Raw genomic sequence first — 57,975 nt, forward strand, 5'->3', positions numbered from 1 at the left:
GAATCATAGAATCCCAGACTGGGCTGGGTTGGGAGGGACCCCAAGGATCACAGAGCTCCAACCCCCTGCCACAGGCAGGGACACCAACCTCCAGGCCTGGAGCTACACAAGGTTGCCCAGGGCCCCTGCCAACCTGGCCTTGAACACCCCCAGGGATGGGGCACCCACCCCCTCTCTGGGCAGCCTGTTCCAGCCCCTCTCCACTCTCTCTGCAAAGAACTTCCCCCTAATATCCAATTTAACCCTTCCCTCCTTCAGCTTTAACCCATCCCCCTTGTCCTGCCAGTCTCTACCCTTTTAAAAAGCTCATTCCCCTTCTGTCTTCTCTCTTCTCCCCCTCCAAACCCTTCCTTGGGAAGAGCTCAGAGTTTATCCTAGGGAGCCAACCAGCAGAATGACAATCCTGGTGTAAGCCCAACACTTGCCTGTATCATGTCTGTATCCCCACATAAACAGATGCTTTAAGTAAACCTTCACAATTCTTTCCCAACCTTTAGAGAGAAAAAAGTGTTTTTTCTTAACTTTTAAAAACTCTGTTTTCCCAGTCCTCAGTTTTCAGAACAAACCAGTGTAGCAATGCTGAAGCCAGAGTCACCAGTGCTGGTGCTGCAGCCTTGGTCAAGTGAGGTAAGTGGTGCAGAGGAGCATCCCTCCAGAAGGAGAAAGCGCTCGCAGCCGGTGCTGACTCACGTTTGCTCCTGGACACCAGTGTATCTGCTGACTCACACTCCTTTTTGGGCTTGGGACCCTTCCAGCTCTTCTCTCTCAGAAGGTAGGCATTGCTTCAATCAACAGCACTTAAATAAGTTAAAATAACCTTGTTTGACACACTATTGATGCATGTATTCTTTGCTGCAGGAAAGATGTATTTACAGGGAATAATAACAGCACAGTGTTCCACATGTCCATGGCTTCTAAACCTTTATTCCCCATTAGAAACACCTTATCCCACACCCTCAGTTTACAACCTTTACAAAGTCATTTCTTTTGCAGCTTAATCTTGCCTGACTGATACCAAGTTAAAGAGTTCACACAGCCAGAAACACCAACAAAATCAGCTGTTACATTTTGTGCTGAGCTCTGTGAAGATCCAGAGGAATAACTCACAATGTTCTCTAGCCCATTCGTTACAATTAATGACAATTTGCAGTCCAGGAGAGTTCAGCTGAAGGAGTTTAAAGGCAACCAAACCAGCAGCACACCCAGGGTCCCCTAACTGAACACCTGGGAGACACAGAATGTACCAAAAGTTTAAGAGAACAGATTACATAACATACTTAAGTCCAAGGTCTGTTCATTATAAGTTATTTTTCTTTAAATATCAGAGCACTTCTACATACAAACAGGTTGTGCAGCTTGCTAGGAATAAATGCACCTTAAAGTTACAATAAAACAAGCCACATGCTGTCCTACACCTGCACAGTACTCACTGATATTTTCTTCTTACCTTCTTCCTCATCTAACTGCATGAAATACAGTTCTGCAAGATTTGGGGATCCAAATAAAGCATGTCTAAGCATTTATTAAAGCACTTGCATGGTTTGCTAGAGTCCTAGAAGCTGAGCAGCTCATCAATCCAGAGTTCACTGCAATCCCATACGTGGAACCGACCCTCAGGCTGAGCAACCGAACTGCCGACGCAGCCGTTCCTGGGCACGGGTGTGGATACAGCAACAGGGGACTGGAGGCTGAAAGAATCGTGCTGGAGCAAAGCTTGGAACAAAGGAGTGGCACATTCCCCCCTAAAAAAAGGTGCCTGTCAGAATTCAGTCCGGTTCTTAGTGCAGAAGCTACAAGGCTCGGCAGAACGACACAGAGACCCTCGTGTCTGAAACGCTGGGACTTTCAACAAAGAATCCTGTTGTATTTGGCCTTCTACCTGCAACCCCACTGAAGGGTGGCAGGTGCCCAGGACAAAGCATCGCAGTGCACTGGACACAAAGTCTGGGCATCACTTATTGCAGGTCCCCAGGCGGGTACAGCAGGGGAGAGCTGCCAGCCAGGCGGCCCTGGCCCAGGACTGCTCACAGGCTCCAGCAGAGCCGGGCCAGGCTGAGAGGCTTTACAAGTGGAGCTGCTTTGCAACTTCTAGCAAGCCAAGAACCGGTCCTCTGCCCCTTCGCAACCCAACCTCGCCCTCCCCCGGGCACGCTGAGGGTCCCGGAACCAGCTGAGGGTCCCCTCGGCTGGAGCACCCGGCGCCTGACAGGGAGGCTGCCCCAGGCCCGGGTCCCGCTTCCCTCCAGGGCCCAGACCCCGCCGGACTCGATCCCCTCCTGCCCGCTGCCTTTCGAGCCTCCGCGGCGGCTCACAGACACCAGCTCCTTTCTCTCCCCACCGCCCAGGCCCGGGGCCGGGGCCAGGCCCTGGCCCCGCCGCCACCACCGGCCCCGCCGCCACCACCAGCCCCACCGGCAGGCAGTCACCTCCCCGTTCCGTTACCTGGGCAACGCCGCAGCTCTCGCGAGAGCGCCCGGCGGAAGTTACGCAGCGTGCGTCAGGGGCACGCGATACAGGCGCGGGTATTCCGAACGGCCGGGCGGAAGGTGGGGGCTGCGGCCGGGCCGGGGGTCCCGGGAGCGCGGGGGGCGGTCAGGCCGGAGCGCGCAGGCTGGGGTCCCGGGTCCCCGAGGGTCCGGGCCGGGGCCCGTACTGGAGCGGGCGGGAGGTGTAGGGCATCACTGCGGCCGGGCCCCGAGTGCCCGTGAGCCCTCTGCCCGCGGTGCGGGGCCGCCGGTAGCGGCCTGGCTCGAGGCCTGAGGCGAAGCCCGGGCCTCCCGAGACCCCGGCGTTCCAGCCCCCTCACGGCGCGGCGGCCGGGCCCGGCCCGCTCTCCCTTGCAGGTAGGCGGTGGCACCATGCCCAAGGTAACGCTGAACGGCGTCACGGTGGATTTCCCCTTCCAGCCCTACAAGTGCCAGGAGGCCTACATGGCCAAGGTGCTCGAGTGCCTGCAGAAGGTGAGTGGTGCCGCTGCCCGCAGCCCCTGGCGGCGTTTGCGGCCTTGAACCGCACCAAAGGGGCCTCCCTGAAAGCAGGGGGATGTCACACTTCTAGTTCACTTTTAGTTGCCTGTATCCTGGCTTTTACAAGTCTTCTCTGCCTCTTGCTTGTCTTTTTACCTTGTTATGTAGCCATTAAAAGCTCAGAGTGTGTAAGCAGTGGTGGGGAGAGATGTGCATGGGGTGTTGGGGCTGAACTTGGGAAAAGAAAGAAAAGCAGGGTGAGTGGTCTGTGTGTGTGTGCAGGCTGGCCTTAGGCATAGCTGGGGTTTGGGTGTGCATTGGTAGTCCCTGGATTGTTAGTGTAATTCATCATTTTATCCATGACAGGATCATCTTGATGAGTATTGAATCAGGCTATGACTTCTACAAAAGTTACTGCCATTCTGGAGTTGGTTAACAGAGCTCCCTCATCCATGTTCCTCTGAGAGATCAAACCATCGTTGGGGAAGCTTTGGCTTTCCAGTGGCTCTGCCTTCCTCCATGGGCAGAGGCTTGGTTCCTGCTTGGTTCCTCCTTGTTTTAAAGTAGAGGTGTTGTGAGCCTATTTCATACAGAAGCTCTTCTCTTACACTTGAACATGAATTCATGAATTGTGGCAGCACAAGCTCAGCTGGTTGGTGGTTTTCCTGCACTTTCTGTGCCCTTCAACATCGCAACATCCAGTAGGATTAAACGTTTAAAAGTGCTTGGAGAATTTTCTGCCCAAGCTGTGATGTGGGATGGAGCTTCAGTTCTGAAGGAAAGTGGCAGCCTGTAATCTTGAGTCTGGTTTTTGGTTTTTGGTTTTTTTTTGCAATAACACCTGATATGTGGAGGTATTGTGTGCTGAAACGCCATGTGCTCTACTTGTGCCAAGAGTGGAGAATTCCTCTGCTAAATAAAGGATCGTAGCTGGCTCTGGGTTTTGGATTCAGCCTCACTAAGTCAGAGGCCCCTAAAAGTCACACGTTTCTAGCAGCTTTGTGAGAGGTGGGACTGTTTCTGTCCCCTGGAGATGTTACCAGGCAGCAATTGCTTTGTTGCTGAGGGAATCCAGTCCTGCACGGAGACCCATTCTAGCTGAATCTCCAACTTCCTCACTTTTTTCCCCTTTTCATTTTATTTCTCTTCAATGAAGAAGGTAAATGGCATTCTGGAGAGCCCTACAGGCACAGGAAAAACCCTCTGCCTGCTGTGTTCCACCCTGGCTTGGCGGGAGCACTTCAAAGACACCATCTCAGCCCGCAAGATCGCGCAGCGTATGAACGGGGTGGAGCTCTTCCCTGACAGGCCCCTGTCGTCCTGGGGCAACGCTGCCACAGATGCTGATATCTCAAGTAAGAACCAAGATTTCCATGTTTGGTAGGAATGATAACGTTTAATCTCTTTTTTAATATCTCTTTTTCCCCTTTCTTTCTTTCTTGTGAGAAGTATGTCACTGTGGAAGTCCTGGGGCCATTGTGTGGCAGCTGAAGCCCAGTTTGTCAATTTTAAAGATTTTTAAAAGCATTTGACATGTTTTTATTCTTTTTGGAGCATTAGAAACTCATTGAGCTCATTGTGTGTGTGAATAGTTAGATGACAGAAGCTCTTGCTATCTCTACGAGGCAAACTGTTACCATAGTACCAGCTGGGAAAGGATGTTAAGAATATCCCTAGTTCTTCTTTCCATGCTCATAATGTGTTTCTGCTTTGGTTTTTTTTTTCTCTTCTTTGTTTGGCAGCTTATTACACTGATGTTCCTAAAATAATTTATGCCTCCAGAACTCACTCACAACTCACACAGGTCATCAACGAATTAAAGAACACAGTTTACAGGTAAATATGAATTAGGAGAATGTTCCTATTCAAAGGAAAGGGGGAGAAACCCATCTTGTTTATTGTCTGAATTTATATGGATGAATGTGTTCCCAGCAGTGGCTCCTGCAGCTGGGAAGGGTGATGGGATCCTGGGCTCCATCAGCAGAGGGGTGGCAGCAGGGACAGGGAGGGGATTGTCCCTCTCTGCTCTGCCCTCCCCAGTTGGAGTCCTGTGTCCAGAGCTGGGGCCCAGCACAAGGAAGATGTGGGGCTGTTGGAGAGGGGTCAGAGGAGCCATTAAGATGCTCAGAGGGCTGGAGCAGCTCCCCTATGAAGAGAGGCTGAGGGAGCTGGGCTGGGTCAGGCTGGAGAAGAGAAGGCTGTGGGGGGACCTCATTGCAGCCTTCCAGTCCCTGAAGGGACCAGAGAAACAGGAGGGGAATCAGCTTGTTAAAGGGTAGAGACTGGCAGGACAAGGGGGATGGATTAAAGCTGAAGGAAGGAAGGGTTAAATTAGATATTAGGGGGAAGTTCTTTGCAGAGAGAGTGGAGAGGGGCTGGAACAGGCTGCCCAGAGAGGGGGTGGGTGCCCCATCCCTGGGGGTGTTCAAGGCCAGGTTGGATGGGGCCCTGGGCAGCCTTGTGTAGCTCCAGGCTGGAGGTTGGTGTTCCTGCCTGTGGCAGGGGGTTGGAGCTCTGCGACCCTTGGGGTCCCTTCCAACCCATCCCATTCTATGATTAAAAAATTGATATCCACTGTAATGTGGTTCTCTTAATGTGCATATATAGAATCTGGATCTTGTTGTCATTGGGTTTGGGGTTTTTTCATACTGAATTAATTCCTTGAATTTGGCCTTATTTTAGTTCTTTAATTCATGCATTTACTTCTAAAATTGCCTCCCCTCCCCTATTTTTTCCCTGGGGCACTTCAAGGCAGTGGGAAGCTTGAAGTTGAATCCCTTAGGCTGCTGTAAATCAATGAAGAACTTGTGGTTTTGCTATGCTAATGTCTGTCAGCTGCTGCTGTGCCAGTGTGACTGAGCTCCTTGGACAGCAGTAGTAACTTATTTACATGTTGCTTGTAAAGGTAGAGCCTTGTCATAAGCAAAACAAGGCATCAGAACTGTGCTCAGTGCTCTGGCTCTTCCTCTCTTACTCTCAAAATCACGTGGAGTGAAGGGTAAGAAGATGACAGCTCATTTGGCTGACCTGTCATAACAGAACCCATGTGTGGGTGATGAAAGCTGCTACTTATTACCTCCTGCTGCAGACTGCTGCTTGTTACTGCGTGCTGCTGCCAGGTGAAGTGCAGTGCCATCCAGCCACATAACAGGCTGTGTCTGATTCTGAGACTGAGTTTGGGCTCACCTGTTTCTCCTGAACCTTTTACTTCCTCTATCTGATACCCAACCTCAGCACACACAGCTGTGTTCTTCTTTCTTGCCTCATTTCTAACATCAGTGTTGTGTGTTCTGTTTGAACAGGCCCAAGGTATGTGTTTTGGGTTCCAGAGAGCAGCTCTGCATCAATCCTGAAGTGAAGCGACAGGAGAGCAACCACATGCAGGTGGGAACAGAGCCTTGAAAGCCTGTTCAGTGAGAACAGGAGGGGTGTTCTGGTGTATGGTGTGTAATTCTTAACTTGGATGTTGTTCAACTACTGGAGACTGTAAGGGGAGACAGCAGTTTTACCTGTGTTTCAAGGAATTGTCTAGTTTTGTGAGTGCAGAGTTTGATTCAGAGTCCCTGGTAGCGTTTTCCATCCAGAGAAGAATGTCATCATGAGAGTTCACAGTTTTCAGCTTACTTTCTGATCTTTCATTTACAATTTTCAAGTGCAGCAATAAATCCCAAATAGTGTTTCACTGATTGATTGACCTGTTATTTTTACAAGTAATATCAAAGGTTGTTTTGAAAAGTGTTAGTGGCAGCATATATTTCCTCTTGAGCATGAGGGTTGTGTGCTGCACAAACCAGAGCCTGACTAAAGGTGGAGAGACACACATGACTTTAAAACTGAAGAACTGTAATGAGCTTTTATTCCTTATCTGGTGTTACAGAAAACTAATGGCTCTTCACCCCTTGATGTGCTGTTCAGCCCTTGACAAGCTGTGCTGCTCTGGGCTGAGTTATCCTGTGTTTTACAGATCTACATGTGCCGAATGAAAGTGATGGCTCGTGCTTGTCACTTCTATAATAACGTGGAAGGTGAGTTTGCTGTGGAAGCAAAGTCCTATTTGGAGAGGGAGAGATTTGTTAGGAAGGGAGAGGGGGGTGTTCTTGGTGTTAACGTTTCATTCTTGAAGTACAATAGGAAGTGGGTGAGCAGAGTGATCACAACTCTGTGTGATACCTGTGCCTAAGCTTGTGGCTGTAATGTCATTTTTCACAGAAAAGAGTACAGAGAAAGAACTGATTGAATCAACCATGGATATTGAAGACCTAGTTAAAAATGGAAACAAGCACAGGTAAGTGATCCCCTTCGATCTTCCTCCCCTTAGTAGTGAAAATAGTGAGAACTCCTCCTCTGCTCACTTTTATTAATATCTAGGTATGGATTTGACATACACTGAAGTAGCAGAACAACGAGGAGAGCAAAGTGGAGCGGCCACAAACATTGCAGAGAAGGCTTCCAACAATATCATGTGTGCACTAAAGCCTTGACTTCTGTTACTGCAGTTTTTATCAGACAGCAGTTTGTTTGAAACCTTACTTGTGTAAAGATTGGATCAGATCAGAATCAGACTCCTGTTTGAGCAGAGGCTGCCAATATCTGACATGACAAATGATGTCATGGTGTTGGTGCAGGTTGAAAAGCACAAGGTGACAGAGATAAAATAGTCTACTGCAGCATTTACTTGTAGCCTGAGGGGGTGAGACGACAATGCAGTAAAGGATGCTGCTTTTTCTCCTTTAATTTATTTTTTGCTTTGTGAGCTGCACAGCTAGGTATTATTTTCTCCACTTCTTTTCATGTCTGTGAATAGAGCTAACCTCTGCCCTTAAATTAAATGTGCTGGTTTCAACTGCTTAAGAAGTTGGTTAGAAACCCTTATGAGTACAGAGTGAGTATGTGACTGCACTCTTAATGTTTCCTGCAACTATTACTTTATAGTTTGTTCCACTTCTGTTTTCTAACCAGGGCTTGCCCATATTACCTCTCTCGAAGCCTGAAGCAGCAAGCAGATATTATTTTTATGCCTTACAACTACTTACTAGACTCAAAGGTAACACATGTCTTTGCTTTTAAATCTAACTGATCTTCATTTATCTTGTACTGGCTTTTGGTGGGTAAGCTGTGAAGAGCTGACACATACAACATAATGCACTGAGTTGTTATCCCCCAAAACTAATCAAAACCTAGTTCACATTCAGAGCCACACAGGATGCCCTTTTGTGCTTCTCTCTGTAAAGTTCTTTCCTACAGTTAAGAAGTATTTTTTCTCTTTTGTTTTGTTTGAGGTCCTGCTGCATTAATAGAATAAGCTTTGCAGAATGTGATGCCCATAGTGGTGTTCACCTGCTGAATACAAATCCTCAGTTGCATTCCATGCAATATTTTTCTTGTGTCTTCTGAGATATTGTTTGTTTCTGCAGCCAGCTAGTTGATTTCTAGAACAAGGAAACTTTTTCAGTAGAGATTGGACATCCCTCTTGGAAAGAAATGTGTTAAGAAAGCTCTTGCAATAAATTGTCCATACTTCATGGAGAGACAACGAAACCTTTGAATGCTCTGAGGAAGAAAATCTGCTGACATCTTCATGCAATGTGGAGTAATTAATGAGTTGTAGTAAAAAAAAATGAAAGAGTAAAAGACAAAATATTTAATAAATTTAAAAATAAAATTAAATTTAAATAAAATGTCTGACACCTTAAGGAAAGAAATGATGTAATCTGGTACCATTGGGGATGTTTTCAGAGCATCCACTTCTTGCAAAGAGCATAAACTTGTAAAAACAAGGCAGATCCCATTCATTTGCACCCTGCTCCTCCCAGATTCCTACTGACACAAATAGCATATCCTTGTGTCGTACAACTGTGGGGATTTTTCTTCATGATGATACTGGTTGTAACCTCCAGAAACTCTGACATGATGCATTTTACCTGCCTGCACTTCCATAGAAGGCAAGTCCCTGGTTTTTATCTTCAGTAGCCACAGCAGTGACTGCCCTGTTGTTCATTTGCTTTAGAAAACAACACTCAACATACATGAAAACCCAAATGTGTTTCATGAGCCAGTTTCTCAGTCAAGGAAACGTGTGTTTCTGTGACCTTGTTGTCCATTCCATCACTGTCCTCTTCATCTTTCAGAGCCGGAGAGCGCACAACTTAGACCTGAAGGGCACTGTGGTGATACTGGATGAAGCTCACAACGTGGTGAGTTGTTTCTGGTCTGGTCCCACTTTTCAAACTTCATTCAAAGAGAAGAACAGCCCCGTGCCCTATTACAGTCTGTAAAATCTGAACTGGCTGTTTCAGTTGCTACTACTCACTAGCATTAATATTTCTTGTTTCCATGTCAGTTAAAGCTTTGTGATTTAATTAATGGTCCTTTGCTGCTAATTGTGACTTTCTGTGAAGTGGTAGTTTCATCCTGAGGGGTGGATCTTGACGTTTGACAGCTCCAAATAAGGGTGTAAGAAGTCATTAAGACCCAGCTGCATCAGCTGTCCAAGTGCAGTAGATGGCAAATGTGACTCTTGTAAGACTTCCAAGTCTTCCTCATAGAGGAAAAGAGGAGAAAAAAAAAACCACACTGCATTATGCCATCTTCCTCTTAATTGGCTCAAAACTGCAGCCCTTTGCCTAAATAATGAAATGCAAATGAGGGTTTGAAGTATGTCTCTTTGTAGCACACGAACAAGCTCCCTGTGGGATTTCTGCTCTGCAGCTGCAGAGTTGCTTATCCCATTGCATGGTGTTTGTTCAAGAAACAGGCCACGGGAGGGTGTGCTGTGTTTGAGGAGAGAGAGTTGCAGGGCTGTGTACAGTCTGTGTTCCTTTCATCAGAACATCCTCTCTTTTTTTTTTTTTTTTGTTTTAGTGGAAATCCAGTCTTATTTGTTTGGGTTTTGGTTGCTTCCTTCCCCCTCCCCTGCCCTTGTAGTGTTTTAAAAATATTCATTCATGCCTCCATGCAGAAATTAAGCAGAATCTAATCTAGATCTGCTCATTTTGCAATAGTTCTGTTCCAGGTTACTATGTGGAAATCTACTAATTACTCTGAAAGCAGATTGGCTTCTTTCTGATGAGATAGTTTACGCATGCAGCTAGTTCAGCCTTTTTTTTTTCTCTGTAACTTATTTCTTCATAGCTGTTGCAGTCACATTTTTGTGTGGGTTAATCCTTACTATTTCTCTTCATTCCTCAGGGAAGGTGGTGGTTTTCATGAATGAAATATTTGTGGCAGGGCAATATGTGACTAACTTTTTGTGATCATTGTTTATCAAACTTACTGGTTTGAGTGTTCAAACCATTCATTCTTTTTTTTAATAGAAAGTTAGTACATTTTCTTCCTTCTCTATTTGTTCTGGCATACATTTTTGCCCAAACTTTACATATGAGTATATATTTTACTACTTTTGGGGGGGCTTTTGTGGGGTTTTGGTTATGGGGTTGGTTTATGTCTTCCCCTCCTCTTTTCCTCCATGCCCCCATATCTGAACACAAGATCATGAGGTGCAAAGACCCTGTCCTCCTGTGAGGAAATACAGGGATTAGTCTTTCTTGAGAGGGACCAGGAAGTATTCCTTCTTCTGAAGGACAAATTGACTATATAGCTAAAAAAACTTGCTACTGGGACCCTTTGTCACTAGGCAGCAAGCTATTTGGCAACTGAGTGGGAGAAACAACAGGCTATCAAGACACCAGTGGGTTGCTGGGAACACTGAGAGTGCAGAGGAGGTGACACCTATTAAAAACAAAAGGGATGTTAAGGATGGCAGTGATTTGCTGCTAGGTGGGAGTGATAGAATGTTAGGAATGTGAAAGGCAAAGGTTTTCAGCAAATATTGGTTCTACCCTTCAGAAAAAGACACACCTAGCAATAGCCAAAGTCTTCAGGTGTTTATACTGTGTCCTCTGCTCTGAACTGGAGATCAGGAATGAAATCCAGCCTGGTCATTTGGACTCCAGCATCTATGAAACAGCCTCAGCAAATAGCACACAGTGCAGCACAAATAATGCTCCTGTTCTTTCGTATTTTAGGAGAAGTTGTGTGAGGAATCATCTTCTTTTGACTTGACACCCTATGATTTGGCTTCAGCAATGGATGCTCTAAATGTTGTGCTGGAAGAACAAGCCAAAGTTGTTCAACAGAATGAAATAAATGCTGAATTCAACATGGAGTTGGCAAGTTCAGGTGTGTTGACAACCACAAACCACTGATTCACTGAGATCATAGGGTGCCACTACCAAGAAACTTCTTCCTAATAGTTTCTGGAAAACTTGCTCTCATTAGTAGATAAATTATTAGATAAATTATTGTTAATTACTAATCAGTGCCAGGCAAACATGAAACGATTTCACCAAAGAATATGACATGAGAGGTCATGAAAGAGAACTGTGAGTAGAATACAGAAGATGTCTTTTCATCTACACAGTTCTAGCCTTCATACCCATAATTCTGGAAAGGACAAAGAGCCAGAGAGGATGTTTTGTGTCTTTCATTCTCAAATCTTTCCTTCCTTCAACAGGACTGAACATGGAACTGGAAGATATAGCAAAGATAAAGAGTAAGGTTATTTTTTCTTTCTGTGTGGTGTTGAAAATTGCTGTTGAAACAGTTTCAGAAAGTCAGTGAGTAGAAATCAGGTTCATGGAGCAGTTCTGGAGCCATTGCACATAATTGAAAACGTATGGAAGCTTGTGGTCTCTTCTTCCAGAGATGTGTGGAATGCTTTGATACACTTTTCTCCCAAGATGGGGAGGAATTTTTGTAGGTGAATGTGTCGTGCCCTTTTTTGCTAGAAGTTCTTGTCTCCTAATCCTGCCAGTGTGCTGGAAATGCATTAGTTGCATCACACTGCTGGAAGAACAGGATCCTACGTAAGCTTTAGAGCAAGAGCTTTAGATCTCAAGTTTATAAAGCATTTCCAAGAACAACATTTCTCATGCATGTAGAAGAGGTTAACATTTAACCTACAGCTGCATTTCCTAAGAGCATCACAGGCTTCATCTGAGAATTGAGGGCACAGAAGTTCTTGAAGTTGAATATGGATATTTAGAGATGCTATCTAGGAATTTGGTTTTGATCACTTTGTTTATAGAATCAAGGAGACAGCTAGGTGGCTGTCTTTGGTAACAGCCTTTGTAATGAACTACATCTGGAAAAAGAGGTTTAGGTATGTCCCAGAAGTGGGGGTTTGTGAACCCTGATGTTATTTTCTTTTTTCCCCCCTCTCTGTTCTCTTTACAGAAATTCTCCTTCAGCTGGAAAGTGCTATTGATGCAGTGGAGCTGCCACCAACTGGTACAGGAATCACCAAAGAGGGAAGGTAAATTTCTTCTCATGAATGTGTTTACATGTTAAAAATACAGCAAACTCTTTGTAGACCCTGGTGAAACTGGGGCAGCAGTTAGGATTGGTAATGGCTGATAGGGTTGGTGCTACTGTTCTAGTATCTGGGACTAGTATTTCTTCAAGGTTTTGGGTTTCCTTAAAACCCCTTTCTGTATTAATCATTATTTCTGGTGGAACTCCTAAAGTGCTTCAAGGATGGAAGATCCCATGCTCTGTGTGTGCCTGTCAGGTACTCTGAACTGGAAGCAGCTCTTCACTGTGCTGCTTTCAGGTTTGTGCCATGATTTAAGTGGGGTACTAGTGCTGCAGTGATTTGGTTTCAGACACCTCGGAGCTCTCCAAGTCTATTTCTAAACTGATGCATGTTGTATGTTGTAAAGAGAGTCATGGAAATGGTGTGCAAAGCTGTTTCTAAACTCTTACGTATTGAGTGTTGTGGAGAAGTCATGGAAGATGAGAACTGTGTCAGGATGCTTTGTGTCATGTCAATATTCCCTGCTGTCTCCATCACTAAATACATATTTGATTCCAGACCATGTTTTGCTATTTAATGATGAAACTCTTGTTATAAAAGTAGCACTAATTGCATCCATGTGATTATCTACAGCATTTACCCATTTGTGCTTTTTCTTTGTAAATTGCAGCTACATCTTTGATCTGTTTGCAGAGGCCCAAATAACATTCCAGACCAAATCCTCCCTCTTGGAGTCACTGGAGCAGATTTTACAGTTTCTTTCAGGCCGTAAGTGTAACTTACTGAAATGATTATTTCACCCAGACTGTTCTCTGCAGTGTTAGTAACTGGAAGTTTACGTTGATCGGGGAGAGGAGGAGGAAGGAAGGAAGGAGGATCATAAAGGAGGAGGAAGGCTTCATTGTTTTGATTTAAATTCTAGAACTGTTAAGCCAAAGTCTGACCCTGTGGGCCTCTGTCTTTTTATGAAGACTTTTTGTAAGGTCCCCTACTGAGAAATGTCTTGTGTCTGTTCGTGTAACAGGACTAGTTTTAAGAACTGCTTTGTGTTGACCTGAATGTGTACTTACAGTGGTTTTGCACACTTCTCCAAAACCAGAATTGTGGGGTGGAGCTTGATGACATTTTGCTGATGGCACTTGTTTCTCCTCTGGTCATTCTGGACAGGAATGTTGGGAATAACATAATCAGGGGAAAAAAAAATACATCTAGTTAAGCTTCTAAATTTACTGCCTATCAGCATCTTGCTCTTCACTTGCTCCTCAGCAAGAAAAAAGTTTCCAACTTCATGTGCTGAGAAAATTACGTAGTTCTTACTAGCAGACTCTTCAGTGAAAGCATTAGGGAGAGCAGGTCTGCTCCATGGAGACTGGAATATAGAGACTGTCAGTTCTCCAAGCACATCCTCTGAGAACCCACCTGTCCCCCCTGCCCCCAATTCCCCCTTCCCAGCATGTTTCTCATCATCAATCTATGTCATAGTCTCTTCAACTGTTCTCTTCTAGTCACTTTTAAGCATCCTAGAAGCTTGGAGGTGATGTAAAGGGCTGTCTGCAGCTATAGCAAAAGTTCCTTTTGCCTCAGCAGAACAGGAGTCAGTTCTCTATTCTTTTTTTCCACCAGACTGACATAAGTTGTGCAAGCTTTTGAAAAACTAACCAAACAGTGTAAGCAAGCTTATCTTTCCCTTAACTATTTCCTTTCCAAGCTCTAATGCAGAGCCTTAAGAAGTTTGTGACTGTCTCACATCAGAGCTTCCCAATGTGTCAGAGACAAAACATTTCCTTTGGAATGACAGTGTTACACTTCTCCTTGCAACCTGAAATAACTTCCTTGTTTCAGACAACATTTACAAGTTCCTGTGCTCAGGGTTGTGTTGCTCAGGTAAGGTGGATGTATGTTTGTGCTGTAGAAGTAATCATGCACTATTCTCTCTAGGTACTGGGATATTTGTCAATACAGCTGGATTGCATAAGCTCTCAGATATTATCCAGGTAAATAATTAACACTGCTTCTCTATACACCTGGAGGGTAGAAGAGTTTGTTTTGAAAGGTAAAAGAGTTTGTTTTAAAGGTGTGGAAAGACATTGGAACTATTTTATTCTTGATTGTGTGGACAGTTGTGCAGTGATGGAAGCCTGTGGGGTTTTAGGGGAAAGCTGCTGCCTAATGGGGTGATCTACTTTGATTTTTACCCAGCTTGTGCTTTTATAGCTTTAATGTCCCTTTTTGGTGATGCTCTATTTAAAATTTGTCTTTAGATGGAGCTGGGTTATTGAGCTGTTCACTTTTTAACTGCAGTGTTTGGGAATTGAGACCTTCTCAGGAAATAACAGGACAGGCTAAGGAAAAAAGGAAGGAAAAGATAAATTTAACTGTGGGGTCTTTTCCTATTTATTAAATCAAGGGCTCTACTAAATAAAAATCCTTTTAGTGCCACAGGAACGGAGTCTGATGCTTGTGGTATCCATATGGTGTTGTCAGTTTTATTAAACATTTGTTTGAAAAACCTGGGCCCCTTAGAAGGTACAGTTGGGTTTATGACCTGACCTTCAACTTCTGGTTTCCCTCTCAAGTTGGCTAAAGCTCTAATATTCGTGAGTGATACTCATGAGTAGGGTAATGTTTGAACTTTATGCTCTCCAAACAAAATACCATCTTAGCTGTAGTGTTAGGTATTGGACAATCTGCTGAGGCTTGAGGTTGAGTTCCCTGTGTTCCCAGAACTTCATGTTTTACTGAGGTGTCAGGTTGGATTAGACCTTTTCCTGACAGCAAAATAAGACCTTTACTTACCAAATACTCCTGGGGATTTTTTTAGATCAAAAAGTTCTGTCCCCTCATCTTTAGTGGGTACATGATATTAATGATGATGACTTCATGTGCATTAATAATTACTTCTCTGTTACTGATTGGTGGTTTTTTTGTATTAAGATCAGATAGTGATGCAAGAAATTCCCTGACGTTAGAGACTGTTGTGGCTGGCACTGTTCAACCTCTGTAGTCCTCTGGTTTTGTTCTACTTGCTGGTAGTCTGCCTAATAGTTTAGCTGAGCTGCCAGGCTTTTTCAGAAACCCCTCACATCACAGATCTGCTGGAAAATCTGCTGCTTACAAGTGGGATCTGTGTTTGGAGGAAGCACAGGAGTGTCAAATGTGTGATAAAATGGAAACACAAGGAGGAGGAGAGTAAAATCTGCCTTGAGAGCCAAAAAAACCCCCACAACTCAACAGCAATCCCTTTAACCAGAAAAGGGACTTACTTCTCTGGCCAGCTCTGCATATGGCAGTGTCACACGAACTTTTTTCCTTCCTTGATATTGCTGCTTATTTCCAGGATGCTTGTTAGAAGATGTGCAATGAGATTCTCTTCTGTCTGGGTGCAGTACCAACTGTTTATTACAGTTTTCCTTTTTTTACTGAAGGATTTATACTTTTCCTACTTACCTTGCCCTTTACCTGAGATTATTACTGCTTAGAGTTTTTAGCATCCCTTGTAAGTAAACTAGGAGGGATTAAATAATCTAGATCTAAACTTAGTTCAGGTGTGTTTTATCTATGTATCAACATCTCCTGACAACATTCCTGTTGTTTCCCTGCTGATTGCTAGAAAAATCTTAGAAAGAGGAAGTTTGAATTGCTGGGTATTATTGCTTTTCACCAAAGAATTTACTTACTCTCTTAGATTAGTTGTGAGTTCTCTTCTGAAATAGGAATTTAATAGGAAAAGGATAATCCTTATCATTGAGATTTTTCCTAGAAATCATTATTAGATGCTTGTCAGCCAACAGTCAGCTGAAGTCAACCTGGTGATTCCTACAGATGATGCAATTCTCTTAGAACTTTCTGTGCCTGCTTGATCTAGTAGCAGTGTAGGAAGTCATACTGCACCACACAATAACACCCTGGATAAAAAAGTGAGGAAACATTGAAACTTTGTGGACCTGCATGATAAAGAAGTTATCTAGCTGTACTCTGAGCAGTCCTGGGAGGTTTGTGATACTGAACTCGACTGCATGGATGTTTCTGAGGGTGTCTTTGCAGTGACATGCACAATATTTTATTTTTACAGGAGCAGTTCAAAAAGCTTTGTGTGTTCTGATGCAGTAGGAGCAATTTGCCTACTGATGCCAAAACAGTTTGCACTGAGAGGTGTGTGCTGCTGCCCTTCTGGGAGGAAAGTGAGGTCTGCTTAATTCAGATTGCTTTCCCAGGGTTTCAAAGCTGAGGGATGAGACATGATGGTTTTTTATTGTATATTTTTAAGTGGGACTAGGTCACAGTTAGTCTTTTTTGGGTAAACACAGTGCTTTCTTGTTACAGAGCCTTGTCTTCAAGAGTTAATTTATAACCAGCTTGTTTTTATTAATAAATATTTTCCTTCCTTTTAGAAAAATATTTATTAAAATCTTTTTTTGTACTCCCTATCCTTGGCTGTTTTTCAGAAGTTCATATTTCCAGGAATTGTACTTTTTTTTTTTTCCTGACTGTGGGAGAACATCTTTCTTGTTGCAATAGCTAATATTCATATGATCTTAGATAATTCCCTTTAAATGTCTGAAGAAATTTTGTTTAGAAAAATTAACAGGAGCTCTAAATATTTGAGAACCACAGCTGTTTTCACTGGAGTTGCACTGGAATGCCATGTGTTTGAAAGAGCATCATCCTTAGTCGTAAGAGATCACGTATAAGGAAGAGGAAGAACCATAACTCCTGTGCAGAACAGTTAGAGAAGTATTTCACCTTCCCTGTGAAGAGAGGCTGGGGGAGCTGGGCTGGGTCAGCCTGGAGAAGAGAAGGCTGTGGGGGGACCTCACTGCAGCCTTCCAATCCCTGAAGGGAGCAGAGAAACAGGAGGGGAATCAGCTTGTTAAAGGGCAGAGACTGGCAGGACAAGGGGGATGGATTAAAGCTGAAGGAGGGAAGGGTTAAATTGGATATTAGGGGGAAGCTCTTTGCAGAGAGAGTGGTGAGGGGCTGGAACAGGCTGCCCAGAGAGGGGGTGGGTGCCCCATCCCTGGGGGTGTTCAAGGCCAGGTTGGATGGGGCCCTGGGCAACCTTGTGTAGCTCCAGGCCTGGAGGTTGGTGTCCCTGCCTGTGGCAGGGGGTTGGAGCTCTGTGATCCTTGGGGTCCCTTCCATCTCAGACCAGTCTATGATTTCATTTTAGATCTGGAGAACTAAATATGATTGCAGCTTCTTTTTCAAAGCAAAGTCGTGTTAGTGGAGGGTATCGTGGCTGAAATTTTAAATTGAGAAAATGGAAAAAGTTCTTTTACTCTCACTTGTGACTCTGTCATCCCATGAACACCTAGTGTCTTTTACACTTGGCCACAGTCAGAAGTCACGAAACTGTGAGTAGTGATGCTGTCACTAGTGTATTTGGATACATTTAGATACTGGCTTGCCTTTTTTTTGAACAATGAGAAAGCTGGTTAGTAGGAATTACACGTAAAAACTTACTCAAGATTCCCTGACTTTACCCAATAACAGGGGCCAGGAGGTATATTTAAGGTTAACACAACAATAACTCTTGTGGAGCTATTTCTCAGCACAAAGGCAGGGATTAACAGTTGTTAAATCTTTCCTTTTATTTACATGTATTTTCCAGACAGTTTTCAACATTGATTCTCCAGAAGGCACAACAGTCTTCAAGCCACATCAGTCGATATCTAAATATTATAAGGTATGAGATGCTTTGTGTTCTGTCCTTTTCCTCTCTGACATTTAAAGTCTGTGCTTAGTGTATGTAAGAGTCAGAAGGCTGTGGATGATGATTGATTATAGGGAGGATATCTAAGTTCTTTCACAAAAAACCGAAACCAACACCAAAGTAACTGTGGTCAGTTTAGATTCTAAACAGATTATTTTTTTTAGATAAAAGCTAACTTTCTTATTAAGTTTTAGGCTTGATAGTAATTTTGTTGCCAAATGGAGTAAATCTTTCTAACACAGCTATATCTGTATGTTTTAATAGTCTCTGTGTTTTGTTCTGATGGACAATGCCCAACTAACTGGGTTCTCCGTTCAGGGCAGCCCATGAAAAGCTGCTCCCACGAGCTGACTCAAAGTAGCTGATTAAGTGGTGATATATTTCTTTGTTCCTTGCTAGATGAGTTATGAGAAAGCAGAAATAAAGTGGGAAAGACCAGAAGGAATATGACCTTACTAATACTATAAAAGTGGCACTAGTTACTCTAACCTTATGGGTTACACAGCTTTTCTGAACAATGAAGGGCGAGTTCACTTCTGTAGCTGTCTCTGGAAGTGCGGAGCGGCGCTCAGAACAGTCTGCACCCCAGTACAGCTAAAAGCAGTCAGCATACTTGATTCAAGCTGGTAGCTTCTTATATACATCTGAGGGTTACATAACCAAGGGCCAGAATAGTTGGGGAAAGGCCATCTGCACTGTATCAGGTCTTTCTCACCACAATGGAATTTCGAAGTACCAGGAGATCTCGTCACAGGTTCTCATTCCCAGGCTTTTCAGCCCCTTGTTAGTGAATTCTTAAGGCTGGTTTTGCAAGCACAAGTAGCTGTGGGCTTGATCAGCTAGCCAGGCTCCCACATAGAAGTGTTGCTGTTTTCCTTCAGGTACATTTTCACTGGGATAACAGCAATCAGAAGAAGAAACAAAGGACAGATCTCTGGAGTTCATCGTCTGCAAAAAAACAAGGTATGGGGCTTCCTCTTGGGGAGGCTTGTGCAAAAGCTGGGTTCAGAACTACTCAGCTGTTCCTTTCTGATTCAAATCAAAGACTGTTAAAGACATCTCAGTCTGTATTACATTAAAAATTACTCTGAGGAATAAAGTGCTGAACAGAAAAACTCAATGGGGGGATGCTCCAGATCACTCTGTATGCAAAGAGAGTTTTTAAACCCAAACGGTGTAGTAGTGTTCCTCACAGAGCTGGGAAGTCTGAAGTGCCTGGTTAGTATGCCTTGTTGCCATGGTCCAAGTTAAAACCATCAGTAGGTGTGGGATTGGGAAAGAGGTGTTACAATTCATATTCATGTGACATGCCAGAGAAATAAGATGTGAATTCTTGGCCAGAAAATGCCATGTCAGGTGACAGCCTCAGGGCACCACTACCTTCTCTGAGAAGGGACCTTTATTAAGCAGCTTCTCCAGGGCGTGTTGTCACTTCTTAATAGCTTCAGCCTCAACTTTACTACTCGGTCCTTCTTGTTTAACTGACGTTTCTCCCTCTCCTTGTCTCTTTCCTCCCACCTATTTTGTTCCTTATGTTCTGCAGAACTTGGTACCTGGAACTAGCTCAATACAATCATCTGTAAAACAGCATAGCTGGGAGGAAAAAAAAAAAAACAACTTGATTTCTGAATCAAAGACTTATCCTAAGGCTGCTATAAAGCAGCACTGAACTTGGCTTTGTTGGACTTCAACATTAATTCTTTCTGGGTTTTTTTTCATCTTTTTAATAAACACAGGTGGAAAAGCAAAAACATTTTCTCATTAGAGAAGATAGATGCAGATCCCTTTACCTAAGCCTTCGTAGTGGAATGCTCTCCAAAGATCTTTGTGAATACCTTGCCTTATTACTATCTTCTCAATTATTACTCAATGAAATGCTCTTGAGAATATAAATATTTGTTTCATGAAAGTCCTTTCCTTAAGGACAAAAGTAGCTGCTTTTTTCTTTCCAATGAATGGGTTTTCATGAACTGGGTGGGTTTGCCCATAACACACCCCCTGAAGTGTTTCCACAAAGTACCTTCTGTTCTGTTTCTGAACAGAAGGATGCTGTTTGGTAATCTGCTTTTCCTGTGATGTTGCTCAATTGGAGTTGGAAGTTACAGGAAAAAGTCTAAGTGCATTTTGCTAAATATCACAGAACACAGAACGTCAGGAGTTGGAAGTGACCTCAAAAGATCATCCAGCCTGGCCCTCTGCCAGAGCAGGATCACCTGGACTAAATTGCACAGGGACACATCAGGCAGGTTTGAATGTCTCCAGAAAAGGAGACTCCAGCCTCTCTGGGCAGCCTGTCCCAGGGCTCCATCACTCTCACAGTGACAAAGTTCCTCCTGACATTCCCATGGAACTTCTGCTGCTCCAGCTGCACCCACTGCCCCTTGTCCTGTCGCTGCCACCCCTGAGCAGAGCCTGGCTCCATCCTCCTGACTCTCACCCTTTACATATTGATACACCTTAATAAGGTCTCCCACAAGCTAAAGAGCCCCAGTTCCCTCAGCCTGTCCTCACAAGGAAGGTGTTCCACTCCCTTAATCATCTTGGTGGCCCCACACTGGGCTCTTTCAAGGAGTTCTGTGTCCTTCTCAATCTGAGGGGCCCAGAACTGGACACAACATTCCAGCTGAGGTTTTACCAGGGCAGAGCAGAGGGGGGGAAGGACCTCTCTTGACCTACTAACCATCCCCTTCCAATACACCCCAGGATGCCATCAGCCTTCTTGGCCATGAGGGCACATTGCTGGCTCATGGTCACCCTGCTGTCCCCCAGGTCCCTCTCCCCTGCGCTGCTCTCCAGCAGGCCAATCCCCAGCCTATACGTGTGCAGGATAAAGCTAATAGAAACACTTTGGGCTTACTGCATAATTGGAAGGATTTTCCCAATAGGAAACAACTACAAGAATCCTCTGTTATTTACTGATATCTCTGCATTTCAAACAAAAGCAGTGTTTACAGCTCCCAATGCTACAGACTGGGAATCTGTTGAGACCTGCTCTATGTACAAACTAGCAGAGGCCAGACAAGACTCATCAAGTCTCTAGTTTCCTGTAGTGCTGTAGCAGGTTGTATAGAAATAATGCAGATGTTTAAAGCTTGGCTGTTTTCAAAGGATTTTGTGGAAATCACTCAAGTGTAACTATCTACAAGTTGTGATTGGTGAGGACAAGTGGTGGAGCTTGGGACAGCTGATCAGACTTCTGCCAGAGCTCTGTCCTGTGCCCAGGAGCCACTTGTGACCATGATGTTGAACTGATTGTTTTACATTAAGGTAAACCACCCTTACTTTTGGCTTGCTCTAAGTCACTGTGTTGTAAACCATTAGCAAACCATTTCTCCATGGATTAGCTGTCCTTGGACCAGGAATGGAAAAAGCTGCTGCAGAGTTCTACATTCCAACAGGTCCTGTTTGTGAATGGGAAGAACCTTCACAAACCATCCTGTTTGGGATTGGGAATTAACCTTAAAGACATAATTACAGAACACCAGGCTGACAATGTGCTACAATTCCTGCTTCTCCAAGGACTGAGCACTTGGTACCAGCCAGTCCTCCTGCAGAGAATGTATTTCAGACTGAGCACTGTCAAGGCAGGTGTGAGTGGCTGGTGTTCTCTTCTAGGCCATTCCATATGAGCACAGCTTGCTTTTCCACTGGAATTTCATAGGATCCTGTTCAAAGTGACTTTGCTCTTGTCTGTAGATACTGGCCTCTTGTTACATGGATCCTGACTCTGATTGCCAGCATTTCTTAGCATGAATTAACACTACAGAATTTGCTACATTTTGCAATGTGATTCTTCTGGAATCTAGACATTGTATGGATTTGCCCAAATCAGATAGGAAGATAAAACTTTAGCTTAAAATAAATGTTCTCCTGTAATTCTAAGCAGTAAGTGACTCACTGGGCACATATTACTGGGGATTTCCTGAAGCTGTCAGCTCCTTTTTGGAAATACAGGCTTTGAGTGAAGTGTGCACATTTAAGCCATGCACATGATGTGTGGATGCTAGATGACTTTTTTTACTGAAACTACTAATGCAAAGCAGTAACAGAAACAGAAACAAATGCTAATGTTTCATTTGGCTGCTCTTGTTCTTCACATAGATACTTGTTTGTTCCCTTGTTCTTTGACTGTCTCTGAAAAGTTGATGCTAAGTTTTCAGTGAGCCCACTGGTGGTATGACTAAGCTGAGCAATGAAAGCAGTTACTGGTGTGGCCTATTAATTTTTCTTTCTATCCCTTCACATCCCATGAAAGATTTGGCTGGAAATTACAAGGTTTGGCAGTTGACTGTGGGGAAAGGGAAAGTTAAATTAAAGGTCTATGGCCATTGGGAATACCTGATGGGGAAAGGGTTCACCTCTTCAAAACTTCTTCCTTGAGGTTTAGGTGGAAATTTTCTTTCTTTAGTAACTTCAGTCATTTGTCCTTCATCCCAGTATTCTGCAGTTCTGCCACCGTGCTTCCTCTTCCAGTTGTCCTTAAAGCAGGAAGTGGACCAGTGGATGGAGGACTGGTTTTACCTTCTCAATCTGCTTGATACTTGCTGAGAAAAAATTCTGGTGCTCTGTATTTTCTATAACCATCTTTAGATGAAAAGTATAATCTACTTAAAGTGTGAGGGAGCAGTGACCTGTGGCTGTGTGTATTAAATGAATCTGGTAAGGACCAAAGCAGAACATCTGGAATTTTAGCCTCAAAATGCTGTCAGTTTTACTCCAGAGGCTCAGATGCAGTGTGATATATGCTAGTCATACACTGATTTTCCTACTCACAGACTTGCTTCTGACTTATTTCTTTATTTGATACAGGAAAGACCTTAAGCTATTGGTGTTTCAGCCCTGGATACAGCATGCATGAGCTTGTTCGACAGGGAGTCAGGACGATTATCCTCACTAGTGGGACACTCTCCCCCCTCTCTTCATTTACAATGGAAATGCAGATGTAAGTACTGGGACACATAAACACTACAGTTACTGACAATGCAGTCTGCCCTTGTGAGTTTAGGTTTTATCTCAGCATTTTTGCATGTTCTGGACCAGTAGAGAATCATAGAATGACTGGGATCTTCATTTTGTGTTTCTTCAGCCCTTTTCCTGTTTGCTTGGAGAATCCTCATGTTATTGATAAGCACCAGCTCTGGGTTGGGATCATTCCTAAGGGACCTGATGGAGCTGTGCTTACTTCTACCTATGAACGAAGGTAACGAACTTCCATGTGGAATTCTGCAGTCCAACATGCCAGGTTTAGCTGGGTGCTAGTGAAATAATTGGTGTGTCTAGTTCTTTTCTGGGATAAGCAGTGTGCTGCATAACAGCACCCTTCAACCACTACTGTTGGAAACTTAGAACTGGAGGACTGGAAGGGATTGAATATCAGGGCACTCAGTGCCCATGACCATCACCCAGGAGTTCTACCTAAGCTCTGGCATAGGTCTTCAGTCACTGCCCAAGCTGTAGGACTGTCTGTCTCCAATTCCACCATAACCACACCTGGCCATGGACTCTCTTGCTCTGACCCTGACCTACTGATTGACTTCCCAGTTTGACCTTGGATCTGCCTCCATATCCCTGGACTGTAACACTCCTTACTGGCACTGGGTGTGCTCCTGGTTTACTGACTTGCTTCCTGGCTTGACTTTGGACCTTCCCCATCACCCTGACTTTGCCTGATGATCCAGACTCGTGTTTGAGCCTGGCTGCTGCATCCAGGTCTTTCCTGCCTGCTTTGCTCTGGTACTGTGGGTCTGGGCCCTGGCTTCTGAGGCTCCTGCATGAGTTCTTACCATGCTCAGTTGCCTCCTCAGTGTCCCTTACAGAGCAGTCCATCCTTGCTGACATGGAGCCCCATCCTAAATTTCTTTGCTGGAGGCTTAATTGATTTGAACCACGACTGTCCTTTGCAACAGCTCTCTTTATATTTAAAGCCTGTCAACATCACCAGCCTCTCTTCTACCTCTGCATTGCCTCTGTGAGGAAAATCTATCCCACCATTGTTCAAGCTTTTCATCATTATGTTTCTTGGTTTCCTCTGGCCTTTTTTATAATTTTGGCTGTGTCTTTCTGTTCTTCAGAGTAGACTGTGCTTCTGCTGCAGCTTCTGCTGCCAGTAGAGTACACTGCCATTGAGGAAGGCCAAAACCTGACTTCATTGTATGTTGACTTTCTGTTGTGCAATATGAGTCTCACTGGCACCTCTACATACAGTTTGAAAAGGCAGCTTTGTACTTTGGTGTACATGACAGAAGGTTCTGTGCTTGCCAGTTCTCTGAAGTTACTAAAGAGTGGCATCACCCTGTTGCTAGTGCTGTGTTCAGGGATGCAGTCCTTCTGCAGCACTTTGAAGATCAGTTCTGTGTGTGATACACCATGTTCTTCCATGTAACTTCCTTCCTCCAGCACGCACGTGTTTCTGGTGGCACATTCTTCCCTCTATTTCAATTTTGGCATTTTAGACCAACTCTGGCTGAGAATTGTGTGGCTTAGCCTGCTGCAGGGCTGACCTCTTTGATAGTACAGGGAGTGGGGAAACAGTCTCTAGGAGCTGTTACTGCAAATGAGGAAAACCAGATGTTCGACAGAACTGGAAATGGGCTCAGGAATTGTAACTGAATTTTACAGAGAAGCAGCCTGGAAACCCCTCAGACTGTATGTTTAATTTTCAGAAGCTCTTTTTTTTACATGTCTCTGTGTTTTGTTGAGGACACAACCTTTAGAAAGGGGAAGGTTGGGGAACCCCCACCTAAGGCTTAGAATGCGATTTTTGGGGGGGTTTTTTGAAGGGAGGGAATTCACAGTGCTTGTGTTTTGGTGATACAGGTATTTATAGGTCTTATAAAAAATAAACAGGTTTGGTTTTCTTCCCTGCATACATAATTTTTCTGGGAAAACAGTATGCAAAACTCCAGGGTGCTAAAATGAAACCCAAAGGCATGAGAGAACAGGTGACTCTTCAGTCAGGGCTGGAAGAAACAGATCAGGAGTGCTCATGGTAGAGCAGTATTTCTTCAGTCAAAGCAAAAGCAATTTACTTCTATGAGTAAACAATCACCCTGGTAACTGAATTCACTCCTTTTGCCCCTGCAGCCTCACCACACCTAATTCATCAGTAATTATCTTAAATAGCTGTAAGGTTAGTCAGGCTTGGCAGCATGTGAGGCTTCACTGGCAGAACTTTCACCCCTGCATCATTAGTATTAATCACAGAGCTCGTGTGGGTGCCGAGTTCCACTTGTTGCATTTTGATAACCTTGAACCTTAGATCATCTTCAGCACTAATACTAAGAGTATTTGATAGTAATGCATAGTTGAGGTGTTACTAACTTGGTGTTACTGGTATGGGTGCTTGTGACAAAGGGTAGCAATTCAGAGTGTGCCTGTGCTATCTTAGATCACACAATGACCAGGTTGGAAAAGCCCTTTAAGCTCATCGAGTCCAACCATCCCTGTCCTGTGCTGACCCACCAGATCCCTGAGCACCTCATCAAACACCCCCAGGGGTGGGGACTCAGCCCCTCCCTGGGCAGCCTGTGCCACAGCCCCACAACTCTGCCAGGGAAGAACTTTGCCCTCCCATCTGCTCTGACCCTGCCCTGGGGCAGCTTGAGCCCATTGCCCCTTGTCCCATCTCCTGTCCCCTGGCTGAAGAGACCATCGCCCACCTCTCTGCACCCTCCTGGCAGGGCAGGGGAGGTGGGGAGAAGGTCTCCCCTCAGCCTCCTCTTCTCCAGGCTCAACACCCCCAGCTCCCTCAGCTGCTTCTCAGAGGATTTGCCCTCCAGCCCCTTCCCCAGCCTGGTTGCCCTTCTCTGGACTCACTCCAGGACTTCAATGTCCTTGTAGTGAGGGGCCCAGAACTGGACCCAGCACTCAAGGTGTGACCTCACCAATGTCGAGTACAGGGGCACAATCACCTCCCCAGACCTGGCCACACTATTTCTGATACAAGCCAGGATGCTGTTGGCCTTCCTGACCACCTGGGCACACTGCTGGCTCATGTTCAGTCTGCAGTCAGCCAACAAGATGAAGAATATAACAGGAAAGCAATCCATATGAAAAGAGTAGAAATGGAAATACAATAATGTTACTTGAATATTTTTTTATTATTATTTTATAGGTTTTCAGAGGATTATTTATCTTCTATGGGGAAAACAATTGGTAAGTGAAGCATGTGTGAGTTCTGGAAGCAGGTTGGTGCCCAGGATTTCTGAAAAATCTCTTGAAAGGTGTCTGAAATACTAATGAAGATAGAATAAGGGAGAAAGGGGTGTAATTCATATCTAAATGCCAGATGGTTCTGCGTGCTCATGTTTGCTCAGTTAGCTGGCTACTCTAATGGTGTATGAAAACTAGTTTGAGCGCTTGGTTTCCTATTTCTAAGTTAGGAATTCACTTTAATTATCAGGTGTTTGTGTTTGAGTCAAAAACATGTTCTGTAACCATGGACAGAAAGTGGTGCAAGCTGAAAAATCAGTGCCCAGAGGTGGTGCAGCCAAGTATCAATTTGCAGAGCAATTCAGGACCGCAAGAAGTCAATGCAACCTTTTCCTACTATTTCAAAGGCACTGCCTCAAGCCTGTCTGGAGTCAGCACTTATGTGGTCAAACATGACCAAAGTAATATATAAAAGAACTACAAGATTGTAACACATGTGGAGAGAATAAACCCCCAGTGTAACTTGGCTAATCTATGGCAGAGAGGAATCTGTTAAATAGAAACATTTTGGAAGGACATGGAGAAGAGTGCTCAGAGGTGTTCAGCTTTGCCTTAAATGGTGGAATTAAGAAGGTGCTTTCCCAGAACAGCAGATGAATGGGTTGTTGGGGTTTTCTTGTTGTAAAATGTCTACTATTTGGCTAGAAAAGTATATGCTATTTGACTAGAGAACTCTTAGAAGCAATCTTACAGTACCTCATGCAGTGCTCTGAATGTTCAGGCTGCAGTGGACAATAAGTGGAGAAAATGATCTAAAACTAGATGCTACATGGACAAACATGGCAGGTGATGCTATATCTCTTCTATATGCAGTGTTAGATAGTCTAGTGTTAGCTCATAAAACGTTTTATCCTTTTAAGACTACATTTAAGAAAACTGGTTTGCCATCTGTGTTAAACTTTATACCCTGGCAAGATATTGCAGTAATTAAAAACCCAAAACAACTTCTAATGCACCACTTCTCATGTTAAGAAAGCAGAAAAGATATTGGAAGGGCCCCATGCTGTTAGCCTGTATTTCCTCTGCAGTCTGTGAGCTCCAGGGTGAAGGTGCCCTCAGCTGTCCACCTGTCTGTCTTGCTGCAGGTAACCTGGTGCGAGTTGTACCACATGGACTGTTGGTGTTCTTCCCATCGTATCCTGTCATGGACAAGAGCCTGGAATACTGGAGAGTATGTTAATTGCTCTGCTTTTGTCAGTGGTTTAGTTACAGGGGTCAGGCAGTTTGCAGTTATGTTATACAACCACGCTCATTAAACTTTCTTTGTTAATAAATAAATTATAAGATCGGGAAAGTATAAAAAAACCCAGATCAGGCTGCTTTTATTTTGATCACAATACACAGAAATGCAGTGTTTTAAAAACCAAGCCCAAAAGAATTTTAAGACATGATCTCATCTGACCTAATCTCAGAGTTCATTTAATTTCACTAGAGTCAGTTTTATTAAACTTCCAAGTTATTGTTGGTCTGGGTTCTGACTCTTGGAGGGGAAAAAAATCCCAGTGAGAGTATTTGTCTTTATTTTTAATCTGTAACTGTTGCAACTCTCATGCTCATGACCCCAGTGTCCCTAGTGAGACCTAGTAGAACAGTTCTGGTTGAAATGCTGCTACTCCTCCTTAAAAGTGAATGCTGGGACAAAGGCATCATACAGCAGTGAGTCCCTGGGAGGTGGATGTTGGGAACTTCTGAGTTGGAAGGAAGAGAAAATCTTCCTGTCCACAATGTCTGAGATGCACAAGCTGCAAGGAATCGGTGTTAATAGTACATGTTTTTGCTTCCATCTCTTCCTGTGTTTAGTAAGAGAGGAACAAACTGTGTTAGGGAAATCAGTGGTGACCGCTTGAAGCCTGTGGTGACCACTCCTGAGCATTTCCTTTCCTGTAGGCACTTCTGGTATGTGTTCAGTTTCAGAGTCACTTCTGACATGTTGGTTATTTGTTTAACCAGGAGCATGATTTTGCTAAAAGAATCGAAGAAGTGAAGCCAATGTTTGTGGAGCCCAGGAACAAAGGAAGCTTTGCAGAGGTTGGCAATTTGCATTACACAGCTGTAACGTGTTCACCAACTGTTCTTATGTTTGTCCTTCTCCAAGATGTGTTTAGGTGTGAACTGCATGTTGTAAGGATAAAATAAAAACACTGGGATGAGTTCTACTCATCTATCCTTTACTCTTTGGGTTGGTTGCAGAGGGTATAGTCTTAATTTGAAATCCCATGAGGTAGCAGTGGCTAACATGCATGTGTGCTGTGTCATGGAGATAGAAGAAAGCAGTCACATCTGTAGTCAGCATCTTTTAACATTCTGCAGGCCACTTCCTCCCAGCTTGTCATGCTTTGGCTGTTAAGGAGTTGTGTAGTGTCATCTTGTTCACTTCTTGGAATAAATAGTAGCCTTGAATTGCTTTCCTAGTTTGCCTGTTGTACTTAAGGATCTGCAGAAACACCAGACAGTCCTTGTTTTACCTTCTCATCCAGAGTATCTGACATCAATCATTTCTGCTTCCCCAGATGTGTTCTGGATTGCAGCAATGTAAGGATCTTGCTAAGCAAATGGCTTCTGGCATTTGCAGTTAGTAAAAGCAGAGATTATACTCAGCCAGATTGGTCTCGTTTTAGATCTTGGTGTACACCAAGTCAAATTTAGCTGGAACAGGTTGCTATTTATGCCCATGCAAAAGACACCACTTTTGCTCTTGCTTAAACTAGTTTATCTTTTAGGTGATGGATGCATACTATGATAAAGTTGTCTGTCCTAAGTCCAGTGGAGCTGCTTTCCTGGCAGTGTGTCGGGGCAAGGTAACTGAGAACTTCTTTCATCTCAGCTCAGGTTGTGTAGTTGATGGCAAGACCCCTTCTGCATCTCAGTATGTTTCTGTGACGTGACTAATTACATGAGGGGGAATAAAAAACTCCAAAGCCTTTTCAAAATGATGTCATGTTTACATAGGCCTCATTCCTGTTTGTATTAAGGGGATGCATCTTGAGCTTTTTAAAGGGGATGAGCATCATACTTGGACTTCCTCTTGGCTGCTCACTGAAAACTCAACCCATTAGATGAGAGCAACTGTTTTGGAGGGGAACTGAAAGAAATATTTGTAATCAAGTATGTTAGAATGCTATGCTGAAAACCAAACACATTACTGAGCTTGAAAAAATCTGCAGCAACCTTGGGCCCTCTGGAGACATTTGGCCTTTACTCTTTCCAGTGTTGATAAATGGGTTTATTATTATTGGTGGAGATATTTGCAAAATCATAAGTTATTCTTAAAGCCTTTTTGGCTGCTGCTTACAGCCTCCTAAGAGAAGATTCAGCTTCTTTTGAACCTTCAGTCCTGCTCTTCAGAGCAGCTGTTGGATTGATGAATCACAGAATCGTAGGGGTTGGAAGGGACCTCGAGAGATCATCGGGTCCAACCCCCCTGCCAAAGCAGCTCCCTAGGACATGTCACTCAGGCGTCCAGACAGGTCTTGAGTATCTCCAGAGATGGAGACTCCACCACCTCCCTGGGCAGCCTATTCCAGGGCTTTGTCACCCTCACTGGGGAAAAGGTTTTCCACATGTTGGTGCGGAACTTCCTGTGCTCCAACTTGCAGCCATTGCCCCTTGTCCTATCTCCACAGACCACTGAAAAGGGGCTGGCTGATTCCCCCTGCATCCCCTGCTTAAGATAATTATAGACTTTAATTAGGTCCCCCCTTAGTCTTCTCAAGGCTGAACAGTCCCAACTTACTCAGCCTTTCCTCATAGGGGAGATGCTCCAGGCCCTTAAACATCTTCATAGCCCTTCTTTGGACTCTCTCCAGGAGATCCCTGTCCTTTTTATACCAGGAAAGCTGTAGCTCCCTTTGGGTGGGACTCCATTGCATATGCCTGTCCTTCCAGCAATAGTGCATTACCCTGAGGGGAACAGTCTGTGGAGGCATCATGCTTTTCAGTAACATACAGATGAAGGATAGTATATTTAGTTCATTGTAGTCGCTGGGTTAATAATATGAGTGCAAAATTGGAAATATTAAGAAGACAAACCAAGAGAGACATGTTAAAAGGTTGCTTTGTCCAGAACCTCCCAGGGGAAAAAGCTAAGTTTAAAATTCTGGTAATAAAAGTGTAAAAAATCTCATTAAAATGTTCATAGCATATGTGTAAATTGCAGTTGGGTAGGGGTTTGATTTAATTTAATGGAGAAAAAAGGCCAGTAATTGTAAAATTGTTCTGAAATGTCACTACAAATCCTGTTGATAATGGGAAGCACTGTCTCTTCAGGCCAGTGAAGGCTTGGACTTTGCTGACATAAATGGACGAGGAGTCATCATTACTGGGCTTCCCTTTCCCCCTCGTATGGAGCCCAGAGTTGTTTTAAAGATGCAGTTCCTGGATGAAATGAGAAGAAGTGGTGCAGGGGCACAGGTAATGCTGGGCAGCTTCTCACTGCTGGCTCTCTGCAGGTTCGGGTCATTGGGTTTTTTTCCTCTTTTCTCTGGATTTTGGCTTTTATTCTCACAGCCTCGTGGGACCGTGAACATCAAAAAGTCAAAACAACCTTGGGAGTCTGTCACAAATAGTCACCTTGTTAAAAATAATGTTAAGGGCTCCAAATTCTGTCTCCAGTGATACAGTCTCAATCAAATAGGGGCTCAAAAAATAGTATAAATAAAGTTTCAGACCAAACCTTTGGATGCATGTGATCCATACAGCTTTCTGAGGGATTTATTTCATGCAGAGAATGGGCAGGAAGAACTGACCGTGCTGGCTTGATTGGGGGGCTTTTGGTTGGGTGGTCTGGTGGGTGTTTGGCTTTGGCTTTTTATGGTTTGGTTTGGGTTTTTTCTATTGTTTTGCTTAACCTGTATTTAGCCTCACAATGCTTTTAGAGGTTTGTCTGTAGATCTTGTTGGATACTTTTAATTATTTCTTTAGAAAGAAACAGCATGGAGAATCCATTTTACCTGGTAAATAACATTAATTCTTTCTCCCACCTCTTGCAGTATTTATCTGGGAGGGAGTGGTACAGTCAGCAAGCTTCCAGGGCTGTTAACCAGGCTATTGGCAGAGTCATCAGGCATCGCCAAGACTATGGTGCCATCTTCCTATGTGACCACAGGTGAAACCTTGGCTCTGGAACATAAATATACATCAACATCTTTATACCCCAACATGGGCATTGGTATTCTGTATATAAATGTGCTGATGCTGCTGTTAGGAGAATGCTGCAGTTCATAAATAATCAAATTATTTTATATAATAGGTTATGCAAATATTGTGCTACTTAAAGTAGAGGGTTGTCTTCTGCTCCCAAAATACATTGTCTTGGGCCTGCAGAAAGAGATCAATGGTATTAATTAAAGCAAGCAAATTTGTTGAATTCATGTTTGTAATGCTCCTGGAAATTATGGGATATTAACATTTTTGCGTTTTCTCCTCTCTCATTTGAAGGTGCAGTCACCAGCACTGCAGTTTGAGAGGAGGATGAAAATGAGGAAGGATTCTATCACTGAGACAATACCATATTTATTAATGTATTACACTAATATAACACGTATTTAGTAGGTAACAAAAGCTTCACTGATGAGCTTCAATGATGAGGCTCAGCTGGGGACAGTGAGCACAGCACAGTGCAGGGCTGATGTCACTGTTGCACAGGTAGAACTGTAGGGATGGAAGATAAGGATTGTCTGATTGCATGGGACGTGGTATCGACTTCTCCTGTGTGAAGTCATCGCCCCGTTAAATTTACTGCAGTGTTTCAACCTTTTGTTGTCTTGCTGCTCCTCCCTTGCCCTTACAGACCCTGATCCAACACTAGTTTAATTCAGGTACACCAACCTGGCCAATTCTCTCCTCTTCCAACCCTACACAGGTTCACAACTGGAGATGTGAGAAGCAAGTTGCCCTCCTGGGTCCGCCCTTACGTGAATGTTTACGACAACTTTGGGCATGCAGTCAGGAGTGTCTCCCTCTTCTTCCGTGTTGCTCAAGAAATTGTAAGTGTCTTAAAAAGTCCCCAACACCCCCTGCATGCATTTTTGTCTAGTGGTGGAAGCTGGGAATGCTAATCCATGGGAGAGATGTAACAGTGTCAATTTTCTTGTCAGAAAACGTCAGTAGTTTCAAAAGAAAGGAGTTATGGCTCATCTTCCACAAGTGAGCTGGGACAGGATGTTTTGTCATGTTTTTGTACGACTCATTGGGTTAGATCACAAAAATAACTTCTTTTTCCAGCCCCTTTTCCCCCTCTAAACAAACATAGCTTTTATTGGAGGGTATGCAAATGCTGGAACTGCTGTTAGCATCATAAAGCCTCATACCCCACCCTCAGGGAGAGGGTGTATGGGTTGAAGAATCAGTCAAATCCTTAATTTAACCTAAGATGACTGGTACAGTGAGACAAACTCATCCCTTATTACAGTTCATCGCTGGGTCAGCTTTACTAACACTGGTTCTTGCTTAACATGAAGCAGCTCCTTTTCTCAGTAACAATTCCTTGAGTTAAAAAGCAATCTTGTAAAAAGACTTTCTAAGATACTGGAGAAGGTTGTAGCAAGAAATGGGCTGGAAGCCAGAATGGAGAATTCTTTAGCCACAAAATGGAGATTGAGATTAAAATAAACACTTAACTTCTCACATACAGACTTGGATCGTTTCCTGGAAGATGCTTTAGCCAAATACAAGTTGTTCAAACTAATCAGTTACAGATGGATGACATGATGATTTCTTTTTTCTGATCATAACTGGACATTTCATGATAAAGAAAAGCCCAACCCAGTGTGCTTTCCCAGAGGGAATTATGTTCCAGGGATAGTGTGAGGAAGCAGTTGTTCTGCAGCCTGATCATGACCCTCTCTCTGTTCCATGGGTCACGTAGCACTGAACCTGCCTATGCACTTTGTGTCACCTCCTAGTTACTCGATCCTTTATTCTTGTTCAGAAGCACATCAATCCATAACACTTAATAACCTTGCTGTTGAGTGTTGTTTGGGGAAAAAAAAGAGCAGTGGAAATTTGAGCTTTTGCCTACTGTAATGTTTTGCAGATGCCCCCACCCCTGCCACAGTGCCCGTTGGGCTCTGCTGATTCCCGAAGCGATACAGCACCATCTGCTTCATCTGAGCAGCTCCTCTCCCTGAATAAAGCCAAAAACTTGGACAACCACGTTCCTAGTTTGAAGAGGAAAAGAAAAGGTAGGTTTGGGTCCTACCAGAGGCATTTTTTTCTTTCAAGCTCAACCAAAGAAGGAGGAACAAGAGACTAGAAACTGGGATGGGAGAGAAAGCAAGGAGAGCTCAAACACTGATGTGAAGGTCTGATCAAGGGACGTAGCTCAGCATTAGAAAATGAGGCAAACAGTTGCAACTACAGAGCAAAGAGGCAGATGAGGCTGAAAACTTGTTCTGCAGGAACAGGAGGAGTTTGGTGAAATATCATAGATAGTTTTAAAAATAGGAACTGGAAGTCTGTATCTGATTAGCATGGACTTCTGTCTTCCATACTGTTATATAAGGATATAAATGATAAATGACTCTCATATAGTAATCTCACTAAGAAAACAGAAGGCAATAACCTTGGAACAAAAGAATATCTTCCAATTTGTGGTTATCTAATGCAAATGAACAAAGTATTTCTCACGTCCGGTACTCTTTCAGAGAATTCCACTCTAGATTGCTTGCTGGTTTGGAACAGAGTAGTGAAGTTGTGTTTAAAACTGTGGTTCCAAAACGGGTACGAGTGAGCATGAGGGTGATTTCTCACTACATCTGAGGCAGTGTGACTGCAGGTGGCCACTGAATGAGGTTACTTTCGCCACCACTTTTTCTTCCCTTGATTTCCAAGCATTCCCTTCTGCTCCTTCCCTTGATTGGAATCCATCTATTGCACAAATGCAGAGCAAGCAGATGAGCTTGCTGAAGTAATTCACCTTTCATCCACGTGACTGGTAGATCCATCTCAAAGGATGGGCTGGAATGTGTGGCTGGAGGTAAAGGGAAGGAGCTGCATTGCCTCTCTTCAGAGAGGTTTTCAGTTGCATTGTGTTAGCTATAACCTCAAACCACACCTGTAGTCATCACTGTGGCTAAAGAGTTTTCTTGTGCAGACTTTTTACTTTCTAGAGGAATCTACTTCTCAAAATAGTGACTTTTCTTAGTAACTGACTGTCAAAGTAGCTTCACAAAATACTGGAAATACATTTTGAAGAGCATGCCTTTTGAAAGGAGCAAACTGCCACTGATTTAACACTACCTACAGCTCTAAATATGTGTATTTAAACCCAAATATGCCTGGATCTGGATAAGTAAAACATGTTTTCTTGGCACCTGTGTCTCATAGGTATTGATACTGTGAGAGTTGTAGGCTTTAAAAGAGAACTTTTTCTGTTTAAAAGTAATAAATCGTATTGGATGCCAGAGTCTCTTAAAGATAGTAACTCAGCTTTGTGGAAACCCATAAAGCTGGAGTAATGAGACATAGACAAGTGCTGCAGTAAGACTTTGGTTTTTTTCATTGATCCTAAGCTGTTTTGAGGTCAAATATGACCATTGCTTAAGGAAAAGTTTAAGAGCAGTCCACCAGGTTGTGGTTATAAGTGCTTGAGCAATTTTGGGAGTGATTAATCAAAGCAGTTGTCTTGCAAAATTGCATTATATGACTTATTAAGATGTGGAAGCTTAGATAAACCAACACATCTTTGTAGATTGCCACATAAGGTTTTGAGGTATGACTAAGTGAAATAAAAATGCAAGAGATAATGTGGAATGTTAATTTGTCATCTGCATTATGCTGTGATGCCAGTAAATGGAGATGGAGCATCCAGCCTATGCACAGAATATGAACAAGAGCTCGTCTCACCTAGAAGACAGTGCACTGGGCTCCTGGATGCGTTGGAGCGCAGCGAGAAGAGCAGTGAAGATGCGGAGGAGGAAAGTGACTTGTCTGGAGAGGAAAAGGTAACAGCAGTTGTGTGGCAAAGCATGTGCTTGTAAGTCAAAATTGCAGGCTGTAAAGCAAAATGAGTTTGGCATTGATTTCAGAGTACCAGTTCAGCCCTTTCAAGGAAAAACTCATTGTACTGGCACTGGTATCTGCAACTCCTCAGAGTTAAGCTCAGTGAAAGGGTTTCCTTGCTACGTTCAGCTAGATGACCAACAGGTACATACTTGCACAGTGCGCTGTAGCTGCTGACCATGTAGATTTCCTGGAAGTTAACCCTGCTCCTTGGAGAGCAAAGGGCTCTGAAAGCAGAGTTTGGGAGATTCCACCCAGGAGAAACTGTGTATCTGTGTCAGCACTTGGTATGTGACCAGATAGTGAATTAGAAAAAGGGAGGGGGAGGGTTTCTGAATTAGAAATTGCACTTTCAGATTAAAATCTCTGCCTTGCCTCAGAGAGTGAGTATTGCAGACTTGTGGAATGCTTTATCTGAATCAAAACTCCACTATTGCGTTGAGATCAACAAATCTGCTTCTGTGCTGTTCATTATCTTTCCTCTTAGATGGATATTTTTAATAGATCAACACTGAGGCTGTCTTCTTGCTTTCTCAAAATCTCTGCTAGCAGTTGTTGGTGGGGTAGTTCCCCTATGTGACTGCCAGTAGCAGGCTTGCAGACTCAGTTTGGCTGACTGACTAGAGCTTTTCCTCCAGGAATGCCTATTGCAACATCCCTCAGTAGTTTGGTTAGGAGAATAGTGCCTAAGAGAAAGTGTGGAGGTGTAAGGAGTATCTGTGGAATATCTCAGGAGGCCTAAGGGAGATGGATGGAGACATGTACAAAACAGAGGGAATGTACAAACTTGGAGAAAAGAACAAGAATAGCAATTGAGAAATTGGCTCATGGGGCTGCCACAATGCAGACACCAGAACTTGTTCTTTGGAAAGCCTGGCACATCTCCAGGGACTTGGTAACACAGCTAGGGTATCTCGTTAACACAGCTGCACTGCTTTTGGCATAGTTTGGCATTTCCTTAACCCAGATAAATTGGTCCTGAAGGCTGGGCAGTGAGTCAGCTTCTGTCAGCTTTCTATATTCGGCCTTACTGCTCATCTGTGGCTTGCAGAGAACTGTGGGGTCATCTTGTGTGGCACCTAAACTGAAGACCTCTGACCCCAGAGACTGTGGGAGTGGCGTCCTGAGACACACAGTGCCTCTGAGGGGGGAGCCAGCTTTACTCCGAGTCTAATATTGAGCTGATTTTTTAGGAAGCACTGTTTGGGCTGATAATGGGGCTTGGTGTGTTTTCATACCTTTCTTCCCCATCCATCACAGTATCTGTGTTACCATTTTTTCCTTTATCAAGGTTATACTGTGCCCTCATTCCCTAGTAGTGGAAACTTAGCTGCTGTCATTCTGAAATTAATTTGCTTGGGGTCAAACAAGAAGGAAAAAAGCCTTTGTCATCTCAAAACAAACCTAAAATAGTCCATCAATCCATTTAAAGAATGATTTGACAATTCCCCTTACTCAGTGTTCCTTGTGAGAGATGGTTTATGGAAACTTGTCTTTCAAGAAGCCTTATTTCTTCTGGATTGTGCTGTGCAAGGCGGTGCCTTTACATAGTTCAGGATTAAGATGATGTTTTCGATGGTTTTTCTGACTTATTGCATGTATCATAACTGTTTGGTTTGCTGCTTGTATCCCAAATCTTCATTCTGTTGCATGATGCTTAAATAAACTCTCTTTCAGTGTGCACTTGAGTAAAGGCCAGGCTTGTCTAGGACTCGGAATTCTTGCAGTATCATGAGTGCACCAGGGGTTGTGTTTCTGAGTAGCAGCAGCTGACTGCAGACCAGCAAGTCTGAAGTTACTGGCTTAGGGATTTGTTGATTTTTAGTGGTGTTGGTTTAGCTGTAGTTGACTCTAGAGTGTTGTGATCTGAACAGACATTTAGAGGTCACAGTGGATATAGGGGTACTGTTACACTGCTTCCTCTCATGAACCAGGAGCTCTGGTCTGGAAATGCACTGACAGTCATGTGCTTGCCCAATAAAATCCTGCTATGTGAAGCCATGTCTCTGCTCTTGCCCAATAATGCTTTTTTATTGGGCAAGAGCAGAGACATGGCTTCACATAGCTGCTTTCCCAACAGGTATGTAGAAACCAACTGGCAATATGGGGCTATCCCGCAGTTTCTTCTATTACTTTGGTGATTGATCTTAATGGCTGATACTGTCTTCATCTAATATTGGAGAGTCTGCTATTAAGCAATCCCACTCCTCTTGTTTATGCCCACTCACATCTTTTTTGGAGCTTTACATACACCAGTATTTCCAGTCACTGCAGTACAAGTGCAATTCTTTGCTATGGGGAACGGGAGATGACGCTGAAGAGTGTGTCAAGCCACAAGTGTTTCTCCAAGTAATCTTCTCTACAAGATTTCTTGGGCTTCCCTTCTCAGTACCTCCCCCCAACAAAAAAGAAAGCCTAATATGGGCTTTCTTCAGAAGAGAGGTACTTCCAGGCAGGAAAGTGAAGGGGCATGTGGGGCGTTGGTTACACACAAGTATGTGTATGCTCCCAGAGCTACCCTGAACCAGCTGTAAGTCCAGCCTCACCTAGTTGGGAATCTTCACCAAGGCATTTTTTTGTTCTTCATTTCCTCTGTTTTGGTTTCACTTTTTGAATTTTCTGGTAAGAGATGACTTTCTAGAAACAGGCTCTGTTGCAATAATTCAGGTTGACTTGTTTCGCTTTCTTGAGCGGCGTCACAAACTGGGATAACAAGCTTTGCTACTGGGAATGGCTGCATTAAATGGACAATCACTTTGAAAAACGGCTTTTGGACCTGTCATCTTTTCTTTTGATCTTCACAGGCACAACGTCTGTCAACACTTTCCCTCCAGTATGAGAAGAGGTTAACAGATGAGCAGAAAGGAGGAAGGAGGAAAATAAAGCTAGTCAGCAATACAGTATGTGGTTTCATGTGTCTGTGCCATCTCTTTGATCTGCAGACTGCTTTAATTTGAATTGGAAATTTACAGGCAGACAGATGACTGCTGCCAGAACAATAGGTTTTTTCTCCAAATTGTAAATATTCATCAGTGCACATCTGAAATCTATTTCTGTCATGCTCTTTCTCCAATCTAGATGTCCCAGCTCCAGTCAGGCACAGGCCTGGGTAGGGCTAGTAGGTGAAGGGAATTACTTTCTGGCCTTAGACTGCCCTGCAAACATCATCTCCCTTTGACTGGGTGGGATGGGGGGTTTCATTCCTTTTGACCTAGAATTGAATGGGATCGTTCAGTTGAAGGGACCTACAGTGATCGCATAGTCAACTGCTGGGAGAGCCCCAGATGGAGTGTTGTGTCCAGTTCTGGGCACCTTGGGATAAAAAAAGAGAGGGATCTCCTGGAGAGAGTCCAGAGGAGGCTATGGAGATGATGCCTGGGGCATCTCCTGAGTGACCTGGGGCTGTTCAGCCTGGAGAAAAGACTTGGGGGGACCTTATTAATGTTTGAAAATATCTTAAGTATGGGATGCAGGGGGAAATGGGCAGCCCCTTGTCAGTGTCTGTGGGGACAGGACAAGGGGCAATGGCTGCAAGTTAGAGCAGAGGAAGAACTTTTCCCCAGTGAGGGTGAGGGAGCCCTGGGACAGGCTGCCCAGGGGGTGTGGAGTCTCCATTCCTGGAGAGATTCCAGCCCCGTCTGGACGCCGCCCTGTGCAATATGAGCTGGGGAGCTGCTCTGGCAGGGGGTTGGACCCCATGAGCTCTGGGGGTCCCTTCCAACCCCTGGGATTCTATGATTCTATGGTGTAACTGACCTGTTCTGGGTAAGTGATTGCATCTCAACCCCACCTGTGGTGGGTCATTGTTATGTGTTGTGTTTGCAGTTGTACATTATTGTTTTGCACTGTCCCCAAACTCAGTTACCTCCTTCTGCAGCTAGTTGCTTAAGAGGCCCCAGAAACTCATGAGAATCCCCTGGGTGACTCTGTGTGTGTTGTCCAAGGTACCTGTGCTGGTTGTCAGACTCCCAGTCGCCGAGTAAGTGAAACTGATAAAAGTAGTCACAGGTCCTGAGGCGTATAAATATCCAAGGTGTGAGGAAGGAAGCAGGTTCATTGCACACAGAAGCTTGTGTTTGCAGTTTGTTGCTGTCTGATGTCATGATGAGTCAGGCTTAGCCCTCAAGGTTTGGAGTAGATGTCATTTCTCTTATTAAGCCTTCTCCTAAGAATAGTTGTGCAACAAGACTTGGCTGCCTTCTCTAGGAAAAAATCCTCTGAAGCAGATGGCTTTGTCAGCAGAGAAGGTGAATAGCATCACTGCTCTTCTGGGAGGGAATGAACTTGTACAAGTGTGAGGGATGGATGTTTTAGAAATAGATATAATAATCATCTGGGGAAAACTAACAACATCTTGTGCCACAGGATTGCCCCAGTGACACATTTTTGTCACCAAGGCATGTGTAAAGGGTCCAACAGCTCATGTGCCCACATACTTTGAGAACACTGTAATAGGCACAGTCCCTTTCATAAGGGAGGTCTGGTTCTGAATCATTTCAAGTCCCTGCTGCTTGTGTCTGTAGAAGAACAACCTTTCCCAAGAGAAAAGAGCAGTTCAGCTTGCTCCTGTGCATAGTGCCCGAAGAAGTGTCTTAGAGGAACCGAAAGGCTTGAACGTCTTCTGTTCTTTGTACTCCTGCAGGAGGCTTATTGGACTTGTCCAGGAAGTAGGCCAGTTTATTCTGTGTTTATTCTGTGGCACTGAAGCTGTTTGGTTTGGGGTTGGTTTTTTTGGAGATAACACATGGATATGGGAATGGCTACCATAATTACAACAGACAGTAACTCCTTAGTTGAAAGCATTCCTTGTCCTCTGTGCTGGTGGAGTGGTAAATACATTCCTTCCATCTGAATTAACATGAGAGTGAACTCCTCAAGTGATGCTGTTTACTGAGCAGCCCTCCTCCTCCTTTACAGCAAGCAGATAAGAAAGCAGACCTGACAGAGCCAAAGAAGGCCCGAGCTACTTTGTACATCGCCACAGTGAAGGACACCCTCAGCCAACAGAACTATGATCTCTTCTCTAAAGCTCTTCAGCACTACAAGAAGACAGATGACTTCCATGCCATGTTATCTCAAATGAGCTCCCTCTTTATAGAGGATGAGAAGAAGCATGTCTTGCTACGAGGTATGGAAATTTATGACCTGACCTTTGCATTTAGATCACTTCCATGGAAGCCTGTGTTGTTTTAAACTATAAATGTCCTAGGACTTATTCCCTGTGATTTAGGAGGTACAATCAAGAACGTGTCTGTGAGTTGGACACATGCATTCATAAGGGTTCAGTGTTAAAGTTGTAAATAGATAGAATTTCTCAAGAAATTATCTATTTAAATAATGATGACTATAAAGCCAGTAATCTGGGCAAGCATGGATTGATAGTTTAACTGGTATATTTCTTGCCTCTTAACAACTGCATTGAGAGTAACTGCACAATGCTTTCTTCGTGACTTTTCCTTTCCATCTCCACTCCTGAGCAGATGGGTGGATTTTTCTGTGATGACTTTAATTTACTAAAAATGAAGAAGCATCATTATGCATCTTGTAAATTGCTTTAGGTTAATTTTAAGGTTAAGGAATGGGAAGCTCATTATGAGCACTTAAAGCTAATAGTAGCCACAATCTGTTTCCTAATTTGCTGGCCTTACTATATAAGGCAGTACTTGATTGTCAAATTAAGGTGTAAGTAGAGTTTTCAAAACTGGCAGCCACCTGAAACTTAAAATCCATTTGGCACTTATTTTGGTTGGCAAGTGTTTTATAGGAGGTGAGCTGTAAAATTAACGATGTATCAGTTATTCAAAGCAGCTGCCTAGTCAATACTTTGACCTGACACTTGGTAAGGTAGCTCATGGCCTTTTGCTGTAAGTACCTCTTCCACCAAGTGGTAAGTTACTCCATGCTGACAGTGGAAAAAACTGCAGTTATTACCTACTGATAGTAATACTGCTGGAAGCTTGCATGATAACTGACCTTTGTGTAATTTCTAAGTGTGCTTACTGTATAAATATTAGATAAGAACATTTAGATATTAAATTATTTAGCAGACATGTTTTATCTTCATATTACCTAACCTCAAAGGCCTGCCACTGTATGTTTCTGTGGCACTTACCACCTGCTGTCAACTGACTTTTCTTCTTTCCCCCCCTCTTTCTTCTCTCTGATGAAAGAATTTTACCAGTTTGTTCGACCTCAACATAAAAAACAGTTTGATGAAGCCTGTTGCAATCTGACTGGAGTGGGCTGTGGCTACAAACCTGAGCACAGCCTGCAGCGGGAAGAGAGAGAGATACTGGCCAAAAAAATAGGTGAGGCCCTTGTTTCAGCACTGCAGGCAGTTGTATTGTTTGATGGATGTTATCTAATCGTAGAGCAAGATGTCTAATATGTAGCAAAGCAGGGATGGAAGGCAGTTCAGTTTAATCAATAATCAGCTAAGTCTCTGCTCTCCATGATCCTCTTCGCTGCCTTCCCGTGAGCATACACAGATGCCTGAGCTTTAGTTGCTGCTTAGTTTGTCATAATGCCATTGTATTTCAAAAGGGGATTTTATGGATCTTATTTAAATTGGATTCTGGTCTGTGGATTTAAAGACTGTGATGCCTTTGCTACCTGTGTAGTAGCACAGGAATTGTGAAGACAAGGTAACTGTGCCCTCAGAGCTCCTGAAATCCTTGAAAACCTGGAACAACTAAGTCCTCAAAGCAGCAGGTGTTAGCTCATCCCCTCTTATCAGAGAAATACATCTACATCTTCAGGTGTATTCAGATTTGAACAGCATACTTTGAAGCTCACCGTTCTGTGTTCACTCTTCCTTTAGTTCTCTGTTAACAGACTGGTTTGATTTAACAGGAGAAAAACAGAGTCAGCAGATAACTGCATCCTCAAAGGACTCATGTGCTCAGCTAAACCCTGGGCTCCACCTGAACCGGGGAGGATTCCACTTGACAACAGGACTGAGCTGTGCAGGTACCCCTCACCTTAGATAAACCCACAGTCCTAAGGTAATAGGTGGTATGTTTTATTTCATGACTGTCCATAAATTCCTCTGGTGAGAACCCATGTTGTTGTGCTTGCCTAGCACAGCAGCAGCTCGCTGCCTGTACATAGGAGTGATGGTAATTCCCAATTTTCAGCAAGGATTGTACAAAACAGAATGGCCAATAAATTAAACCAAGGTGGATGTGAAACCAGCTAAAAACATCAGCTGAAGCCAGAAGTTTGCACTGGACTGACCTGGCATCTGTCAGTGAGGGGAAAGTGTGGGTTGAGCACAAACCTGTTGGGCTTCCTGTTTGTCCAGGATTCATGAAAAAGCCATTTAAGGAATTTCATCTTAGGTCAAAATGAATCCAGGTGTGAAGAGGAAAACAGTTCCAGTTTTGTATTAGTAAAGAGTACACTCCTCATGTGGACAGCCTGTTTTCTCTGCACAGGAATTGTTCTCTCACAATTGCCCCTAATCTCTGTGTGCATCCCTCTCATCTCATGCTGTTGGGTATTTTATCTTTGATTTGATTACAGATCTTCCTGAGAACAGCTGGGAATTTTTTTTTCTGTTTCTCACAAGGAAATGAGTAGGATAGTTGGACAGCTTAGAAGTCTTTCTTTAGAGGGTAAAAACTAGTCAAAGACTAATCCTTTCTTAAAACAAAAATAAATAAAGTAGAAGCTCATGTTTCCTTGGAAGGCTTTGAAAGCTTTTCAGGTATGAATCTCTGTTGTTTCTTTTGATTTGTTTTCCTCTTCTGTTTTGTATTCTAAGAATTTTTGAACAAAACAGAATCTCTGATAATGTGTCCTAAAGCCCATGAGACTGATTTGTGGATAGAAGAAAAGAAAGAATAGCAATAAACCCATGTGTTATTTCTCATGTTCGCTCCTTAAGTAGGGCGTGCTCCTCTGAAGTTATCAGAAAGCTGTATGATATAACAATGAAAGGTAATGATTATGACATTCACACTCGTGGGGTTTAACTTCATTGTCTTCTTTAACTACTTTAAAAGTTCTTTAGTTGGAGAATAAAGATCTAAATAACAAAAGATAGAATCCCAGACTGGTCTGGGTTGGAAGGGACCCCAAGGATCACAGAGCTCCAACCCCCTGCCACAGGCAGGGACACCAACCTCCAGGCCTGGAGCTACACAAGGTTGCCCAGGGCCCCATCCAACCTGGCTGCCCTGGGCACCCTTGTGTAGATGTAGCTGGTTAATTTAAATCCCTTTTTTATCTCATACTTCATCTCTATTTGCCTGCCTGTAGCATACAAACCAGAACTTTCCTCTAAAACATGTCAGAACCCAAAGACTGCCGATTTGAACACAAGTCCACTTGGAGTTTAGCAGGATGTTCAGAGCTGCTCCTCCCTTCTCTTGGACTCTGATACTGCTCTTGTGGTATCTTGTGTGTTTTTTCAGATTAGTTATTGCTGTTGGACAGAATGTTTATCCTGGTGGGGAAGTGCAGCACACGCCTCTTCTCCTTTTATTGAGAAGGGATGAGAAATCTGTTCTTTACCGTTGCTCTCAGCAGTTTACTTGTCCGTGTGTCCACATAGCTGGTTAAACCATCTGTTTAAAATGCTTCTAATTCCTTCAGTGTAGCACAAAACCTGATTTACTGCTGACATCCATGCACAGTGCCTCCTGTGTCACAGATTTCTCATTCCCTGGTGACCAACTGACACGTTTCTCCATTTAAAAGATCAAAAAGCCCAGGGAGATGCTAAAAGCAATCCCCAGGTTGAACTTGCTCAGGGGCCAGGAGCAGGTTTTTGGCTCTGCCCAAGGCCATGCCAGAGAGGTGTGTGTGTGTGTGTGGCTGTGCAGGCAGTGTTGGCTTTACCATTTTGAAGTACTCCAGGAACGAAAAGCGGAATGAATGAAGAGAGATGTCAATAAAGGCGTGACGTGCTTGTCATGTTCTTCCCCAAGCCCTGCTCACACGTGTTCTGTCTCTCCCAGGGCAGAATGCCAGTCATCCTCCCAGGAAAGATGATGAAAAACCTTCAGGCTCTAGGAAAGATCACCACCAGGTCCTCAGGACTACCTATCTCAATGATGTGAAAAGGGCGTTGAACAAAACCACTTACAGCCGTTTCCACGAAGCACTGTTGGCTTACAAGAGGACAGATAACTATGATGCTATGATATCTGTAGTAGCAGCAGTCACCACTGAGAGACCAGAAGACTTTCACCTCCTCCAAAGTAAAGTGGCTTTGTTAATCACTTTTTTATTTAGTTGAAAAAAAGATGTAGGTGCTGTGATCTCATGTGAGTGATAACCTTTCACCGGTCATTAGTTGGGAATTTCTCCACTCTTAGGGAAAACTTTTAGGATTGGTAAACTTCACCTCTCCCATCTTTTGGTTTATCAAACCAGGTAAATGGAGCAGCAGGAAAGATGTGTTAAACAAATGTTGTTCAGAGAGGAAAAAAAGTGTTGAGGTTATCAAATGTTGCCTCTGTTCAGTTAGAAATTGTCCATTAAAAACATTAGATGAGGCCTCTAATTGCAGCAAGCTAAGTCAGTCAGATGATTTCATTACCTCTTTCTCCTCCCTTGCTACGACTGATGCTCTTTTGAACACAGTGCTGACTCTTGAACTGACTCAGTTTTGTTCTCATGACCACTGATTGCTCTACTGGTGCTAAGTAAGTTCTTAGATCACTGCTGGGTTTTGGAGTAAGCAGTCACACTTTTGATTCACTGTTCTTCTACAGAGCTTTACCTGGGAATAGTTGTGGAGCTGTGTCACTTATCATTCATAGACTCAACTTTGGAAAGACCTCCAAGATCATCTAGTCCAACCTTCCACCCCCCCACCACCTGTTACTTACTAAACCATGTCCCTAAGTATCATTTTCTAGAAAATTTAAGCTGACACTAATTTTCTCCAGAGTAATATGTTTTCTTGTGGTTTTTTATTTCATGGGTTTAATGATTAAAATAATTGAGGCAACTGCAAAGTTTTCAAAGAGGATTGCATTGGTCTTGATTGCTCTGATGGAGACGTCTTGTTCTAATGCCATGTAAAACCCCATTCCACCTTCTCCCAGGTCTCTGGTGCGAGCTCCTCAGCAGGAAATGTTGCACACAGTTGTATGCTGGGAATTGGTGATGCAGTTTTGTTTGTTTGTGGTCTTTAGGAAGTTACAATAAATATTCCATTGCCCTTGGGTGTCACAGTCTGCGAATCTGGTGCGTTAACCAGTCAGATTAGTCTTGACACGGTGAAGACTGGGAGGGAAGTGAACTGGGTGGCACTGTGACTCACGCTCTCCCCTTGAGCAGTCCTCCGTGCAGAGAGTCACTATCTGCACCAAGCAAATGTTTTGACCTCAGAGGACTGTGGCAGGTTTGTCTGTGCCTGGCAGTAAGTCACAATTGGGATTTTTTTAGAATTTCTCTCTGTGAATCCTTGTCAACCAGACAGTAACAAGACATTTCCTTTATGGGAAGGTCTCTCTGGTTGCTGCATGTATGCTTGATTTCACTAGACTGGTTGTCAGGTGATAGAGCTGGGGTGGGTATTTATGCTTAGCTATAGACAACAGAAGAATTTTGAGGTAAGTAGAGGTTCTTTTCAGTACTAAATAACCATCTGTCTTCTGGCAAGGCAAAGCCCATAAGTATAAAATCAATAAACGCCCAAGTGTTACACCAACCTGAAGATATTCAGAGGAACACAGCTGATATTGTTGAGCTTCCAAAGAATTGCTCTCCCCCCTGCCAAAGTAAGGAGTCTTTTGTGGTCAAGGCATTAATTGTCCTGCCTAACTTGACTGTCCTTTCTGTTGTTGAACAGGGTTCTACATGTTTGTGCGCCCTCAGCACAAAGAGCAGTTCAAACAGGTGTGTAAGGAGCTGACTGGAATGGTCTGTGGTGATGGGGAGAAGCTGCTGCAACAGCAGGCACAAGCTGAAGGGAGAGCTCTGAGTTTGGAGAGCTTCACCAAAGGAGAAAACAGCCAGAAACAAGGTTGGAATGAATGTTTGTCTGAGGTTTAGACTCTTACTGATTACGGTGATGGGTAGTGTCCAACAGCCTTTGCTGTGGGCTAGGTGTGTAAGGCAAGGTCAAAGCAATTGGCTTTGTCCAAACTGGGGTTAAAAATAGAATGAAAAAACCCAACAACGACCCCCAGCCATAAATTGGTGTGAGATAAAAGGCAGTGTGAGATGGGGGGTGGTGCAGAAATGTTAGCTACACTGCTGTCATCTTCAAACTGTGAGCTGGGTAAAGGCAAACTGTGCATCTCAGTGGGGTGGGAGCAGGAGGGGATCTCTATCCACTCTGAGGAAGGATTTCAATATAAAGGGTCCCTTTCAGTCATAATACATGTGTTAGCATCAGAAACCTCTGTTAGCAAGCAGCATGGCATAAAAAAGTAGTTATTCAAATTGTGGTTTTCTTAGACAGTAAGAGCATGCTGAACGCACTGCTGGCTCTGCTTTGCAGAGTCTGTGTTGTGTTCTGTGATATACTGGTTTGTATGCCTTTGTGTATGTTTTTATAACCAAATGCAGCCACTTCTAAGGGTGAGGCACCAGAGAAAATTCAGAGGAAGATTTCCTCCTTCTGCTTTAACCAGAAAAACAAACTTGAACTGCCAAAGACCGAAGGATCAAAAGAAACCAGTAATGTGAGAGCAGTCACAGGCTCTGGAGCTGTGCCTATCTTTCCTCTAGAGATGGAGCCAGAGTGTGGTAGGTATAGGTGAGACTTTGGGTGTAATTCTCTAATCCTCAGGAATAAAGATAAGTTACAGAAAAGAGAATGATGCTGATGGTTTCTGAAGCGATGACTGGTTCATGACTGTATTTGCTCAGGAGCAATAAGGTTTAGTGTGGTTTGTCAAGTTGGATTTGTACTTTCTGCCACTGGCACATGTTCTCTCAAAGAACTTCATTGTCTTTATCACCATGAGGTAAGAGTTTCCTGAGAACTTTACGGATTTTTCTTGACAACTTCCTTGTAAAGTGAGGATGTAACTTCAGTTTCTAAATGTGGATCTGAAGCTCCCAGAGACCGAGTGAGGTCATGTGAAAGAAATAGCGTAACGGGGTCAGGTGTTGCACTAGGAAGGTAGCTTGTAAAGCTCCTGGTCATTGTTTTCTGAACTGCAGTGGAAATGTGGTGTGTGTGACAATTTCACACGTGATGACTGGAATTTAGTCATTTCCTCCCTCTTTCTCCCTCCTGATCTCCCCCCTCCCCCCGTCTAGGAAGATTCCAGTGCTCTAACTGCAACTCTGAGGATGATGTGCCTTTTAAATGTCCGTTATGTGACTTCACTTGCTGCAAAACATGCTGGGAGCAGTTCTTAAAGGTTATACTTGTTTACTGGTTTCAGTTTTTTCCTGAAACTCTTGGTGAATTTTTTGCTTTTCAGGAGAACCATGTGAGAAGCCCTGGAAACAGAATTCCTCTGTTAAGAGAGAAAACCCAAACCCCAGTGGCAGACTTACCACTTGATTCACTGTTTTCCATGTTCTGCAGTATGGCTGGAGACAAACCTCTGCCTTTTGATGTGGTTTTTGTGCTTTTGTGTCTCCTCCTGAGCTGCCTCCACATGTTTTCCCATCTGGAGTTATGCAGGCAGCAAGCTGTGGAGCCAACTGGGAGAGGGAGTGAGAATTAATATCTGAACCTTTATTTTTTTTTTTCCTTGTTTAGTTTCATGACTTTTCCCATCTTAAAACCTTCTGTAAAGCACTATCATGAGATGAGGTAAATCAGGAACAGCCTGCACAGGGAAGTGGTTGAGTCATCATCCCTGAAAGTATTTAAGGTGTGTAGACGTGGCACTTAGGGACATGGTTTATTGGTGGACTTGGCAGTGTTAGCTTAATGGTTGGACTCTCTGATCTTACAGATCTCTTCCAACCTAATGATTCTATAAATATATGATTCATGAATATATAAATTCATGCTGAAATATCCCCTGTGTTAACCTGTCATTTGGTTTTTCTGGCTGAGTAAATCGGTCGTTGAAATTCTTGAGGTAAGAGGATGTCACCAGTGCCACAGTGTGTGGTAGCATCTTACCCAACTCTTGCTCTGGCAGCCAGTTATTAATGATCTGTGAGCCAGAGTTGAGTGGTTTCTAAATATTCACAGGTAAAGAAGGTGGCTACAGATCAGAGGAGCTCAGGGACCTACAAAAGCAGTGTAGAAAGAAGAGAAATTTCTTCAACCTCTGAATCTATAAGCAAGTATAAAGTCAGTTGTTCCAAGTTCCAGAGAAAGGTCTTTTTCTCAGGAAGAAGACACTGAATGATGTCAGCTAAGCATAGAAAATAAACAGTATACTAACATACAATTAAAATATAACAACTGAGACAGGCTTAGTTCAAGAGGAATACAGAATAATGTCTAGACTGGTGTTCTCAGACAAAGCTCCTAGAGAGAATGCAGAATAGCTGCTCCACTGGCTTCCATTCTCAGCCTGCTACGCCATAGATTTTTTTAAAAAAACCATTAAAATCCCAAGGAATACACACAAGAAAGGACAAGAAAGCCAAGGGGAGGCTGCAGGCTGGGCAATTGCCTTGAATAGGCATCACCATCGATTGTTCCTTTTGTGCCAAGGAGGATCAACATCTGCCAGTCAACATATTCCACTTCAGAAAATCATGTCAGGAATTTTACTAGCCTGTGTTTATAGTCTCTGCTGCTTGAGACTTGAGTAAGCCACAGAATGAGCTCCCTGGAGAGGCTATTTTTTTTTTTCCTTAGGCAAATATTTATTATCCCACAGAGAGATTATGTTATCTCAGCCCATAAATTTTTATCTTAAATGTCTGGGGAAAAACTCTCTCCTTTTGCCAGTAAGATGCAACGTGTAACTGTTGTTTTACCAGCCTAAGAATCCACAAAATTACAACTGTGGTCTAGTGTGCCCTGCTCTGTGGGTTTTGTCTTGGAAATTGCCCTTTCCAAGGTCTGTTTTTCTCCTTTATCCCCACATGAGTGTGCATTTTCATAGCTCAGAGAGAAATCACAGAATTTGCTCAGCCTCATTTTTTTGTAATTACTCCTCTTTCTGATTGCTCATCTCATAGAGTGGGGATTGCAACGCTCTGGGCTACTAGATTAGACTGTGTCAGGTACTTGGATGCATCCAGGGGAGGGCAACAGAGCCAGTGGAAAGGCTGGAAGGAAGCAGCTGAGGACTTTAGAGTCTAGTTTGGAGAAAGGAGGCTGAGGGATGACATAATAGCTCTCCACAGCCTAGAAAGGAGGAGACAGGGAGGTTCTGATCTTCTCTCTCTGGTATCCAGAGGCAGTACGTGTGGCAGTGGTTCAAAGCTGCGTCGGAGGAGGTTCAGACTGGGTATTAAGAAACATCTCTTGACCAAGAGGGTGGTCTAACGCTTGAACAGGCTTCCTAGAGAGGTGGTTGATGTCCCAGTGCCCTTAGTAATGTGCTTTAACTGCTGTTCAGCCCTGGGGTGGACAGCAGTTGGATTTAGAAGGTTGTTGCAGGTCCCTTCCAACGGGAAGTATTCTTTCTGTTCTAGTCTGATTCCCAATGTGAAGCTGTGTTTGAGGAAATGAGTCGTTTCCCATGGGTCATTTGTTATTAACAACTTCCACATTTGCCCCCTAATCTCGTTAATCTTAATAGTTACAGTGAAACTTCATCCCACGTTGTGCCAGGTGATGGCAGGGGAAAGAAATGTACTGGTGTTTTTCTTAGCAAGGTGATTCACAGCTTTGCTTTGTGTTAGCTCACCACAGCCCTCTGAGGTGGATACAGACTTGTAATTTGTGAAGATCAGGCAAGACAGGCAGAGTTTGCAGCAAATAATTGGAACGTAATAGCAGGCATACTTAATCAGAGTAAAGGTCCATCCAACCCAGCATTCTCTCCCTGGCCATGGCCAAAAAAGGATGGCTAGGAAAGAAGATGATGATGGGTGGTTTTTCTCAAGAAAACACACCATGGATGTCCTTGTCCTTCATAACTGCACCTTGGGAGTCTTTCTACAAACACCAGTGTGATCTGTTGGCATCCTCCAGAGGTAGCATACAGCAATGTCCTTATTCCATAGAAGGTTCTTGTTCTGAACAGCAGACTGTTGGGCATGGGGATGTGAGAAGTATCTTCTCAGCAGCTGAGACACATTGCTCTGTGCTCTCCATAACGAAGGCTACAGGATGTCAGTCATGCTGAACCTCCAGCAAAGTGCTGTGGTCTCCTCACCCTGGCTTCCTTTATTTATGACACACCTTTCTAGAGATGAGGGGTCCTCAGTTTACACCTGGCCTGGTTTCAGCTGAGATAGACTTCATTTTCTTTCTAGCAGCCAGTGTTTGGGAGTCAGGGTGAGAGCAGTGCTCATAGCACACTGATGGTTTTAGTTGTTGCCCAGCAGTCAAGGACTTTTCAGTTGTTCATACTGCCCTGCTGATGAGAAGGTGGGGGGCACCCAGGGAGCTGGGAGGGGACACAGCCAGGACAGGTGACCCAAACTGGCCAAAGAGGGTATTCCATGCCAATTATATCATGCTCAGCATAAAGGGGGGCTTGTGGGGGGAAGGAGCACATGGCTCCAGCATGTGCAGTTTTGGGGATGGTCCAGCTTTGGGACAGCTCAGAGCTGTGCAGTTCAGGGAGAAACTGCATTTGTGTCTCACCAGCTCTGTATATTTTGCTATGAAGTCCTGTTATTGTTATCTCTCTCTGCTGTCCCAGTCAACTGCTCTTACTCCAACCCTTGAGGTTTGGTTTGTTGGTTTTCTTTGCCTTCCCTTCCTTCCATCCCCAGTTCCCCCCCACACTCCCTCTCAGAGCAGCTGTGCGGTGCTTGGCTCTTGGCTGGGGCGAGACCACGGCAGTGATTGATCTTGGCTTGTTTATGATACAATTCAAGCATCATTTGGTTAATGAAAAGTCAAGCATAGAATCATAGAATGGTCTGAGTTGGAAGGGACCCCAAGGATCACAGAGTTCCAACCCTCCTGCCACAGGCAGGGCCACCAACCTGGGGTATTACTTGAGGACCGAGCCAGAGAGACAGCTCTCCTGATGATGTGGCAAAACTGCTCTCTGCTAGTCATGCGGAGGAGAAGGAAGAACAGCTTGGCTGGGAGCAGATTGTAAACAGGAAGATTATTCCATGTTTCCCTGAAACCAGTCCCAGAGGGAACTATCTCCTAACCCTGCCATCCGCATTCCTGCCCATGTGTCGTCCTATGAACAGTCGCCTCCGTTCATGGCAAGGGCTGTCTGATGGAGGTACCCTTACCAGCAGGAAATGAGCAACCATGTTGTGTCTGAGCCCTGAACTCTCATCAGATGGCCTGGCTTTGTCACCACTGACTGGCCTGGATTTGAAAACCCGTATTTTTTTATTTGCTTACAAGTTACTCACTGTGTTTCTTCAGCTCATAAGCCCTTTGGTGTGTATTGTCCTACAAGGAAGTGACTAACAGCCCATCATTCAAAGTGGAGTGACTTGGGGTTGCAAATTGCCAGGTCTTTTTCCTAGTTTTTTTCTTTTACTGAAATAACTGAGTAGTGGGGAGAGGTGATGAATCGTTTTTGGAATGTTTTGGGAGCTTTCAGAGGGTCAGCCAAACTCCCTGCAGCTGGAGGGGTGTTAGAGGGATTAGTGTTGGGTGATTTTCAGTGCATGAGGGGATGTCTTGCAAAGACTGGGTCAGCATGCACAGCTGTGGTTTCAGTATCCTGTGCACAAGTGTGGTGCTGCTTTTTTTGATGTTTAAGTGCATCATTTATATTCCAGAGACAGAGCTATTCTCACCTGCAACACCTGTAATATGGACAAATAACATGTAAGATTTTCTAATTCTATATAGCACCTACAATTCTCAGAGCTCTTGGACTCCTGGGAGCTCTTGGACCTTTGTCTCCTGGGAGGGAAAAGTTTTCCTCTCCACCTCAGTTTATGGCTTTTCAATTAATGTTTCAGACTCAAAATACTTGTGCCTGAACCTACTTTTTGCAGTCTGCATCTTTTGGTCCAGCTATTAACTTGCATAGCCCAGGGAAGCCTGCACAGGGCCACTCATGTTGGTAACCATCACTTTTAACCTTCTGAGCTGTCAACTTTCTCACAAAGATTAATGTTTGAAACACTTTTTACTATCTCCCTTCTGAAATAAGCAGAGTATTTTAGTTTTATTAGTAATTTTCAAGGTATCAGCATAACAGCCTTCATCTGCAGGGTGAATGGCTCAAAAATCTAAGATTAGTGAAGAAGCAAACTGAAACCTGGGTGGAGAAGCAGTTGCCTCGTGGACCCAGTCTTCTGCTGTTAACTGAGAAAGGTGTATGGTGGTGAAATGAATGTACTTGGTTCCCTTACAAACCTCTTGGTCATGGCCACGTGTATCACCGATGTCCTGGTATGCCCAGGCGATCGCTTCCTTCTCATCCCTGCAAGAGGAAGCAGGACTTCAGGGAACTCATCAGCTATCTTAGGGGATTTTGCTAATAACCATCACATCTGAACTTCACAACAGCTCTTGCAGGCTCTGTATTTCCTCGTTCCTGTATTTTTAGTCTTCCAGATAAGTCATAGCTGTAATTAATCTGATACAACCGCTATAAAGTTTGTTGGTACTTCACTGGGAGGCTTTCTTTTTCCTCCTTTTATTTCTGGCAGTTAAGTAACTGATTCCTTGGTAACACTGTGTTTAAAAGCAGTAGATACGGTATCTTGGGGACTGTCAAATGACTAACATGGCTTATAGTTCCTATAGGTAATAATGTGATAGAGAAATAACATCTGTCGTCTCTGTGTTCTGTTCCTTGATGCATACAGACAAGGAAGAAGTGCCCAGAGTGCCACAGTGATGTGAGGAAGCAGAGATTAATCCAAGTTTTCTTCTGGTCATAATCTCACTGGCAGAAAGGGTGAGTGCTCCTGTTGGCAGGAAGAAATGGCTGGGCTCAGGCTCCCAAGCTGAACAGCAGCAGGATGAAGGTTCATTTAAATCTCTTTGATCCTTGGCTCTGGATTAGGTGCCCTGCACCAACACGTACCGCTTCTTCCTGCAAAGGTGATCGAGTCTGAAAGGTCTCTCTCCTTCACTGCTGGCAGGAGACAAAGCAGAATGCTGTTCTCTCTTAAAACTGAAGTTAATGTCTTATTTGTATTCGCCTGTAAACTCTACTGTGGCCACTCTGAGGCTGAAATCTTACACCTCGGAGGCGGCTGTTGTTCATGGGCCCCTCAGGTAATATCAGATCCTGGAAAAACCCGAGCAGCAGTACTACAGTGGAACTGAGCTGGCTAAACACAGAGGCCAGACAACCCATCCTGACTGAATTGGTGTTCCTGGAAGAAATGATTCACGTTCACAGAAAGGATTATTTTAAAAAAATACCCAAACCAACAACCCACCAAATTCCAGTGGTTGGATGGTGAGCAGGAACCCTCCCTTGCCTCTGCTGTGCACCTTCCGTCCTGCTGGGATTTTGGGGAGCTGTGCTCCTAAGGAGGCTTTGTTTTCTGGTCAGGGCTTCCATTCTGGCTGTGTTATCTGATGGTTACTTTCCAAGAAGAAAAAAAAAAAAAAGAACTAATTGGTCTAAAACCTTTATAAAATCATTTTAATGGATTTTAAAAACCCCCCAATTCCTTAATACTTCCCCTCTCTGTGAGCAGTGGGTGTAAGTGGTTAACTTGTAAAATTGTATAAATTTTAAGTCATCAGCAGCTGTTGTAAATTCAACTGTAAATAAAATCACTTTTGTCTTAATTTGGTTTTGTTTGAGTTTTGGTTTTAATTCTTTCCCAGCTGTGAAAACATTGGGCATCGAGTCCTGGTGGTGCTGATGGGGACAGTGGAACGGTTCCTAGCGTGGGGGTTCTGACACTGACATGGTTTCGTTCGACAGAAATGGGCAGAGGATTCTATTTTCCCTTGCTGATTAGTTTTGGAGTTCCTGTGATGGCAGAAACACTTCACAGAATTTGCTGGGAGAGTTTATTCTACAGTGATCTTGTGGGTGTGTTTTTCCTCAGCCTCTACGTGGGCTTCACAGCCATGGAACCTTGGAAAATTTTATGTTAATAGCTCAAAAAGCAAGCTGCTCTTGAACAAAGATTCAAAGGTTCTTATTTCCCTTGGTTATAGTAACTGATGTGATGCTGGTTTTGAAATCTGATGGTTGCTGGGACACTGGTCCTCACTGAGAAGTCTGGTTTGGTTTAGATTGGAATCTACTTGGTGCAGAAACAACGCGGTAGCGTGTGTGCTGCTGCCTCGTGTGTGTTATCCTGTGTGTGCACGTCAGGGCTCACTGCAGCCAGGCTCCCAGAGAAACAAGAACAGTGGGGGTCTTAATTGGTGGTGAAGCAGGAGCTTTCTGTACTTCATTAACTAGTAATTAGAAACAGTGAAGATTCAGACAGGAGCAAAGGTAACGTTGGGCTGGAGTGTGTTCAGACATGGTTAAATCTGGATGAATTTACCTTCTCTCTGCTGTATCCAACCAGTGCTCCACTGATAGCAGTTCGGTTCTGAGAGCAATCAGTAATGCAGAGAGAGCTGTAGGTAGTTGAAACTACAGAAAAATGTGTGTTTCCATTGTAAAAACGAATGGAAAAGGTTTGGAGTGATGGTGCTGGGAAGGCAGCAGTGTTAAACTCGTCCTTTGAAAGGACTCCCAAGCCCGGTGGCTGCGTTGTGTTTAGTGATGGACAAGCTACACTTGCTGGGCTGAAGTCTTGCTGGAGAGACAGAGGAAGATGGCTTGGATTCCTAAAAGCACAGCAGCTCCATCCCTGAACCGTGCTTCATTTTATTTGTTGGTCCAGGGCTGAGGTTGCACCCTCAGAAGTTGTGGCCCAAGTGTTTTATTATCTTCTCTTGTAACCAGCAATGACTGCAGGGAGTATTATGGGAGGTAAGAGGAAGACATGGTGCTCTGGAGGAAGCAGCCAGGCTGAGGTGGATGATTTGCAGTTGGGAGCTTTGGGGCAACCCAAACTCTCTGTGCAGGACACGGCTCACAGCTGGTGCTGAGCAGGTCCCTGTGGCTTCTTTTACATATTTGGTTTGACTTCCCAGTGCGTTCCCTCAGCTGGGGATGGGATGGGATGGGATGGGATGGGATGGGATGGGATGGGATGGGATGGGATGGGATGGGATGGGACAGCTGAGCTGAGCAAAGGCTGGGAGCTGTGAGCAGCAAGATGCTCTTTAGTGGTGAGGTAGCTCGGTGCCTTTGTCCACTCTGCAAAAACCTCTCCCTGGGGAGAACTGCAGCTTGCTGCTTGTGCCACTGGAGGGAAACCACAGCACGGGATGTGAGCTTTGGAGAGGGTGTGAAGTGATGGCTTGGTTTAGGTTTGCCCATTGGAAATGATCAGCCACAGACTGAAAATGCTGTAAGATCAGGCAGGGCTGAAGGAGACACTGAGGAGGTCGGTTGGTGTGATCGGCTGTGACCAAGAATGGTTATGTGCTTTTTTTAATCCTCCCTCAACCAGAACAGGCTTTCTGGCTGTGCTTTTCCTTGCCACTGGAATTGTTTTAGTTCTGGAGACTGTTTCTACCTGTGAATGTCTGGGGGAGAATGAGATGGGGCAGAGGAACCGTGTTAGTGATGTTCTGGTGCCTTCAGGAGATTCACACATTCCTCCTTTTGCTCTTCAGCTGCTGGATCATCTCACTGAAGAGATTTATGTGCCTTCAGCAGCTGAACCTGCCCTGACAACCTCCAAACCCACCCTGTCCCCACCAGTGACTCTGCTGTGTGCAGAAGGAACCCATTTATAGTTGCTGTGGGTTTGTTGCAGCCGGTTCCCTCCCTGCTGTCAGCGTCTGGGGCAGGGCAGACAGATGCTCAGTGTGCTGGTGGTGGGACAGCAGCCAGCTTGCAGGAGGTTGTCCTTGTCCGTGGCTTATCTGCTTGTCACTGCGTTTTAGTTCCAGCAGTGAACAGAATGTGATGTTCCTGTTGTTCCTGACGTATCTCAGAGAGGTTTGCTCAGCAGTTATGCCTGTCAGTTGCCACAAAGAAAGGACAAGCTGCTGCAGCCCTGGCCAGCACTGAGCAAACAGGCTTTTCTGAGGTACTGCCCTTCACCAGGCTTTACTGTAAGCCCAAAGGAACCCCTCTTGCAGGGGAGCACAGCTGCTGAGCTCAAGGTCTCTACCCTCCTAGGTCACTGGGTCAGGGCAGTGTTTATGCTGGGGCTTTCACAGTGTCCTTACCTGGCCGGAGCAGAGATGGGACCTTTGGCCCTTCCCATTCCGAGCTCTCCACCCTCAGCCCAGCAGCTGAGCCCTGCGGTGCCGGCGTGTTCCCCGTGGCAGGGTGCTCCAGGATCCCTTCTCACAAAGAACTTTGCACAGACATTTCCACTCCCCATCTTCCAAAGAAACCTTCAGAGGCTTGTGTGTCAGCAGCTCTTCCATGACCTCAGTACGGTCCTTGGTCCTCCTGAACGTGTTTAGAGTGCTGCTTCCTCCCACCCCTGCCCAGCAGCAAAGCTTCTTCCAACGAAACCCTGAAGAGGAGGGTCTCCAGGAACCAGCTGCCAGCACGTGCTGCAGTTACCAGTCAGCTGTCATCTAGAAACTAGTGGAATTTACAAGAAGGAGACATGGATAATGCATTATTTATGAAGACCAGAAAGTGAAAACAAGAATTGTTTTAGAAAACTCAGTGTGGCTAGAAGTGGGCAGAGGAACTGATCCAAACTACCCAGTGCTCAGGTTTTCCTCTCCCCCCCCCCTCCATCCTGAACACTCCTTGGTGATTTTTGGGAAGCAAATGGCACAAGCTATAGACCATGAAGTAAGTAGATATGAATTTCTTCCTCATCCCTGCCTTGTAGTGGTCTGACTATACCTGGGATACTGTTTCCAATTTTAGTGATGTGTCATTGGAAAAAAACCTTTTCCCACTATTCCCAAATAAAGCAGCAAAGGGCTTGGCAAAGAGGCCAAAGAAAACAAGGCAACTGTTCTGTCAGGAAGGAGATGAGTTGTGTCTTTGCATGGAGGAGTGACTGCTGAGGGACAGTAAGGCATTCATTTGCTTGTCAGACTTTTCTCTCAACATTAGTGAGAAACCTGATTTTTGCAAGAGTGGTTTTGAAAAGCAGCGCTGCTGGACACCCTGAGGCTCTCAGAAGTGTGAAGCGATGCCCTGCGCGGGGAAGTGAAATCACAGCCATGAGAACATGATGCTGAACTCCTTTCCTAAGCTACCTCCCCATGTCCAAGTCAGGACTGAGTCGAGCTGTTGCTTTCCAGTGACCCCACAAACCCTTTCTGGGCGGTTGCTTGGTAAGACCAGGCTGAAAAAGGTTCTTCAATGAACAATGGCTTTTCCTTAAAAGCAGAGGTGGTCTGGGGAAGCCCTTCCTCTCCCGTGGACGTGGCATTTCATTGTAAACCTGACAAACTTTTGTCACTGTTGAATTCAGAACACAGTTAGTGGGTGATGCCACGCTGCGGTACGGCGAGCAGCGGCATCTTCAGAGTCCCCCAGTGTGGGGCATCCCTCCTGGCAGTTAGGAGTGGGGCACAGGCACTGCTGTGAGGTGCCATCCTGTGCCCCCTGCGTGTGCTTTGTCCCTTTGGGGATTCCTCCATCCATGGAGACGTGCAGGGAGGTGTTAGAAGGCAGCACGCGCACGGCTTGGTGTGGTTTGGTGGTTTTCTCTCAATTGGAGCAGAACGCTGAGGGATGGAAGAAATGAAACCCTTCAGATCACTTTTGAGCAATCCTTTTACAAACAACCAGGCATGACTCTTCATCAGTTTGCAAAAGTCT

At 44.2% G+C, this 57,975-nt stretch overlaps 1 protein-coding gene across 1 annotated transcript; it reads left to right on the forward strand.

The window, feature by feature from the left end:
• Positions 1-2,858: 2,858 nt before the first annotated feature.
• On the forward strand, positions 2,859-53,077 carry RTEL1 (regulator of telomere elongation helicase 1; the record flags this gene model as incomplete). Its single annotated transcript, XM_084271572.1, has 35 exons — positions 2,859-2,960; positions 4,123-4,321; positions 4,709-4,802; positions 6,269-6,350; positions 6,931-6,991; positions 7,176-7,251; positions 7,926-8,010; positions 9,095-9,160; positions 10,991-11,144; positions 11,479-11,517; positions 12,201-12,279; positions 12,950-13,047; positions 14,218-14,273; positions 17,891-17,965; positions 18,874-18,955; positions 22,802-22,934; positions 23,079-23,192; positions 26,106-26,146; positions 27,289-27,374; positions 28,154-28,231; positions 28,924-29,001; positions 30,470-30,613; positions 31,192-31,307; positions 32,064-32,187; positions 33,237-33,384; positions 34,991-35,145; positions 38,008-38,103; positions 40,121-40,331; positions 41,374-41,511; positions 42,056-42,172; positions 44,167-44,409; positions 46,011-46,184; positions 46,733-46,912; positions 47,432-47,535; positions 53,003-53,077. 35 exons carry the CDS (start codon positions 2,859-2,861, stop codon positions 53,075-53,077), a joined length of 3,903 nt encoding a protein of 1,300 aa, XP_084127698.1.
• Positions 53,078-57,975: the final 4,898 nt, after the last annotated feature.

This window comes from Gallinula chloropus (genome assembly GCF_964237585.1).
Source record: "Gallinula chloropus genome assembly, chromosome: 16".
Classification (NCBI taxonomy): Eukaryota; Metazoa; Chordata; class Aves; order Gruiformes; family Rallidae; genus Gallinula; species Gallinula chloropus.